The sequence below is a fragment of the Anopheles gambiae genome, chromosome 2 (assembly GCF_943734735.2).
Source record: "Anopheles gambiae chromosome 2, idAnoGambNW_F1_1, whole genome shotgun sequence".
Classification (NCBI taxonomy): domain Eukaryota; kingdom Metazoa; phylum Arthropoda; class Insecta; order Diptera; family Culicidae; genus Anopheles; species Anopheles gambiae.
Window position 1 is genome coordinate 77,744,122 of NC_064601.1, and position 60,948 is coordinate 77,805,069.

At 44.8% G+C, this 60,948-nt stretch overlaps 8 protein-coding genes across 12 annotated transcripts; 4 read left to right on the forward strand and 4 right to left on the reverse strand.

The window, feature by feature from the left end:
• Window positions 1-8,384: 8,384 nt before the first annotated feature.
• On the reverse strand, window positions 8,385-18,608 carry LOC1274856 (dipeptidyl peptidase 4). 4 transcript variants are annotated; one of them, XM_061644735.1, is made up of 17 exons: window positions 18,310-18,608; window positions 15,027-15,263; window positions 14,836-14,939; window positions 14,562-14,760; window positions 14,399-14,473; window positions 14,251-14,303; window positions 13,683-13,897; window positions 13,295-13,589; window positions 13,020-13,149; window positions 12,703-12,891; window positions 12,488-12,612; window positions 12,204-12,379; window positions 11,905-12,115; window positions 11,632-11,817; window positions 11,399-11,556; window positions 11,114-11,319; window positions 8,385-9,848 (listed from the first exon to the last, which is right to left on the reverse strand). In XM_061644735.1, exons 2-17 carry the CDS (start codon window positions 15,132-15,134, stop codon window positions 9,711-9,713), a joined length of 2,568 nt encoding a protein of 855 aa, XP_061500719.1. In that variant the 5' UTR covers window positions 15,135-15,263; window positions 18,310-18,608; the 3' UTR covers window positions 8,385-9,710. The 4 variants fall into 4 exon arrangements, with proteins under 4 accessions (XP_061500719.1, XP_061500722.1, XP_061500721.1 ...); XM_061644738.1 differs by lacking the exon at window positions 18,310-18,608 and adding an exon at window positions 17,317-17,335; XM_061644737.1 differs by lacking the exon at window positions 18,310-18,608 and adding an exon at window positions 17,193-17,303.
• A 7,003-nt stretch (window positions 18,609-25,611) lies between these two features.
• LOC1274795 (endoplasmic reticulum-Golgi intermediate compartment protein 2) lies at window positions 25,612-29,938 on the reverse strand. Of its 2 annotated transcripts, none has more exons than XM_313915.4 (6): window positions 29,599-29,938; window positions 29,357-29,512; window positions 29,011-29,288; window positions 28,744-28,930; window positions 28,570-28,680; window positions 25,612-25,996 (listed from the first exon to the last, which is right to left on the reverse strand). In XM_313915.4, the coding sequence occupies exons 1-6, from the start codon at window positions 29,705-29,707 to the stop codon at window positions 25,722-25,724; spliced, it is 1,116 nt and encodes a 371-aa protein (XP_313915.4). In that variant the 5' UTR covers window positions 29,708-29,938; the 3' UTR covers window positions 25,612-25,721. The 2 variants fall into 2 exon arrangements, with proteins under 2 accessions (XP_313915.4, XP_001688474.2); XM_001688422.2 differs by having other exon boundaries at window positions 29,642-29,881.
• LOC5667285 (uncharacterized) lies at window positions 26,607-28,273 on the forward strand. The gene is made up of 3 exons (XM_001688423.2): window positions 26,607-26,745; window positions 26,825-27,115; window positions 27,184-28,273. Exons 1-3 carry the CDS (start codon window positions 26,706-26,708, stop codon window positions 28,239-28,241), a joined length of 1,389 nt encoding a protein of 462 aa, XP_001688475.1. The 5' UTR covers window positions 26,607-26,705; the 3' UTR covers window positions 28,242-28,273.
• Window positions 29,939-30,486: 548 nt separating the features above from the next.
• Window positions 30,487-31,627, forward strand: LOC1274727 (large ribosomal subunit protein eL22). Its single transcript, XM_313917.4, has 3 exons — window positions 30,487-30,613; window positions 30,984-31,148; window positions 31,241-31,627. The coding sequence occupies exons 1-3, from the start codon at window positions 30,602-30,604 to the stop codon at window positions 31,505-31,507; spliced, it is 444 nt and encodes a 147-aa protein (XP_313917.3). The 5' UTR covers window positions 30,487-30,601; the 3' UTR covers window positions 31,508-31,627.
• A 5,936-nt stretch (window positions 31,628-37,563) lies between these two features.
• LOC1274726 (putative gustatory receptor 28a) lies at window positions 37,564-39,810 on the reverse strand. Its single transcript, XM_061646716.1, has 8 exons — window positions 39,460-39,810; window positions 39,158-39,344; window positions 38,847-39,087; window positions 38,643-38,762; window positions 38,299-38,581; window positions 38,090-38,215; window positions 37,836-38,015; window positions 37,564-37,771 (listed from the first exon to the last, which is right to left on the reverse strand). The coding sequence occupies exons 1-8, from the start codon at window positions 39,496-39,498 to the stop codon at window positions 37,685-37,687; spliced, it is 1,263 nt and encodes a 420-aa protein (XP_061502700.1). The 5' UTR covers window positions 39,499-39,810; the 3' UTR covers window positions 37,564-37,684.
• Window positions 39,811-45,976: 6,166 nt separating this feature from the next.
• On the forward strand, window positions 45,977-52,679 carry LOC133391587 (mucin-2). Its single transcript, XM_061646742.1, has 5 exons — window positions 45,977-46,092; window positions 47,123-47,219; window positions 47,344-47,537; window positions 47,626-51,169; window positions 51,838-52,679. Exons 3-5 carry the CDS (start codon window positions 47,434-47,436, stop codon window positions 52,618-52,620), a joined length of 4,431 nt encoding a protein of 1,476 aa, XP_061502726.1. The 5' UTR covers window positions 45,977-46,092; window positions 47,123-47,219; window positions 47,344-47,433; the 3' UTR covers window positions 52,621-52,679.
• Window positions 52,680-56,570: 3,891 nt separating this feature from the next.
• Window positions 56,571-59,259, forward strand: LOC1274729 (anaphase-promoting complex subunit 2). Its single transcript, XM_313920.5, has 3 exons — window positions 56,571-56,728; window positions 56,802-58,641; window positions 58,737-59,259. The coding sequence occupies exons 1-3, from the start codon at window positions 56,666-56,668 to the stop codon at window positions 59,183-59,185; spliced, it is 2,352 nt and encodes a 783-aa protein (XP_313920.5). The 5' UTR covers window positions 56,571-56,665; the 3' UTR covers window positions 59,186-59,259.
• Window positions 59,192-59,909, reverse strand: LOC1274730 (WASH complex subunit 3). Its single transcript, XM_313921.4, has 2 exons — window positions 59,737-59,909; window positions 59,192-59,676 (listed from the first exon to the last, which is right to left on the reverse strand). The coding sequence occupies exons 1-2, from the start codon at window positions 59,764-59,766 to the stop codon at window positions 59,218-59,220; spliced, it is 489 nt and encodes a 162-aa protein (XP_313921.4). The 5' UTR covers window positions 59,767-59,909; the 3' UTR covers window positions 59,192-59,217.
• Between the last annotated feature and the right edge of the window lie 1,039 nt (window positions 59,910-60,948).

Consider the following 60,948-nt stretch of genomic DNA (forward strand, 5'->3'; position numbering starts at 1 on the left):
CCCACCTCGCTAATCCTTGCTTTGACGACCAAATTCATGAGATGAAACAGAGTTCGGTCAAAAACAGGGATTTTTCTAAAGGATAAATACATCTCTATTTTTAATAATATTAGCATTCTCTGTAAAACTTGAAAATGCGTGAAATATAATAATCCACTCGTTAACCGAAGGGAAAAATTGGATGTTTTAAAAACGCATAACAAAACACCATTCGATAATCCGTATTCAATCAAATGCGGGCTACCCAGCGTGCACTGTACTTTGTTATAAGTTCCTCAGGTCGCAGATAATCAACAACCATAAGGATGGTAAACATCCTGTACAATTCCAGAATTTGCTATAATCAACGCCTCGTTAGTGAATGTATGGCTCATTTACCAAAGTACCATACAAAAGCACATCTATATAAAAACAAATAAAATGGTTTGAATGTACATATTAACTGTACGAAATAGTTTACCTAAAGCATAGTAGTCTGTGGTCTTGACAGAACATCGCAATATAAAACGATTTCTTTCTGTTCTAGTAGCATGCGATAGGGACAGTTCGTCCTGCTCAGTTGAAAATTTTCCATTGTGGAGTGTCTTCAGAAAAATATAGCTACCCAAACAAAATAGAATTTTACTGAAAACTACAATAATATAACATGAGTAAGCTCTTTTTATCGATTTTTATATTAAAATTTCTCTGTACCTTTTTTTGTTAACGAGGAGTGAGCATATCCCATACCCCTCCCCAACCCAACCCTACCGGTACGCTGCAGTACATATTACTTCTCGCAGAGCCGTGCGTGCGGTGCACCTAGGTTGACGACGCACATCTGCTGCGGCGATCTTGTCTGATGATGCTGCATTTTACGCTGCTTTCCGTGATGCTACGCGGACCCTGCGTTCCTATCGCCCACACTGGGGTGGGGTGGGCAATGGGGGGTCTGCATTGTTGGTCACCACTCCAAGTACGTAAGACAGCATATCTGAAATGAAAAATTGATAGAGGAAAAGAAGAAAAAAGAGCTAGCGAAAGCATCCCATCAAAGCTTGGAGAGTGGAGAAGATTGTCCTAGCGGCGGCGCGGACGGCCTCCTTCGAATCGCTGCGGGCGCACATTTCCGACACGATGTTGTCCATCGTTACTCAGGAATGGCACCGTTGCTGCATTTCATTCCGGACCCGATCTAACCGTGGACAGCTGAACAGCACGTGTTCTACGTCCTCTACGGCGTCCTCGCACTCGGGGCAGTTGAGAGAGCCATCCAGGATGCCTGAGGCCTGAGCGCAAGAACCTGTGCCCCGTGAGAAGCTGGGTGAGGAAAACGTCGACTTCCCCATGCTTGCGGCCGACTCAGAGATTAATGTCTGGAATCAGCCTCCTCGTCTTCAATCCTGGTGCTCCTGGTTGCCCTGCACCCGTTGTCCACTGGTCTTACCAGCGCCTCTCCTCCCGTTGCCGCTTCCGTATGTCCGATTGAACAACACCACTCGCTATCTTTTCGTCGTGGTAGTGGATATCCTCCTGCATGAGGAGGACTAACGGGGTGGTGCTGGCGACGACACAAGCGGCATCATACGTAACGGTCTGAAAGGCGTTGGCAACTTGGAGGGCCCCGGTCGGGTACCCATCGCCCCCAGGTGGCAACTCCGTATCACGATACTGTTGCCGACATTGACGAGTTGACTCCTACTGCGGCTCTTAGGACTACGCTTATTCGGCATCAGGCAGGTCAAGGCATTCGTGAACCGTGAAGCCTTATTGACCACCCTTTCAAGATCCAGCTGTGGTGCTGTTTGTGGCAAAGGTCCACTCCCAGGTACTTCAGCGTTTCCGTGGATTGAATCGAGTGACCGCCCGTTTGAAGCTCTCCGAGCTGCGGGACATGATGCGTACAAAATATCATGAATTCAGTCTTTTGGTGGGCAAGTTCCAAACCGACTCCTTGCAACCACCGCTCGATGCTCTCCATGTTAGCCGTCGCTAAAGCGCTGAACTGTGCCGTGGTCCTTCCCAAAAATGTGAAGACCACATCGTCAGCAAAGCCGATGATGTCCGCTCGTAGTCCTTCGAGCGGCTAGCGGAGTAGGTCGTCGTTCATGACGTTCCAAAGTGTTGGTCCTAGAACCGAACCCTGAGGAACGTCAGCAGATACTGTCCTCGACACTACTCCTTCATCCTTATCGTAGTAGAGCGTTCGGCCAACAAAATAGTTCCGCAGCAACGCCTGCAAATAAGGCGGAGTGTTTTTACGCTGCAGAGCTTGGCCGATTGCTGTCCAGTTTGCCGAATTAAAGGCATTCCGGACGTCCACCGTTACCACCACACTGAGACGATCCCCCTTTCACTTCTTGTCCAGAGCGATTTTCCCGTTATCCATCACCCGAGTAATGGCATCCACGGCCGAATGCCCTTTACGGAAACTGTATTGGGTTCCGATAGTTCCCCAGTGGACTCCAGGTGGGTTGTCACCCTCCGCTGAATTAACTGCTCCAAAATTTTCCCCAACACACTCAGCAAACAAATGGGCCGGTATGACGAGGGCTCCCCAGATGGTTTCCCAGACTTGATAAGTAGCACCAGTTGTTGCCGCTGCCATGCGTCGGGGAAAGTGCTAGCCTCCAGAAGCTGCTTGTAACTTTTGGAAAAAATGGCAGAAAAAGGGGGAATGTTATGTAGGGAATGTTATCATCCTCCGGAGCTTTCTTGGGATTGAGTGAGCGTGCAATCTCCTTCAACTCTTCCGCTAACTCCTGCTACGAGACCGGATGCTGCGGATCCCCACCAACTACCGTCTTGGGCCACTTCATCGGGGGACGCTCGGGAAAGAGCTCATTCACGATGAATTGGAGCTTATTAGCATCCCGTTCCATCGGAACCCGAGCTCCCTCCCACTGCTGCTTACGGATTTCATACCATGAAAATAGCTGCGCAACCGCTCAATCTCGGACGTTCACCAATAAACTGGAAGCCTGCCCAGTCGCTTTGGGGGTTGCCATGGCACCATCGCAGGCCACCGTGATGGCCTGGGTCAGCTCCTCTGCCGTAGCATTGTGCCCAAAAATGTCCTGGCCCTCAAGATTTCTACGAACAAATCCTTGTCGAAGAATTTTGTGGACGACCTTCCCCGCAGTGTGTCCCAAGTTATTGGCGCTTTGCCTCGGAGCCCTGCCGACCACAAACTTGATAGTATTGTGGTCACTGATGTTGTCGTCACACACGCGCCAATTATTGTCCCCTATCAAGGACGCGCTGCAAAAGTACACGTCGGAACCCACGGGTGGTAGGTAAACGGAGCAGAAAACAATACCCCGCATCTCGACCACAACGAAGTCCTCGCGTTGGTTTTCAATGATGGGCTGAATAGGATATTCCCCAACTGAAACCACTGCTACACGACCAGTGGCATCGATTACCCAATCACTGTGTTATTACTCGGCACCCTATAAGGGTCCAAGATAATTAAAAAATCACAACCCTCGGCACGAGCACCTTGCAGAAGTAAGTCTTGTGCTGTTTGGTCATGATTGAGGTTCTGTTGGAACACTCTAATCATGATTGGGCTGTGGGGTCACCTTTCCAAAGAAACGGTAACTGCGCTGGTCCAGCAAGTGCCCGATTGCATCCTGGTCCTGGCATTCCAAGCACTTTCGCTCCCTAGTACACGGTCCCTCTTGCTTGTCAAATTTCGTTGTACCTAGGATACTCCTAAACCCAGTTGGCCCAAACTCTTAACGTTTGTGTTGGTCTTGGCGTTAAGCTCGTATAGCTTTCGTCGTTGTATTTGCTGATCCTCCCTCCATTGTTTTTTTTCCATAAATCTTCTTCTTTGGCGCAACAACCGTGGTTGGTCAAGGCGAGCCTGTGCCACTACTGGGGGCTTGGCTCTCAGTGGCGAATTGATAGCAGGATAGTCAGTCCAACATATGAGAGGCACAGTTCATTCGGAGCTTGTTGCCATTACGGGCATGTTGTAAAGTCGTACGAGTTGAAAGCTGTACCACGGGACCAGCTCGTCCTACCTCACATAACGGGCTAAAACTATGTCTGAGCATCTTGCTCTCTCTCTATCCGCATCACTGAGTTAGAGATATAACGACTTATGTGTTTAGTATACGTCTACTTTGTTATCTTCCCTATTGTCTGTACTAGTACATGGTGTTATGTCTTTCTCGTCATTTGTTAACGTACCCTCTAACAATTCAACGTGAAAGTTGGAAAAAAACAGATTGCCAGTAAACATCTGTTTTTCACTCTCTGAGAGTTTTCAATCCACCTTCACCTGGCAAGTGACATTGGTCATAGTCATTATAACTAACATTGGGGCCCTTCACGATTCTAGTCAGTTTTTTGTATGGAGTTTGACAGTTGGAGGCTGAAATCATGTAAACAATCCATACAAAACCACACAAAAAACTAGCCTGCAATTTTCAGTCTAGATTATTCTAGCCTCAAAGCTAGAATTAGTTTCGAGTACCTGCTCGAAAACACGGTGTTGTTTACATTTATCTCAAGATGCGTTAAAGAGATCACGTGGTGGAATTTGGAACCAAAGTGAATGTAGTCCAGGTGGTCTCATAGCATTTTTTATAACCTTTTTTGAACATCACTTTTTGACAGGAGGGTGAAAACTTTTGCTCAAACAGGCTTTCTGGTAGCTTGACGAATACTCAACGAAACACTCTAAAAATCTTCATTCAGAAGCAGAAGCGATAAAAATCAGCTTTCTAAATTCATACACCTTGGGATAAGCCCACCTGTATATTATACACACTTAGATAGCTCGAAAACTGCTATACAATGCAAACAGCTGACAGGCTGAAATTTCAGCCTACGAACTTAAAACGGAAAGGGCCCCATTATCAGTTTCTGGGATTTCATAATCGTTTGAAAATTTAATTAAAATATTTACAAGTGTTAAAAAAGTAGTTTGAACTGTTTAAATACTCTTTTTTGGTAAAAACACGAAAAGAATAATGAGGTGTGTCCAGTACACTGATGTACACAAAGGTTATAGGTTATAGGTTATATTCGACCGCATGTCCTCGGCGCGGAACAGTGTGTTCGAGAAATGTGCCGCAGATTCAGCATTGCATGCGATGAATTCAGGTATCATCAACGTTTCCAAGCATCATACCACAGTCTTGGCTAAAACAGATTCAGGAAGGGGTCCCGCGGTCTTGAGAAAGTGTGAAACCCTGTATTAAAAATTACCCTTAAAAATTGCTTTCAAACCTTAAATAAAGTAAGAGTAACTATGTTAGTTTATTAAAGTGAGAAAAACTAACGACGGCTCGGGTCTCAGAACAAGTTTAGAGTGCCTGAGAAACTTTAATGAGTGATTGAGAATGTTTTCTCAGCTTAAGTAATCCCCAAGGCCCCGCGGTTTTGTTTACTGATTTTTGCATTGAAATCTCCCAGGATGATCGTGAGATCATGCTTAGCACTGCTTACCACGCCTATTATGCTCACCGCTCTCTAACCACGGCATCTCTTGTAGTGCTACGCGGTCCATGCTGAGTGTGGTTAGGACATATGTAATTGTTTCAAGGCTCCGACTCTGCAAAGAGTCCGTACTTCCATGAGCTCATTTTAAGCTGCGAATCCAGAAGGATAGCGTGGGGTCGACATCATTAAGCCTGTTTCCAGTATTCCTGTTTCTTTCTGTAGTCACTTGGTACATCGGACAGGGCAGAGACTGGCCCCGCGCCCCTAGTGCCTCTGGAAGGACCTCGTGACAGTTTAGTTAAACATCGAATTTTCCCCTCGACATTAAAACACTTAGTTTGCCAGGATGCCCACTCCCCTCCCGATTCGCCATGTGTAACCATCCGCCCAAGGGGCTGGAATAGGTTCGTGTACTCAAGTTTAGAGCTTGGGATGGCACAAGTTACCAATATGCACAATCAAATAAATTATCCCATTGGATAGCAACTTTCATTCGCTGACGATGGAAAGAGTGCTCTTAAATTTGGATATTAATATGGATTTTTCATGTTTCATTCCATATTCCGAAGTTTTTAATACGTTAGCATTCTTTACTATTTATTAGCATTCTTACTATTATTATACAACATGGTCACACATTTTAACTTCAATATATGCAAACCAATGACAAAACGGCGTGCCGTAATAATGGAATAAATAAATATGCAAACCAATACTTCAAAGATGTAACTGTTCGTCAAAAGAAAGCAAACGGTTACATCGAACAGAGTGTCTCATGACCAAAAGGTAAAGATAAAAGGATATAAAAGTAAACGATAGAGTAGACAATTCAATTAATTATTGAACTCCAACAAACAAAAGAAAAACTGTTTTAGTACTGCTCAAACACCATTATAAATTAAATCTACAAAATCGGGCACGAAGTTATTTTGTGATTGCAACCATGTTTAAGATTACGTTAAAAAAACTTACCCCAAAAAATACATGTCACCAAAAGCATCGACCATGAACAGACCAAATTCGTACTGTCTATTTATTTAGCGAACACATTTCACTGCGGTTCTGCTGTCCTTCGTTTTAAGTTGTTTCCTCCCTTTTTTCTCTTTGGACTATAAATATATTAACGTTTATTTACAAATATTAGTTGTTGTTGTTTTTTTGTTGTAATTTTTGTTGCAGAATTTTTCTCCATTTTTTCCTTTTTTTAGATTTTGTCGTTAGCTTTCTTTTATCCACGTTTGTTTTTATTTTCTTCTATTCTCAATTTCACAACCATTATGTAATGAAAACTTGCTGGGAAGCATAAATTATGATTATCTTATTCATTTCTGTGTGTGGTTTGTTCGCTTTTGTTTTTTTTTGCCGTGTATTATCGTGTTGTGTTTCGTATTTTTCCTTTTTGGTTTCATTTTCGGTGTATTTCGATTTAAGTGTAAATGTGTGTGTGTGTGTATGTGTTTCTTTTTTGCGCGTGCGCGCCCGCCCTGACTGACGTCGCGGACTAGACTCCTAGTTTGTGTGTTTACTCATGTTTACAATAGAATGGCACAACAATTATTTTTTCTTGTTTTTCCTACGTGTACTTTTTTCCGTCCGTCCAATCGCTTTATGCCTACTTATTCTCTTGTTGATGTTGCAGTTTTCATTATTGTGTGAGTGTGTAGCGGAAATCTTTTACACACCGTTTTTAGTACAACGAGAAGCGTTTCTACCGTTCTTACCTTTCCTGATCGTACTGATTTGCGGTTTGTTTGCCATGGAACGCAAAATTACACAGATATTTCGAGTCAATCTAAAAGCTTCAGCACGGAAGACGCAATAATCGTTAAGTTATAATCGACACAATTTTGTACCATCATCTTCTTTATAATCGACTTAGTTAAAAAATGGCAACAAACAAAATGGAAGAAGCAAAGAATTGGAAGAATTGGTTTTACGAAGGTTTTGCTGAGTTAATAACAGAACTGTGCAAAACTAGCATTGCAATCTATATATGTTGCTGACGGGAAGCTCAAACTCCTCACCTCTGTGACCTCTGTAAACTGAAAGATGGTTGCGCATTTAGCCCCGATTATGTTGCCAATTTGTTCACAACGGCTTCAACAGTATCTGCCGCTAATGGGATCGTTTTGGAGTTTTCGGTTTTTCAGTTTGCTTCGAACCATTCTCACACCGGAGCAGAGGAAGCTGTGTAAGAACGGCGCATTCGGTGGCGTCTCCCAGAACGTATTGATTGCAATAATATCATCAACCCTAAACTACTCCATGCAATGCATCTTATCCGAGTGCCGTTTGCTTAAATTTTACATCTTCGCACTGCGCTGACTGTCACAACTTGCACCGTGGACGAAAACAGTTAGACTTTTTGTTACTTTTTGAAGAAGTCGCTTCGATGAATATTTTACACGTTTAAGCTGAAGATCGGCCCGTCGCTCCGAACTCCTTAGCAACGGGCTCATGTTGCATGTTTGTAAGTGTTTGTTTGCTTGCTTGCTTGTTGTTCTTCAGTTGCTCTTCCTACACGACGTAATTGCTTATTTAACCTTGCTATCTTCTTTGTTTAAGTTTTCTTACTGCTGGATTGCTCTTTTCTGTAATTCTAACAACTATGACGTGAAATAACTATGAAAAATCCTCGACTTTTTATTACACACTCTAAATTTGCTAGCGCTCCTTCCTTTTGCTTCTTTACTCATACACACACACATACAAACATACATACACACACACATACTAATATGTGCGTCTGTTTACGCTTCATTTATTACATGTTGCGTGTTATGTTGCTTGTTCTAACCATCTGAGTTCTTAATTGCAGTTGTTAAATTTGTGGCCGTTCCCCTTTCGGAGAGTGGGCCCAACATTTTGCTTATCCCTTGCTAATAAGCTGTATTACGATGTGGAAGAAAGATTTGCTATGAGTTGTTGCTTGTATTTCTCTCTCTCTCTCTCTCTCTCTCTCTCTCTCTCTCTCTCTCTCTCTCTCTCTCTTTTTGTGTACCTTCGGGTGTGTATTGATTTGCTAGTGAGTGTACCGGTTCGCTTACTTCTTCACTAAACAATAACTTTGCACAGCTTTACGCTTAGTTTACTTTTACCTAGCGATAATAACGTAACTAAATCCTAGTTTCACGTGACGTAGACACAGTTTGCGGTTGCACAGTTTCAGCTATGTAAAGTTAAGTGTTTCTGTTGTATTGTTTGCGTTAGCGGTTTTTGCTTTGCTGCTTTTGCATACGTTGGTGGTGCCATTTCGGGTTTGTTTTGTGTTTTGATTCGCTGTTTAAGTTTTCGATTTCATTGTTTTGATTTGCTACAATTACACTTAAATAGACGTTAAAGGAGACGAAAAAACTCACTCATCAGTTTCGTTATTGTAAGTAGGACTGTTTCTGTTTTCGTTAATCAATTCATTTGATTTTGTTTTGCTTGTTTGACTGCTTTGCTATTAAATTCCTTGTTCGCGTTATTTAAACTATTCTTCTTCTTTATAATTTTCCTGCATATACCCAGTTTGCCATTGGATGACTTTAATTAATTCTGTACGTTCATTTGTCCTATCTCTTTTTCTTTCTTTCTTTCACTTTCTCTCTCTCTCTTTCTCTCTCTCTCTCTATCTCTCTCTCTCTCTCCATCTTTCTTTTTCTCTCTGTATCTTTTCGTCACATTTTGTCGTGTGTCTTTTTTGATTGTTTTTTTCCTCAATACGCATTTGCGTTCTTTTCCATTGTCTTTAGAAAGCTCCTTGAAGTGTGTATACGTTATCCTCTCATCATTGTCTGGCTCTGTATATGCTTTGTAATAGATGTTCGGAAGTGCAGCAGGCATATTTAATTCCCCACTTTCCATGCAATTATAAAACAGTGCGTTTCGCGACGACATATACATGGGCTGTTTGTTTTGTATGGTCGCCATACTTGTAGTGGGTGTACTCTGATCCGGTCTGTTGTAGCGGTCGTACCGTGATTTTGCGTTTATGTTGCTGCTCTGCCGTGGTTATTATGTTACCATATTTCTCTGATATGTCTATTTGTCTTTAGAACCTATCAGTTACCGTACGTCCATCTATTATGTGGTGAGAGCAAAACATAGCAATCGAAGTCGCAGCAGCAATTAAGTTTGCGTAATACGAGCTAGCGAAAACAAACAAAATTGTATAACAAGAACACAACAATATTTGTTCGCTACCTCTTTGACGAAAAACGGTAAAACAATTTGCACAACAGTACTGTTGAATCGCACATCTTTTCGTGTGGGTGTGTGGTTGCTTTTCCTTACTCATGCGGTACATTCGCTTCCGTTGGTTTGTCCTCGTCGGAATCGAGCGATAGACAGTTCCGCAAGAAATCCTCCATCGACCGGTACACATGCTCGATCACACCCGTAAGATCGTGACCCTCGTCGGCGTAGCTCTGAAAGGTAAGATGGCAATGATAACGGTTAGTTATGTTTGTGCGCAGACAGAGTAAGCAGTAAGCAAGTTCAGGAGAAAGATCTAGTAAGTAAAAGATTGCACAAGATGCAAAAGAAAAAAGATGATCAAACTAGTTTGTGAGTTGAATCGCGTTCAACAGTACTAGACTATTGTGGTTCTGGTGTTTTTGGCAAACTGAGTTGAAATAGTAAAACATGCTCGTTGTGTATGCTTATTGAATTCCATTGTGTTTCTGGTTGCCGGTTGTTGAGACTTTTCAAGCAAATCGTTTCACTATTTGAAAAGCTGTAGAATCTTCTGCAGTGAAACGCGATATTGGGTTTGTCAAGGTTTTTGAGTATTATTTAAAAATTACCTTAATATTTGTATGTTACTGATTTGTGTTTATTTTCTTAATTATTTCTTATGTAGAGTATGAAATGTCATTTGTTTTTGCGTAACCTAGATGCTACTAAAAAATGGGTAAATAGATTCTATATTTGAAAACAAAACATAACTCGCTAAACCAAACTCATTCAAACTAGGGAAGCAAGAATAAGCGCAACAAACTATTAGAAGAAAACCCAATTGCTACAAATAAATAAAAGCTAGCGCAATGCCACCTAATAAATCACTACCAAAGGTAAATCAAACACAATTCCGGAATCGAAAAAAAAACATGTGGCACTTCAAAAAGCAAGTAAGGAGTAATTATTTCAGTAGGACAGAACTGGTAAACGTTTGCTAATCAAAACCAAAAAAAAAACATATAACTGAAAAGAACCAAAAAGGGCACTAAATGTAATCAGTCGAATAGCTGCCGGTGAGCATTGAGCGAACTAGGTTCATCGTACTAGTGAAAATGTTGGCCAATTATCTAGTAACGCTATCTGTTTGTTGATTGTAATGTTATCACTGTTTACGTATTTGGACTAATGCTTTCATAAAAGGTAACGAAATCTATGCAATCGGTTTTGTTCACCTGCACCAGCATTCGGGAACACAATTACGATGTCCTGTCTTTTTTCCGGGCAATAAATTTCGAAGAAGGCAGTGCTTGCATTACAAATAGAAGGGGGATCTCGTATGCTGTAGAATGTTTGTCATTGCACTCTCGGTAGCTCGGATCAATGTTTGGTTTTTGAATGCCGTTAAAGCATGGTTTGGTTAAAGACTTTCGGTCGTATGGTTGCGCCTTTTATTAGTACCGATTAGCGATTCGTCGGTTAGTTAACTGTCGGATGCTTAAGCAGTTACACTTACCAAGTATCGGAATATCGTCCCGGACTCGGACAGGGAACGAGCGAGCTGGATACCGTGCTGGTACGGTGCAGTTACGTCGGCTAGGCCGTGTATCAAGAAGTACGAATAAGACGGTATCTGGCGTCCCTTTTGCGTTGCGTCCGCCTCGACGTACGCTTTATAGTTTTCGGCCGGCACTCCAAGGATGCGCTCGGTAAAGATGGAATCTGCGCAGCGGAAGAGTATATTGAACATTACCAATCGAACCGGTATCCCCAACCTAGTGACGACGAGGGAAATACTTACTATAGTACAGCCAGTCAGTAACGGGCGATACCGAGATACCGCATTTGAAGACATGCTGCTGTGAACCGAGAATCATGGCTGTGACGTAGCCACCGTAGCCCCAGCCCCACACGCCAACGCGGGTTTCGTCGAGGAATTTGAGTGTGTCCAGGAGGTATCTATTGGGACGATCGATTTGTTTAACAACATTGCACCAGTTCTGTGTGCGTGCGTGTTTACGTGCTAACACTTACCGCAACACTGCAATTTGATCCTGCACCTCAACACCTCCCAGATGACGGTACAGCGCTTGTTTGCCTTGCCCTCGAGCACCACGCACATCCAACCGTATGTACACCACATCGTTGTGGCTGGACATGTACGTACCCCAGTCGATCTTAAACTCTTCCGACACGGACGTCGAGCCGGGCTTACCGTTCCTAAAAGGTAAAAAGGGGAAGACCGTGCCAACCACGTTAGTTTCATTTGAGGAACCGCTCTGAAGACGTGTAATTCTCCATACTTACACCTCAACCAGCACTGGAAAAGCGGCATCACGTAGCTCCTCACGCCAGCTCGGAGGTAGTAGCAGCTGTACTGCTGCCCTCGTCCCATGCGGCAACGGAATCTCAAAGGAGCGTTGCGACGGCAGCGCCAGCTCCTGAAGTTTGCTCGCGTAGAACGGTCTCGTGTCGTACAGGACCCGCATCAGTTTGTGATTATGAGCGGCATGTACCACTACGGCAGGCAAAGCGTCAAACACACAGACAACTCACTTAATTATTCACGACCGAGGGGGAGCACACACGTGGTACACGATACTCACCAGCCAATGGAAGACCGGGACCTTTACATTCGAGAATGTAGTACGATATCCCGATGTGTTGCGAAACGTACGGCTGTGAGCTGACAAATGCGTCAAAGAACGAACAGTTGCTGTAGTAGTAACGGCTACCCCAAAGGACATCGCTAAGATCACACGTGATGCACGTCGGTTCCGTTCTGGTGGTAGGAAGCGCAAGTTAAAATAAGAAAAGCGTTTTTAGAACATTGCCAGTAGCAGGCTCGCCTTAAGCATGCCAGTCAGTCACCCCCCACAGCGGACAGTACCTTCGCACTTCTTCGCTGACGGGATCCTTCACCACGTATAGATGCTGCTGGCCAGGCTTTTTCCCGTGCGTACCCAAATAATAGACCAGGTGGTTTACCGTGTCCCAGGCAAGTATGCGGATCACCTAAGAAAGCGAACGCAAACGCAGTGGTTCGATTGATTAGAATTCACACATCGACTTCGTCGTCACCAACGCGTATCTATCAATGCGTACCTCATAGCGACCGTGGGAAATCACAGCCATCCGCTGTTGCGTGATTGTGATGTGCTTGATGTGGGTGAAATGCTCCGTTCCCGTCTCCTGGATGCCCGCCATAAACAGGAAGCTGTCCCCATCGGGTGAGAATATCGGATGAGGTAATATATCCAGCCATTCGTTTTCTGGCGCCCGCTCCGTATGATGCTGCACAGAATGGGACGGAGAGCAAGTTGTGCGTCGTTAGGCTGCCATTTAATCGTTTCACCAGACAATGGCTAAAGGGGTTCTACCCTACCCCTAAACGCCCCAAAACGATGCCTTTCGATACTCACCTCGACACACTTCCACGTAGGGCTGAAGCAGGAGGAAACGACCGTAATGTTTTGCGAGCGGGTCATCCATACCACCGACACGTGTTCGTTCAGGTTGCCTACCCAGCTAGCTGATATAAGATAGTGTTCTCTGTGGACGTCGCGCAAGGGAAGAAATACGAATATTAATGGACTCAAACAAGCGTATAGCTATCTTTGTGCTAGCGCGTATACACGCGCGCGTGTGGGTGTGTGTAGTCATTTTAATTGCGAAATGGGGCCCCGCAGATACTTACTGTCCTTCGAGAGCAGCTGGACGGATTACTTCCCATTTTCGTATATTGCTTACATTACTTATATCCATCACCCACAGCGAAACTTCCGGATTGACCGAGCCCGGCGTTGGATAGCGTATAGTTTTCGACACGGGGAAAAGCTCACGGTTGCCTTCGCCGCTGGCCGCAATTACGGTGTTTGACGTGAACCAAGGAAAAGTCATCATGCCAACTCGCGAGTCGTTAAACGTGGCGTACATGAGGTGCGTGCCATCTACTGAGGTCCATAAAGCACTAAAAGACTCAAAAATCTCCTCTGCACGGGACGCGGGATTGGGCACGAAAGGAAAATGAGGGGAAAAGTTATTGCGATTGAAGTACTTTTACTTGGGGGGTTTAGCAACCCTACCTTGATATAACCAGTCAGGTACACCATTATAGACTCTGTTCTCTTCTCCAGTGAAAGTTAAGCGATAAACCTCTTCGTCTGATGGTGATTGTCTCAAGTATATATCGTTCTCGGCCACTATTATCATGGCGGTAGTATTGCCGGCCCAGGAGGCATGCTGCAGGCGGGCCCGTTGAACCTTGGGGGATTCTTTCAATCGTACCGGCATATGATGGCTGCAAGATGTGTGTGATAGCATCAATTTAAGTCATTCTTTTCAGGTAGTTCACTTCAACTCAAGAGATTGCAAATGGATACGATGGGGCAAGGAAATTGAAAGGATGGGAGTGAACATACGACAAACATTTATTGTTTGAGTCCCGTTCTACATCATCTTAGCTCAGTAAATGCGACATAAATGAATTGAGTGAATGATTGTTTTGATGTGTTACGTAGAGATTTGTGGAGCAAGAATATGGCTACCTCATGGGTAAGATTGTGGACTTTTTTTTGCTAACATAGGGTTGGTGAAATAACATAGAAATGATGAAAACAGCGAAAAACTAACAAACGCTAGATTTATACTCACTCATTCGATACGTCATATACAGTATACAAAGCCGTGAAAGATAACCTATGATGCTGGAAGTGGAAAGAGACAAGCATTTGATGATAGAAGTACACACCACTCACCAATCTTCCCTTGATTGAAGAAATGGTGATATTTCGGAACCTACCTTCTTTACATTGTGCTTAAACAAAACATACTTCAAATCATGAGAACAGTGGTAGCCTTTAACGTTAATTTGTCTCTGTTGGGAAAGGGGAAAAGGAAGTGTTAGCACATAATATGCGCAAACGCGTCAACAAATCGCGCTAAGAACCCCTATCGCGTCTTACCATAGTATGATTTGTTACTAGCGTGGCTACACTGTTGGTGGCAGTGTCGAAAACAGCAAGGCCTCCATCATCCGCCTGGAATACAAATTTCTGATTGTTGATCCACACCGACGGTAGCCTCTGAGGCGTTATATCTTTCTGCAGAAACTCGTCCAACTTCATACGCCTGCCCGACCAGTAGAGCAGCTCGTCAACATAGCTACGACCAGGTACGATACGAATCGATCAGGTTATGTTGTCCTACCATCCCCGAAAGTGTCTCTGGTGTTCTTACCCAAGCAGATATATCGCCGTTATTATACCGGTTATGACAAATCCTATCACTAGCAGCGAAAACACAATGCTTCTCCAATTGTGTCCTTCGGCAGGAAATAGATCCTGCAAGCGAGAAAAAGAACCGCGGGTCGCGGGTTCCGTATTGTAAAAAATACAGTAGACTTACTTTTAAACGTCAGTGTGTCGTACCTGCTCTTCCTTCTGTTTCGGATCGGCCACCTGCAACGTTTCATCTGGCGGCAGGCGCCACGATCCTCCGCCGCCCCCGGCCCGATCTGTATGCACATTTGCGTGCATTACAGAATTCCGAGGTGCTATAGTTTCGAAAACCCGCCACGATTTCTTCTTGCTTTGGTTTGATCGTCTTTGATTTCAGTCCTGTCGTACATTTATAAATTCTTCTTTATTCCTACCGATTTGGTGACGCTGTAACGAGCAAGTGAGAGGGGGGAGGGGTTAAATGGATAGCTAAGAATCAGTTATATAGGCCACCACAAAAGCAAATTAAACAGCAATTCCGAGCGTCAAACAACAAAAATGACTAAATTATTCGATCTCGTTGTTTTTTTTTGTGTTTGCTCGAATATGATTCAACCAATGTTATAAATGGAATATTGCACCTGTTTGCGGATTTTTGGATCGACGCCATCCAAGTAAAGCCGTTTTGGCAAAGATCTCCACTCCGAATTTAAGTAGGGGTTTAATGCAACAAAAAGGTGTCCTTCATCTTCATTCTTGTACAACTGTGGGACATTCCCCTTCTGTTTAGTCCCACATGAGTTGCACCGAAGGTAATACTGTATTGCCCGCTTTAATCGATACTATTATTCAATTCATTTGCACTCCTGCAATGCTGCCTGATTACGTTAACTATTTGTGCAAATTGGATTTATTGGCCTCACTGTATTGTTGCCTCAGAAACCTCAGCAGCACTTGATTAAAGACTGGTGTAATAATACATAGACAAATTTCAGTCGTTTTTTTTTTCATATAAAACCAAGTTTTAATATTTTCCGGAAGTTCTTGTAATGTATCCTCTCTTTCCATCTCCTAGTTCGTAATGATTCCAATATATTCCGGTAATCCTTGATACCGAAGCAACTCAGGCAGCAGAAAAGACGATAGAATATTAACATAATTAACACAATATACCACCTCCACGGCTATCCAGGATACGGATACTTAAGGTGATAAAGTGAGGAAATGAATGAACATCGTAGTTTCGATGGGATTTGTTTATAACAGTATACGGCAGAATGTCCCGCGCAACAAAACTTAGGTGAAACTAATGAACTAACACACTCACACACACATACACACAACTTGCACGAACACTTTATGCTGACCATTCACAGTATCACACACGTGCTCACGCAACACTACACTAGCGGGAGGTCAACCCGAAAGGTCTTGTTTTCATAGCACCTCTACTGCCACTGGCCCTGGTGGCCGAAATACACCACGAGTAAAATTCTTTACATAATATCAGTTCTGCCGACGGCAGTTCGGCATTTCCGGCCGTATATCTTGTCGAAAAGAACAAAAAAAAAAGTTCGCTCCTGGTGGTGATAATCTCTAAAGTTTGTAGGGAGTTGGACTGATACCTTGGAAAAGCTCCAATCATTGCTTTAAATTACGAATCCTACCCAGGCAACAACCTTTTGTCCTAGCTTTCTGGTGCAGTGGCTTTCTTTCTGTAGCTGCACGATGAAAATAAAGAACATAGACATAACATTCGATCAAGGATGATTTTTTTACAATTTTTGGAAATTTTTTATACGATGGATATTGTAACTACGGATCTACCACGAGGAGGCATTTTTTAACTCAATTGTTTCGGTTCTGGCGCACTCGGGACTGGCTCCGTTTCCGTAATACCTGATTTTGCTCCACTTCGGGTACGGCACCAGAGAGCCTTCAATAGGACTGGTAGTCCCGTCCGTCCCTTCGTTTTTTGTTACATTCGTAATTTATTGCCTGATTACCGTTACTACGGCTAAACGTTGCCGAAGGCAAATAGGTAGGAACAGCCAAATTCCCGCACACTCACACACACACACAAACACGAACATCGGCATATCGGATAAGAATGGGGTGGAAAAATAATTAAAACTAAAATAGAACCATTCCCATATCGAAAACACCGTCCGCACCAGCCCGTTGGACACTCGCTGTGGCTATCGCGCATAGCTCCCTTCCGTTCGCGATCAGGATTTATGCGCTCTGCGTGTTATAAAGAGCGGAGAAAAGCGTAAGAGAGGCGACGCTAACGAGTGATAGCGGACCTCCATCGGTAGCATCGGTGCCAAATAGACAAATCCAAGGGGAGGCCCACACTTACACACACACACACACACACACACACACACACACGCGTCAAAGGGACACTAACGAGAGGGAGTCAATCGCGCCACGGAAAACTACACTTTATTTCACCCATCCAAGTGGTCGGTGGTTCAAGAACACAAGAACTTCGCACCTGTCATGTATATACTCGAACGGCGGACTCAATCTCACTGTCGCGCCGTGCATGTCCAATTCGTTTGGAAAGTAGCTTTTTTTCTTAGGTTCCCCCCCCCCCCCATTTTCATCTAGGACAAAACGCGTTCGGCATTTTCGCATGATACCTCGATGCACCCTTCCTTCCACCTTCTCCATCATATTCTCTAGAGTCGCTATACTTAATCCATTCGCTCTCTCTGTCTCTCTCTCTCTCTCTGTATGTTCCCACACTGCGTGGTAGGCAGGAGCAGGATGGGTGAAAAATGCTGAAGAACACTAGAAGCGCCAGACCTGCGCAGTGCCGCGGAGTAAACCGACCCCAGCACGCCGAGAGGGAGCTGCGACCGAGAACCGGGATATCCGTGGGACACCTCGCTCCCGCAGTTACAAGCACAAGCTTTTTCTCCGCACGATTAGCACCACACAAACACTCTCTTTCTCTCTATCTCCAGCCTTGGCCGCTCTCACACTGCACTGGAAAATCGTAGTATCCTTTTTTGCTTCCTGTGTGTATGTGTCATCCGTACCGTGTTTCGTAGGCTCATTTTCACTCCCAAGATCTCCCGTTTCGGGGGTTCTCTCTTCTCCGTGCGCCTCCGTCACGCACCGTCACTCCGTCGCATTCGCGCACATACGTAAAAGGGGCTTTTTTGGTGAGAGGAGGAGTAGGATGAGGTGAAGGATTTCTTTTCGATTACCGCAACACCAAGCGGAGACCCTGGCGGAACCAGATTTTCCGTTTTCTGCTGCTACAAATTTTCCCAACATCCAGCATTCACAGCACTTTTTCGGCAAAGCGCTGCCTTCTTGCAAGCCCTGATATTTTTGCTAAAGAGTAAACTCCACACTTTTACACACTGCACATTGCAGGGGAAGATCCGTCCTTGCCAGATAGGATCGATGTTGGAAAATTTTGGGAGCTCACTTTTTTGTTCTCTTTTTTCTTTTCGTTTGCATTTATTTTTTTTACCTTTCACACAAGCACACAGCCAACGATTGTTAGACCACCATGTCGCTACCATCGAAGCAGAACTGACCGATGGTTTGTGCCATCCAATCCTCCGGGTACGACGACGACGCGGACGCGGACGTTCTACTACCGACCAACCGATGGCCCGGACCACGGCGAAGTACACCAGCTCTTCCCTTGCCAAAAAGGCCAGCGACGCGACTAACGCTACTACTGACGCGCAACAAACAGCACGGCGGGCCCTTTTGCCTCCTCACTCGGCTGAGTGCTGCTGCCACACTGGCTGCTGAGATGGATGGATGATGGTGAGAAAATTTTCCCACCACTTCGGCCCCAGCAACCCTCCCCCCCCCCTCCTTTCCGTCCGCTGGTCCATCCCCCTGGCGCACCTTCCCACCCTATCAGCCCAGCGCTGACTCCTGTCACATCCCGGGCACACACGTACACACAGACACCCTGACACACACACGTGGACACATGGACTGTGTGGACGCGGTTTTTCTCACCCCGGCTTCCTTTTCGCGAACGGGGTAAAGCGGGCGAGCGTTGTTGTGAACGGTTTTAAAATTGTCGCATCGCGGTCGCCCGCCCTGTGTGACGACACCAACCAAGCAAAAGCGGCCGCGGCGCGTCTGTTTTTATAAATGTTGTGATTTTTTTCTCTCTTTCTCCTCCTTTTCGCTCATTTTGATTGCTACAACTGCCATTAGGTCACACTCCAAATAATGTTAGAGGCGCGAATGACGATATCTAGGTGAGGTGGGGGACGGCCACCACAATTCCCCTCGCCCGGTCCGGTTCTAAAAATATCGCCGTGACTCATCACGATCCGATGACTTTCGTGCAGATTTGGCGCTTGATGATCTATTTTCTATGACACTCTTATTTTTTAAATACCTCCACCCTATCTATCCGCCCGGCTCCACGTCCGGTAGGGTTCTTGTTTTTTGCCCATTATACCATCGGAAAAAAATCAATGCTTCAAAACGCGTCAAAGAATTGCGACCGTTTCGTTCTGCGACACATCATAGCGTTCTGGTCGTTTCATTTGTAACGGCGAAATGATAAAATTAGAACCACCCTAGCCGAGTGCTGCCTGTGCTGGCATATAAGCGGACAGAGGGGCGAACGGCGAATGTATTACGGTCTGCAGTCATTATTCGTTTGTCCTCACACGCCTTCCTCACATTGATTTCCTTAAGCTGGACACCTTGGAAAAGTTATGGCATAAAGCAACTTGCCCAGCACACCCACCTCCCTCCCCCTGTTAGTAGCTACGTTCCACCCATCCATCTAGCGTGCTTTGTGCAGGTCACGCTGCAGAGAAAATGACCACCGTGTGTGGGGGGATCGCGATCCACAATTCCACGCAAACCCGTGCCCTTCTTCCTGTTACTGGTACTGCGACACTCGTATTGTTTGCGTGGATTTTACCCAAAATGGGGACGGCACCCTCCTATAAACGGGACATAAACTATCCACACGTAGTGTATGGGGTTTGAAAGCTTCCGTTTTGGGGGGGCGGGGTTTGAAAATGTTCCTGATGTACTTGTATCAATAAACAACATTGGCCGCGTGTTCACGACCGATGCCACGTGTTTGGTAAGGATTTGAAATGATGGAAACGTTGCGCAACGGTTTTTTTAAATGCTATAGTAAACATTACTCCTCAACGGACCGCGCCTCAAGGTTAGTTGAACGCTCGATTGTTGGTTGAAAGTTTAATTTAAAAACTTGAGTTTATATGTAAAAACCAGTTTTTCTGACAAAAAAAATCACATCAATCTCATGGGCTATTGAGAATGTCAAAGTTTGTATGTAAAAACCAGTTTTTTTTTTTAAATCAAAAATCTCATGGGCTATTCAGAAAAATGTTATTGTCGTGGAAAAAACATGCCCAACACATTTTACAGTTGGCAGGGAATCGAAGTTCGACCAGTGAGTTCAGACTGTAATTAGTATTTTTCCATACAAAATTGAAAATTGTAGGGAATAAGTAACACCATAGCATGCGTTTAAGATTTTAAAATTAATTGTAACTATCATCTATAGAATATCCAGCCAAAAACCACCAACTACGTCATCTATCGTTATTTTAAATATACGTCGTGGTAGATCATCGTCTTTCTTCTGACTTTGAGACTTCGTGGACAGTTGTTTGGACCACTTATCGAAACACTTTTTCACACGTCGCTGAGGATAATTTTTAGCTATACTTACTTACTACAACCGCTTTACGGTCTTGGCCTGCCTCAGGAGTGTCCGTAACCGCTCACTGTTTCGCGCCTTTGTCTTCCAATCCGTTATCCCGGCCTTAATAATGCCACCTCAGTTTGGGCCTACCACGCCACCGCTGTCCTTGTTGATGGCCTAAAAATACATTATGGGCTGGGTCGTCCGTTTCCGTGCGTACAACATGGCCAGCCCATCGGAGCCTGGCGAGCTTGATACGCTGCATGACAGTGAGGTTGCCGTATATTTCGTATAGCTCGTCGTTATAACTGCTCCTCAATTGTCCTTCCACACATACGGGGCCAAGAATCTGGAACTATGCTCTTGTACAATATTAGGCTTGATATCTTGAAAAATCACTGAAAACATAAATGTAAAAAGGTGCGAAGCTTATGAGGTCCCCTGATAGTCGGGCAACCGGTATTCCTTATCCAAATGTTCGCTTAGCTTCACAATAGCGAATATTATGCAGTTGAATAGCCTGTTCTTTTTGCATGCAACACAACCCATGAGTATAGTAATCAATATGTGAAGACGGTATCCCTATATACAATTTAAACAAAGCTATCCAGGAAGGCTCAAATTTACCACATATCTAGTGTAGTGCATAACAAAATATATAAAAGATATATAAAATTAAGGATGACCGTTAATGCAAACACTTTCTCAGCAAAAAAAAACAGACAAACAAAAATTTTAAAAATTGCATGTTACCAAAAACATAAAACTGTATTATTCTTCTCCTTACCTTTCAAAACATTCAAGACTAAAATGGTATCCATTGTATGGATGTAAACTAAACAAAAAGCATCCAAGCTATTGCTGGAAAGTAACGTTAATCAGCCATTACTAGAAATTTTATTATTGAAATTTTTGCCTGTGATTTTTAATATTCATGTTAGCAGGATAAAAAGGAAAACGCAGAACATTAGTAAGCCACCTTTTTAATAAAAGCAGCATTCAATACTTTAAGGAGTAATAGTGAACATCTTACTCTTAACCAGAAATAAAATGGAGCCACTTGATTTCTGGGCTTAGCATCCACATCCAATCTTCGAAGGAAAAGCAACCATCAGGGAGGCCCTAGGACTAAGAAAAAAAAAGAGTCTAAGACATACAGCCTGCACGAGAAACTCGATACTTAACAATATTCAACTTCTGCTTTTTTACCTTATTTGGCGTCTTGACTGTTAATGGCTTATTGATTTATCCAAAGCAAAATAGTTATTCCTATGTTTAAGGGTCTCAAATCATGTGGGAGGATTTAAGCCCATCATGTTGCTATTAGGTCGCTCAAGTTGACGATCAATTTTTATTATGTTCTCTCTTTCCCTCTCTCTCTCTCTCTCTCTCTCTCTCTATTTCTCTCTTTCGCCCTCTCTCTATCTCTCACTACCTCTCTCTCTCTCTATCTCTCTCTCCCGCGCGCTCTCTCTCTCTCTCTCTCTCTCTTGTTTGCCTGCTCACGATAGAGCACGTCGATATGACATGGTCAACAATCATTCTCCAGGATGTTCGGTCCCTGGCTGCAGCCTGCCATCCATGTAGACATCCGATCTCCGACAGGTCTCGCTTCACTTGATCCAGCCATCGAGTTCGCTGTGCTCCCCTGCGCCTGATGCCGAACTGGGGATCGCTGTCGAACACCTTCTTGGTGGGGCATGAGTTCAGCATCCTCATAACATGCCTCAACCATCATATCCTGCCAGCCTTTGTTACCTTCAGGATGCTCGGTTTGCAGTACAGCGCAGCTAGCTCGTAGTTCATCCTTCTCCTCCACACTCCATGCTCGAATACACCGCCAAAGAAAGTCCGGAGGAAGTATCGCTCAAACACGCCCAGAGCGTTTGCATCCTCCGCTCGGATGGTCCAGGACTCGTGTCCGTAGAGGACCACCGGGCGAATCAATGAGCGATATATATCACGATATATCTCGATCTTGAATCAAACCTCAGTGAGATTCGAACGTTTCTGACGTTCGATAGTCTTACCTTGCACTGCACCCCATTCATGGTCTAGTTAAAAAATTTCATCAATGTTAAAAAACACGCATTGTTGGTACTTCAAAGGGAATGCTGACGAGAAGTCATGGTGCGTAAGGATTTTGTGTGAGCGTAGGAGCGGATTAACAAGGGGTCTCGTTAATGGCTATCTCGTAATACAGTCGTCAAATCGAACGGCTTGGATGGATGACAAAACTGTACTTTACTTCCCTATGCATCTTTGCAGAAGAGCACCTCTGAAACGGACTCTGAAACTTATCGTTTATATGTATGGACTTCACTTACCTCCTGCTGTTGTACATTCCGTTGTCCAGGATCCATTAGCATCAATTCTTAATGGCATCTTTTCGGGCGGGGACACTCAGCATGCTCCGATATATGGTGTGCTTGCCAACGGGTTCTTCGTCCATGGTTGTTATCCACATATCACGTTCGGGACTATTCCTCGCCCCCTGGAACGTGTATGGCTAGTCGTGAAACTCCGCTGCGATGCACACTGTATCTCGACACCTTTTTAACAGAATGCTCTTCACAGTCATTGCTTTTTAAGCAACTCTCAATACAATTCCCTTGAAATAGTTGCTGCTTCAAAAACTTTCTGATCCTTCACGATTCGATAACCGCTTAAGTCAGAAAGAACTTCTTCATGCTTCTTCATGGACACCAAGTTTATCTCTAAACTCGGGACGAACAAATCATCGTCGAGGGCCACTCTTGATGTTTTATCCTCTCGAGACAGTTCTCGGCACAATCCAATTCCTTCAATCCTCGTCGCAGTGCCATCGGCTAAAATAACGTTCTGGTAGTAGCGCTCGTTCAGCTCCACGCAACTTGACCATGTGCGACGTTGTGTAGGAATCATAAACAATTCTTCCATCTCGAATATATGATGCTCGATATCCTTACTATCAGCATGACGCTTTTCACATTTTTTTTTTTTGAATCGACACCTTCGAAGTCAATGTGGCCTTTTCGTAATGTCATCGCGCTGACCATCGTGTTGCCCGGTCCATCGCTTGTCATATACTGCCTTAAAGCTTCTTGGATGAGGAGGAATTCTACCTTCGTCTTCCAGACATTGAAATTTTCTAAGTTTCTCAATTCCCAAACGTTCCATTTATATCAAATTTTCCTTCGGCTACAACGTTTGCAACGTCTGACTTGATTGAGGACACGGGTAAAACTAACCTTTTAATTCATCACCAGACTGCTGAGATGAACCACACCGCAGCAACACATAGTTGTGCTGGCTGAGGTTACTTCGATCTCTTTGATCTCTAACAGACCCGATGTATCAATATGTGTATAATGTCCCGCACTACATCCCCGAACAAGATCCTTTTGTGGCTTCCGATCATCGAGAAGGGAATTTTGAAGCTGCTGCGGTATACCGTATTCAGGGGAAACCGGAGTCAAATGGCCCTACTAAAAATTGAACTGTAGTTCATTGAGTAAACCACTTAAAACTTATTAAATTTTTACTGTTAGGCAGATGCTTTACATACATCGGGAGCACAATAGATGTGTGTATAACCTGTTAACTATTTTAAAATTAATCTACAATACGCGTAAGCGTATGGTACATTCGATAGTTCACCCGGTTTAATAACATGTCCGTCGTGGGTTCAGTCCTCGTAAGGACTATTCTTCCGTAGCAAGGACTGACTATCCGGCTGCGTGGTACTAAATACAGAGTAAGTCTCAAATGCCTGCATGTATAGGCCGGCATTACCGCGTATGTGTCTTTCCACTTGAAAAGCATTGTCCCACTTTACAACGTCAACCGCGATGTAGTAGAGGAGCTGTTATCTTTAAATTGTGTTAATTTTGGACAACGACAATGCAGCGTGCAACTGCTGTAGGTCAGCATTGAAATCACGTACTACAAACAAAATAATTGTAGAAGAACAAACTACAAACTTTATACGATGGCTGTTGCGATGCTGTAAATTTCCTCCACCAGGAATGTAAAGAAATACAGATGGAACAGATCAAAACATGACCTGTCGGTGCTGGGGTATATGTGTAAGAATGCGATGGTTGTTGATGAAATTACTGGATCCAGTGGCAGAGACGTAAATTATCAGTGATACTTGTGACTGTTGTTGCTATCTCTCTGTCACTCAGATACGTATCAAACGCATAAATCGACTTACATATCGATAATCAGATAGGTTGATTGCACGTGGTCAGATGCAATTGAATTTTTAATACTTTTGTTCTATGTTTTTCGTAAAACCATTTTAGTTCTGGTAAGCTGCATGTTGTGTGCTAATAAATGGAGCAACTAGGTAGTGCCATTTTAATGCACTGAAAAACAAATACGTACAAATGACCTCAGTGAATAAACAAACGTACTTGGCTGCTTGATCGTTTCAAACTTTTGTAATCTTATCGCACACATTATGATGAATGCAACGTAGAAAAGAGATAAGTATCTACGATAAACACATTAATCATGATGTACTTTTTTGCCTCATCGAAATCAAGGCTCGTCGCGAGTGGCGTAAGAATTCGCTTATCATATGATTCATGGAAAAAAAAGTAAAATTGGATGTAAATGCCGAAATGTTTTGTTTTTGTTTGGCATTTTTTGAATAAATTAAAATGGTTAAATAATAACAAGGACTCTGTGGCCCATCCTTACAAGGTGTGTGTAAGTATGGCGCAGTTTTTGTTTATTTCGTGTTAGATCACAAATTGCGAACGGTCCGAGCACCAGTCAGTAGTTATTTTTCATTTTGTATAAACAGTATTACATGAAGACTATTAGTCACAAAGAAATGAAAAAAATAATACAAGTAACGTATTTATTTGTGAATTTATTTATTTTTGAATAATCAATGATTAACGAAAGCATTCAGCAGTACTATGTTACTACATGTAGCACTAACTAAACAACCGTGCAAAATATTTCCTTCGAGACCAGGTTGGCCAGTTAAAAAAAATAAATCGCACAACTGATCAAGCAATGTGCATCAGCTGCATTATATTCCAATTAAACGCTTCGTGTTCTCTTCTTATTTCTTTTGCACCTCCAAACGGCAAATGATAACAAGCTAACCACTTTTATCACACCAATAGGGATTTATTTCAGATCTGAATTTGCTTCACCGCTCCTGCTTATCGTTAAAAACGCTACCCGTGTCTTTCGCGCGTCCGCTGTGCGCCATCTTGTCAGCTTACAATAACGGCCCCTTTGACGGTTGCCGTCCCGTCGTTGTTCCGTGCTATTGGTTCGTCGTTGTACCGCCGCTTGCAGCACGCATCTCCAATAAGATGCATGCACTTGCTGAGCATGCCGGATATCACCACTATGCCGGCAATTATTGACGAGAGCCGCACAATAAAGTGTGCAATACTGTCCCGATCCTGGCGGACTAGCACCCGCAGGGCAGACATATCGTACTTGAAGTAGATCCCCGCTACACCCTGCATACCCTTGTCGATATCTGCGAGAAAAAGAAGAAAAACAAGATCAAAGGACGAAGAATAATGGCGGTGTTGTAATCTGAATTAATCTGTGTGCTCTCCTCCGACACTGCAGAACGTACGTCAATGTGGATTCGAAGAGAGGAAAACAAAGCACGGCACACACGGGGTTGGGTCGTAAAATGCAAACATCGGGTTAATGGGGAGGGAATGGTATCTAAAATGCGTTTTACCTGATACGGACGGGGGGTGGCCTAAACACCTTCACGACAACCGTTACCGATTTTATCATCACCAACCCAAAAAAAAAACAAACGCTACTGATAACGTGTATCGATAATCGCATCGATAGAGTTCGCCCGAAAAAAACATAAAACAGAAGGAGAAAAGGGATTTGCCCCGCGCTAGTAGGCGAGCAATACGTGCAAGTAGCACCGGTGTAAAATTTCAAACTTCTTCCACTAGCCATACGCAACTGCCGGTTGCCTTCGATACCGGGCTGGCGGATAAAGATTAAGGAACAGATACGACGAGAGGCCAGAGGGGGTCTGCCAGTGTTCACTGGTTTTGCGTACAAACGGGCAACCTTCAGTGTTCTGGCGGAGTTGCTTCAGTCGTGTTCGGGCCGTTCAACGCCGCCGTCCATCCGTCCATCCAAAGCGTACACAGTAGTGAGTGGGTGCATACAGACAGTGCCGTTTAAAGCCCTAGAATCCTGCTGGCGAAAACATGGCTGGATTCTTCAAGCAGCTGTCCTGCATTTTGTGCAGTGAGTAGTGTACACGCCAAAATGAAATGTGGTGCATGGTTTGGTAAACGTTATCTCCCCCGTTCCAACGTCTCCATAGGTATGATGCTCCTGTTCTGTGGTGGCATGCACATCGGCTGGAGCATTATGCATTTGTACATGTCCGGCAATCGATGGGCAGTCGGCATTTCGGTCGACGAGTTTCGGTTCGCCATTTTGTCCTTCTTCACCGGGTGCGGATTTATCATACTGATTGTGGCCGGCACCAAAAACCTGCTGCCAACGCGTGTCTGGATAATGCTATCGGCGTTCTTCTTCATTATCAACGGCGTATTTTTCCTCGCAATGCCCACGTATTATGCGGCCACAGTGGCTACCCGTATTATAGCAGGTGTGTTCGGGTATGTCAGCACGGCCATTCCGTTCAGTGTTTCCTAATTTTCCGTTCGCTTTGCGCAGGCTTTGGACATGGGATCGCTCACGTCGTTTCGATCATCTACGTGGGCGAGATCGCTTCGCGCAACTATCGGGGCAAGCTGGTCGCCATACTGGTGTCGTCCATCATTGGTGGTATTGCACTGTTTACCATCCTGTCGATGGTTACGACCAACCCGGTATTCGTGGTGGAACCGAACATGCACGCGAACCGTGCCATCGGCATCGTCATCCTGCCGCTCGCCACCTTTGCCCTGCTGTGCTCCTGGTTCCTGGTGGTCGAATCTCCCATCCACACGCTCACGACGTCCGGCAACGAGTCGGAGGCACGGTCGAACCTGATCAAGCTGCGCGGCCTTTCGATGGAGTCGCCCTCGCTGATGGACGAGTTTGAGGATATGAAGACGCTCGCGTCGGAAAGCGAAAGCCTTTCGCCGTTCTTCCTCAGCCAGGGCAACTTCCCACCATTCCAGCTGGTGCTGCTAGTGAAGCTGGCCAACCTGCTGTTCTTCAACTACTCGATGAACACGGCCAAGATGTCGCTGATGTCGCTCATGTTCACGCTCGGCCTGTTCACGCACAACTGGGCCCCGTCCATACTGATGCTGAGCAAGTTTGCCGGCTCGCTGTTTGCGATCCTGATCATCGATCTGCTACCGAGACGGTTCATGTACGGCATTTCGTCCACGTTCACGGGCACGTTCATGCTGGCGCTTGGTATTATTCTCGCGACGTACGACGTGGTCGCTACCTGGATTCCGCCCTTCCTCTACATCGTAGCGGAGGTGTTCAACACGTTCGGTATGCTGCCGGTGTCGGAAATTATGCTGTCGGAAGCGTTCCCGCCGAAGAAGCGCGCCCTGTCCGTGTCGTCCATACTGATCTGCGAGTACGTGGGCCACATGGTGGTGTACATCATCTACTTCAACGTGCCCAGCACGCTCACGAACACGTACATCAAGACGCTCGTGTTTTCGGGTGTGATTTTGCTCAAGTGCCTGATCGCTGTACTCACGATACCGGACACAAGGGGCAAATATCCTCGCGAGGCGGTTCACATGTACATGCACAAGAAAAAATAAAAATCGGGCATTCAAATCGTCCTCCCCCTAAACGTGGCTTTCTCTTCTTTGCCGTTGTCTTCCCTGGTTGGAAGATAAAAGTTATAATCAACGTCAAATCGGTGCAAGTCTAGTTTCTAAAGTCTACCGCGATTGCGTATTGTTTCACGTTTGCGCGCCCTGTACCGCACACGATAAGTAAATCCCTTTTCCCCGTTATAACGGTAAAGATAAGCATCTCACCCCCGCTACCCGCCCATTACGATTTGCTCTTATCGGCAATTGTTTGCGACCCGTGAACGTGTACCGTTCGTGATGAATAAGTACGCTGGCACGCGCTCTTACTCACCGATAAGTTGCAAATTTTCCCGCACAGTGTACTGGTACGTTTTGGAATGGGAGTAAAACTTTTGCACATCCGTCGGAACGACTTCAATGAAGTACTGCATCATTACTTGCCCTGGGAAGGATGGAATACATATAAAATGCCATGCGGCAGGTGGTTAAGGTAGCAGCATTTTACCATTGTCGAACAGTTTTTCATCTCCTTCGAGTGGATGGATGATTCCGGCGGTGTGATCCCCGAAACTGAATCGATTGATTCGGTGGGAAAAGTTGGTTTGCGTGTTGGCAAAAATGCTGTTTAAATGGATGTGCCCGCGGGAGAAATGTATCGTTTTGCCGACAGTGATGTGAAAATTGCCCGCAACCTATAATAATGCAAGAGACAGCATTGGAATTAGCATTGGCTAGTGCATTTGAAGGAATACCCTTTTCCATTCCTACCAACCTTGTTCAGCGTGAGCACACCGTGAATGCGGCACGCATCGTGCGGCTTTTCTGGAATGATGACCCGCTCGGGCATGCTGTACACGACGGCGTGATCTGATTTGTACAGAATTTCCGCTATCGAGTGATACTCGTTCCGTAGGTACGAGTTATGATGCTGCATGTAGTCGAAATGCACGCGCTGGCTGGGACACAGCTCAAACCAGGTGTCTTCCTCTTGCAGTATACCAAACGAGAAAACGTTTTGGTTGGTTGAATCTAAAATATCGGCTCCTATCGCTACAAATAGGGTTTACTTGCGTTTAGTATTATAACGAAAGCAGCTACAACGTGGCACGAAGACTTACATTTACATGGCATTGCAACCGTTAGGTCAATGTGTACCTTCAGCTTCGACTGCAGATCCGTATCGGGAACGAATGTAAATACCAATCGCGAGTCCAAGTAGTATGTTACTTCGTGGTAGATTAGAAACACAATCACCAGTCGGCTGATGAGGGATACTGCAAAAAATATGTTTCCGTAATGGATAATTAATATGCGCCATTCTTTTTCTTTTTTCAACTCAATTGAGAGGCTCAAGCTTTACATGTTCCACCGACACGCGTCGGTTGTACGAATTCTTCCTTTACTTTGGGAAATGCATCCAGTCGGGAAACGGCATCTAGGGCCTGTTTAACACCTCTGTAGCGGAGCATATTATGTAAAAATAGTTGTTATGCCGTTCTACACTATCTGCACCGTTTGCGGCTTTTGGGCAATGTTTATTGGACGGCAATGTTTTGATTTGCGTTTTTTTTTTTGCATACATGAGCTGACGTATGAAGTTTACAGCTTTGAACAGCTGTGTACAAGATAAATAGACAATAGTCTGTACGCACCTTGGTATTTTGCTTTCAAAACGCACTGCTGCCAACTGAACTGAACATCACCCTTCGATTTCCTTCTAGGGATGGGCATGGTGTAATTAAAACGGATCGGAATGAATTTGTTCGGAATTATTTGTTCAAAGATGTTGTCTAATTTATTTCACATTTTAATAAATTCCAAATAATTCTGAGTTTAATAACCAGAGCGCTTTATTAATTTACAAAAATAAATGCACGAAGATTATACTCTTTACCCCTAACCCTAAACATGACTTTTAAAACACATTGCATTTTGTCTATTCAATTCATGTGATAAAGTTTATAATAAAAAAATAATATTCCTCAAGTTGTACCTCGGGTGTATGCACTCATTTAAAGGTAATTAAAATTTAAAAAATGTTGCTCAAAAATAATATTTTTGACATTTTGTTTTTGTTATTCACATTTTATTTAAAAAAAACTGGAATTCTTTAAAGATATTCCTTAAAAAATATACAGAGATTCCTTCAAATAACACAATTTCAAATATATTTCTCTTGAAATGCTGTAAAGGTAAAGAAAAATTATTTTTAAAAATCAATTCCATTTCGATATTTGCCATGGAACATTTGTTCCGTGTTCGGATCGGAATGCTTCAGCTCCGCGAACGGAACGGATGAATGATTCCGTTCATGAAAGCCCATCGCTAGCTCTTTCTTACTTCAGCTATCGCCCGGAAAAGCCATGTCTCCCGTGGTAGGTTAAATAAAATCTTAAATTACTCGTGTTTTCGGTGCAAAAATCACAAAAATGAATATTCACCGTGTACCGTGTGCCGAGTGGATCGTGAGCCGCTATGAATCGTTCTGTTCGTGACGTGGGAAGACCGTAAAATTGCCTTCCAAATGTGACCCAGCGTATGCACGTGTCAGCACTGTGTACGATTGACTTGCGGGGCTTACTCGATGGGGCTGTCGTTCCTTGCTGTCCGACAAACCGAACGATTCATAGGTTACGATTGTGTTGTGTTTAGCATAATGGATATGTTACTGTGTTCCCTCCGATCGTTGTGAATGTGCGTGTTATTACACTATCAACTGATGGGTTTATTTTATTCGCTTTTCAGGAGAAATCGGTCAATGCGGTGAAAACCAAGCCTGCTGCTCAAAAGCCGGCTCAGAAGAATGTGCTGCGCGGCAAAAATCCCATCAAGAAGAAGCGTGAGCACCTTCGGTATGGCATCGATTGCACCAACATCGCCGAGGACAACATCATGGATGTGGCCGACTTTGTAAGTATACAGTAGACTGTTGACATGCCATGGTACCGGAAGCCAGGGGTAAACAAATCCCTAATAACATCCGACTCCCATCCCGTTCACAGGAAAAGTATCTGAAGGAGCGCTTCAAGGTAAACGGAAAGGCCGGCAACCTCGGCAGCAACGTGAGCTTCGAACGCCAGAAGATGAAGGTGTACGTCAACTCGGATGTGCATTTCTCCAAGCGCTACCTGAAGTACTTGACCAGGAAGTACTTGAAGAAGAACAGTCTCCGCGACTGGATCCGTGTTGTGTCCAACGATAAGGATTTGTACGAGCTGCGATACTTCCGAATCAGCTCGAATGACGACGATGAGGAAGAGAACGAGTAAACCAGAACTGCTGGAAGTGGTGAATGGTGCACTGTACTGGAGATTTGCCCGTTTTTGTGAAAATTCAATACAATGGTGGGAGAAAAACCGTAACATCATCGGCGGTTTTTACCAACAGTATCTAATTACCGTGTTTCATGTGTTATGGTGTGAAGCCAAAATCCGAAATGGTATGATGTGTTCTTTCACCGGAGACAAGTGCTGTGAATTATTGGTTACTTACTTACTCGTTTGATGCAGTTTCATTGTGCTTTGGAGATGTTTCATGGAGTTGTTTATTTGTTTGTGCAGAATTCAAGCCTGTCTCCTGGTTGTCCAGCTGTCTGCGTGAATTCGATTGTCGTTCTGGCGCGTTGAAATCAACTTTGGTGGCATGTATTGTTTGCATGATCTCATTTTGAATCTGTTGTTTATTATTGTTTATTTTAGGCATGCCAGTCCTGTCCCATGGTACAGTCGTAGAATCGTTGACATTAACACATGCCCGTCGCAAAAGGATATCTTATGGAATGACTGTCCTTTTGTGGGTATAATAATCAGTCTCATAATGCTAAAGTTGCTTAGACAAGGTTTGATTACCAGTTACGCTATGCTCGGTCAGATAAAAAAGAGAAAAATGGGGTCCAAATGGTGAAGGGGGAGGGGGGTGGGGTTTCGGGCCTATCTTATCACTGTGGATAAAAAAGAACCAAGAAGAGGAAAATCAGACGTTTTGGAAAGGTTACAAGGCAGACCTAGAACAAGTACATAGCTGCAAGCTGCATAGCTTGCACTAACACTATCAACGGCGAGGCCGTTCCCTGTAGTGGCACTTGTGGTGGTCTTTACCATCCTATCTGTATAGGCCTCAGTAAAGGCTCTATAATGGACCTAAAGTGCAATCCTCAACTAAAGTGGTATTGCAAAGGATGTGCTGTCATTCCTTATTTGCAGCACCTAAAATCTACGCTTGTGGGAGAGCTTAGAGATCTCCTACGCAACGATATCAACAACGCAATTTCCAGCCTTAAACAGGATTTTGGTCGTGATGTATGCCCACCTAGGCCGGCTAATGACACTCACATATCCGACGACGGCAATTATCCACCGTTAGCACCAACACAGATCAACACCGGTGCAAGCACCAACACAAACGTCACGGGACCAAAACAACCGCAACCCCCGCTATTACATGGCACTGGAAGTTCGTCAAACAATGATCACGCTATCAAAACGGTTACTGTTTCCGAACCTCGCTTCTGGATCTACTTCGCACACATCAGCCCTGACGTCACAGCGGACAACTTCACCTCCTTTGTAAAATCTCGTCTGAACACCAGCGACGTCATGGTTTTCCGATTGGTGAAGCAAGGGGCAGACGAATCGCGACTTTCCTTTGTATCTTTCAAGGTCGGGGTCCCCCTGTCACTGAAAGCCAAAGCTCTATCGCCCTGCTCTTGGCCCCCTCACCTCGCATTCCGCGAATTTTTGGACTACAATGCTCGCCGGGATTTTCATCAACCACCGCTGCCGCCATCCCGTCCCAGGCAATCAACAGATGCGACCCAAGAACACGAATCACTTCCGTCTATCCGTACCGATTCAGCGCCGCCAACTTCCCCCCTGTTGACGAACCAGCAGCGACAACTGCGCAGTCAAACAGCACCTCTACGCCAATAACCCCTCTCCATCATGCTGCTGAGCGCTTCGAAACTTTACCTTCGGTCGCTTCACCTATTACGGTTAGTGCCCCGCTACCCTTACACGCATCATTCCCGCATCCTATCGATGATCTACGGTTCTACTACCAAAATACCCGTGGCTTAAGGACCAAGCTAGACGATCTCAGACTCGCTTCAGCTGATACAGAATACCATGTACTCATTCTCACCGAAACATGGCTCTCTGAGAACATTCCCTCATCTCTAGCATTTGATAACAACTTCGTTGTATACCGATGCGATCGCAATTCTCGCAACAGCTCACGCTCTCGCGGCGGGGGCACTCTCATCGCTGTGTCCCGAAAGCTCGCAGCCTGTGAGATTTCTCCAGCTTCCGATTCGCTCGAGCAGTGCTGGATACGTTTAAAACTCCCATCCTGCTCTCTCTTCATCGGATCTATCTATCTGCCGCCTACTCTCAGCGCCGATGCCAGCACGCTCAACACGTTAGATGCATCGATCGACGAAATCATCTCGCGCATGAAGAAAAATGATCGTTTACTGCTGTTCGGTGATTTCAACATTCCATCTATTACCTGGCACGCGTCACCGGACCCAGCTCCCCCCTTCTTGCCGCTCTTAGTTCCTGCCTCATCAGCTCATTCTTCAAGTTTATTCATCGATATCGTGCGTTACCACAGCCTTAGTCAGCTTAGTAGTGTCAGTAATTTCAGACAGGTTCAGCTTGATCTAATTTTTACTTTCCCTAAAAATCAGTCTAATGCAACGTCTACATGTACATACGTCTCGCAAGCTCCAGTTCCCATCCTACAGATAGACCCTCACCACCCCCCGCTGGAACTGTCTCTTAAAATCACAGGTTCACTTACCCCCAGTAATCGTTCTCAGCATAGCTCTTCTCGTTTAACTACCGCCCCCTCGCTCGATTTTAGAAAAACTGATTTTAACCTATTAAATACTTCTCTTTCTAATATAGATTGGTCACAACTTTACTCTTGTAAAGATGTAAATTTGGCCGTTTCTACTTTCACATCCCTCTTTTTATCCACACTCCCGCAATGTTGTCCCAAGCGCAATCCCCCTCGTTCCCCTCCCTGGTCTGATGCTACCTTAAAGTCCCTGAAGCGTGACAAATCCCGCTACCAACGTGCATACTGGAGTACCCGTTCTGTTAATGCTCTTAGAACTTACAAATATGCAGCTGCCGCATATCGACTTTATAACCGCACTCGCTACAATGGTTATATTCTTATCCTTCAGACGCGCCTCCGCTGGTACCCCCGTGCCTTCTGGAAATTTATGAATGCTCGACGCAAAGGCAGCTCTCTCCCGAGCACTATGCATTTAGAGTCCGTATACGCCTCTTCGCCGGAGGATATTTGCTCGCTTTTTCGCAACCATTTCTCGAATATTTTTAGCACTCCCTCGCAAATACCCAATTCCGCATCTCAATGTCTTTCGTATACCCCCCAAGATGTGATTGATGTGTCCTGCTTTGGCTTCGATGAACACTCTGTCTCAGAAGCTCTTTCAAAACTAAAACCTTCTTTCTCTGCAGGCCCTGACGGAATTCCTCCCTCACTTTTGAAAAAAACGGCTGAGGTGATAGCCCCTCTTTTGTCATTCATTTTCAATCTATCCCTGCGCCTCTGCTGCTTCCCTTCTTCATGGAAATCGGGCTGGCTTTGTCCCATCTTCAAGAAAGGGAATTCTGCTGACGTGTCAAACTACCGTGGCATTGTTCTGCTACCGGCTTGTAGCAAAGTTTTCGAAATTGCAGTTCACGCCGTAATTTCTTTCCAGGTAAAAAGCTGGATCAGCGTGAACCAACATGGGTTCATGCCAAGCCGCTCGACGGTCACGAATTTAATGCAATTCGCGTCTCACGTCATACCCTCGCTTGATTCTGGTTTGCAAGTAGACACGATCTACACGGATTTCAAGGCCGCCTTTGATACCGTTCCCCACCACCTTCTGCTGTTAAAACTAAAAAAACTTGGTTTTTCTAATATGTTAATTGACTGGCTTTATTCTTTTTTAAACAGCAGGTCCATTCGTGTAAAAACCGACACTACCTTTTCTTCGTCCTTTTGTCCCTCCTCTGGAGTGCCACAAGGCAGCGTCTTGAGCCCACTCTTATTCGTACTTTTTGTCAGTGATGTTCATGCAATTCTCCCGTCCGAAGGTCATTTACTGTATGCTGATGATTTAAAAATATATTTAACTATCAGTACGCACAGCGACTGCCTTCGGCTCCAGGAGTTTCTGAACTCATTCTCTTTATGGTGCTCCTACAACCAGCTAAGTCTTTGCCCTGAAAAATGCTCTGTAATATCCTTCTGTCATAACCGCAACCCTATCCATTACGAATATTCGCTCTCCAATTCTGTGCTGTCTCGAACCTCCCTTATACGTGATCTTGGCGTCCTTTGGGATGATAAATTATCACTAAACGAACATTTAGAGTCGGTTGTCGCAAGTGCTTCTAGAACGCTGGGTCTTATATGTAGACTTACCAGAGATTTTCGTGATCCACTTTGCCTCAAGTCACTTTATTGTTCTTTAGTTAGATCAACATTGGAATACGCTTCAGTGGTCGTTGGTCCAGTCCGTTCTGGATGGATCTTAAGATTTGAAAAGGTCCAAAAGCGTTTCACTAGGTTCGCTTTTCGACGAATGGCTGGCCCCAATGCCGCTATGCCCAGCTACGAATCTCGCTGCAATTTACTTGGTCTGGAATCCCTGGAAGTAAGACGCTCCCAAGCGCGCGTCCTTTTCATCGGACGCATGCTCAATGGGCTTATTGATGCTCCCACTCTCCTTGAGAAGATTGGCTTGTACGCACCCTCCAGAAATTTAAGGGCACGTAGCGCACTAAACATGGTTTCTCGACAAACCACATTTGGTTCCAACGAGCCTCTTCTCCTGTGTGTTCGCACTTTTAATACTAGCACAGATCCTCCCCACCCCCGTTTATAATCCTTTATAATCCTTTTCCCTGATACTCTTCCCTATCCTCTTTTTTCTCATCCTCTTTTTTCCGACTATCATATCTAATATTATTCACTCTTCTTTTCTTACGTTTGTATTTTATTCTAATATCTGTTTTTCATGTGCTCAAAAGTTCGCTTTAGTATTAGGAATTTAGATAGGTTAAGTTAGGAATTAGTTAGATTTAGGAATTGTGAAACCATCAGGCTGACAATTTGAATAAACTTGAAATGAAATGAAATGAAAAAAATGAAAAGTACATGTGTTGTGCTTAAGCAGACTTAAGAAGAGAAGGGCGGAATCGAATTGATTGATCCGTTGGTCCATTCAAGCACGGAATGGTGAGGAAAAATATGAAATTGCATGCTCGAACTAATATTCTGATAAATACCTGCAGAAGGCTTTAAATAGGATGAATTTAGCCCAACAGAACGGTGTTCGCCAGCGGCCAGCAGGAAGCACTGCAATTTCAAAGAAACGCAGCCTTAGGGTCATCTGGATTAGACGGAGTTGTAGCGGTGGATAGAATATGAATTATTCGCAAGTGCTATCGGAGGAACTAATGCAAAAAGTATGGTCGGAAACGTGTAATTCCACCAATAGCATATCACCATATAATCCCTCTCATATACATACATACAGTAGGTGACCGCTAACTGGATGTGTTTTACTGGAGCTTTTTAAGTGGAAGTTCGTTAACTGGAGTGATTCTCAGTTAAAAAACACATAAATGTCAAAATATGAAACATCCGAAATCTTACCAAGAGAAATATCATAGCAAATGTGCATTTTTCTCACAAATTTAACCACTCAGTTAGCGGTCAAATCATCGAACTCCCCTGCGCCTCGTGACGAACTCGCTGTCGAACACCTTCTTGGTGGTGCTTGAGCCCGGCATCCTCGTAACATGCCCCAGCCAAAGTATCCTGCTAGCCTTTCCCACCGTCAGGATGCCTGGATTGATTGCCCTACAGCTCAGCAAACTCGTGGTTCATCCTTCTCCTCCAAGCTCCATGCTCGAACACACCGCCAAAGATAATCCACAGAATGCGTCGCTCAATCACGCCCAGAGGATCCTCCACTCGGATGGTCTAAAACTTATGTCCCTAGAAGACCACCGGGTGAATCAATGTGCAATATATGTCACATTTCGTTAACATTTTTAATTTTCCTGAATCTCAGGCCATGGTGTCGGTCGTAGTATGTACAATTCCTCTGCACAACAACCGTCCTAAGATAGCGGAACTCAATCGAAATCGGATAAAGCTTACGAAGCAGTAGTTTTTTGGGCCAGATTTTATTCGAAAGGACAAAAAAATGACTGCGTCCATTTTTGTTTTGTTGGACACACGCTTTGGATCTAATGGAGACGCACTGGTGACCACAACACACCGATCGTTGAGTTGTTTGTCTGATATTCGTTTGAATCTCGTTGTACATTATTTGTAATGCCAATAACACCCAAAAATGCGACAAACATGCTTGAAAATAGAATTTAGTGCATAACAGCCCATCACCACTTGCCTTAAGCTGTGATAGTGGACTTCTCTAGGTCTTTAGATAGATCAAATTGAAGCAGCACAATTAGGTACGAGGTTGCAGCACTGAAAACCTGCAAATTAGTTAAGGTAGAATGTCAAATCAAATAACCAAAACACAACAATGCGCAGAATTACCGAAAAAATGAACGTAAAGTCCAATCTGAACAGACCGCTTCCGTCGAACAGCGAAAACCGCTTCCTATGCAACAGCTGCAGAGCGATGGCTTTCGATCGCTCGAACAGTGCTTGATCGTCGATGAAGTAGTTAGATTTGTACTGCAGAAGCTTGTGCAGCAAAGAGGCAGATTTAAATAGCTGAAAGAGGTTAAGGTGCGAAAAAAACATGATTACAGCACTGGAAAAAATGGTATGCTTAGCCCGTAGTTTACCTCACTGTGGGTTGATGCACACACAATCAGCATGTAATAAACGAGCAAGCAAGCAGGAATGCACTCGAACGCATATCGACAGGCCCGTAGTATCAGGTCGAGCATTTGATAGTTCCAAAATAGGAGCTGTAACGTCATCAAGAATAAAAAAAAAACACGTTACGTTAGGATGATCGGAGGCCAGAAAGACAGACGAGTAGTGAACAGACCTTAGTTACAATGAAAAATCCAAACAGTGTGTTGACGAATGTAACCGTCACGATCGCAATGATCTGAGTCGAGTATGCACCGTTGATAAATTCGGCCAGCTTGGCCACGTTCTCGTGTATCACGAACATGTACGTCAGCCGTTCACCGCTGATCAACTCGTGCTCCTGCACGAACGGTCGACGGTTGAGAGGATACACCTTATTGGTGGGATTCTTTTCTCCCTTGAGCGTCACACTTGGTGTGGACTGTCTTTGCAAGCTCTCCAGAAACGTATCTAACATCCTTTAAAAAAACGTGAGCTTTTTAAGACGTGTCTGGGTGAAAGGTTCCGTTTGGGACATACCAGTTCAGTTTGGTTAGAATGCACTCCGTGGATTTTACCAGCGTTGTGAATTCCAAAATCGTTATATGAAACATCCACAGGGGATACACTATCGTAATGATCGTGAAGTAATAACCATGGCTGTGCGTATGGTAAGAAATCGAAACGTTAGTGGAGTGGAAGGTTAATCGTGTATGTTACATGTAGGCATGTCCACGGGCTTACTTATACTGGGCATATGCTTCACAGACCGATAGGATAATCAGCATTCCAATCGAAAAAGGAACCAGGATGGAATACTTTATCGGTATCTGCATGTTGCGGAATTGATAGTAACGATCATTTATCTTCACATTGCTACCCTGAATCCCTTCGATGTAGATACACTTCATCCGATCGGTACGCCACAACGATGCGTAACAGATGATTGTGGCCAGCACGCCGGAGTAGATCTGTGTCATGTACGCTATCGAGATGGAGCGGAACAGGGAAACGATGTAATAAGGTTACAACAACACTAAACTAGTATACTTTACCAAATTTAAAAATGCTTGGACTGTTTGCAGCAAATTCTACAATGAAGGTCAGTTCTACTGCTTTGTACAGTCCAACGAGATAGGCACCGAACAGAATGATACTGTACAGTATCCGTACGATTGAAAGTGATGGTGTTTTGCCATTGGTTTCTGTTTCGTAGGAATCGTGCAACTGTAGGCCAATGATCTGTATAAAAGAAAAGACAGCAATAAGCATCAACATGGAGTAGGGAAGTATAAACAACACAAAGCACATTTAGTTTAACTATATTCTGCACTTATTCATTTACTACAGTACATACTTTAGCCCAAAAGCTTGATTTTGCAGCCGGATTTTCCATGTTATGGCTGGTGAACGTTTACACCGAAAGTGATTAGGGTGGTAACGCTTAACCAATGCACACACAGGCGTTCGCATGATGGATGAGGAGAACAATCCTGCTGCAAGATTAATGTTCCCAATACGCATTAGTTAATTGAATCGTGATTAAATTTGCATACATAGAGATACACCGGCGTACATCACTTGCCATGGGGTTGTTATTTTAGTCGCCTAAATGAAGAGGTAACTTGTGGCAGTGAAGCGTGTAGTATACTTGCGAAATCTATAAGGTAATGTAATGTTGAATAATTTCTTTAAATTGATTGGGAAACCCTAGACACATTCATTACTTGTTGCACAATCCATCACATAAGACGGCGTTATGTGAAGGTTTAGAATAATTATGCCCGTAGTCAGAAATTTTTTGAGTGTACGATCTTGTATGGAATGGCATTAGATAGCTTATTCGTAACTTGCTTTTTAAGCAAATCGATTAATCTACTCGATAAACTTGAGTGTTGTGTTTTAGTGTTGTTCCAAACATAAAAATTGTCCTTGATATTACAAACATGGCTTTATGATATGATATGATGTGCATTTTACCTTTTATTGCGGTTTAAGAAGCTCATTCTCATCGTAATAAAGCATGGTTCATTTAGAAATAGGGCTCTTTGTTTGAATTATAGTGCTGCCCCCTAAGGACAAAAATGGAATTTTCGGACAGCGTTTTGTTGAAAGCAGAAAACTTTTTCAAATTGGCATGCAATTTAGTGCAATTCCTGCTCCAAGATATTCGACATGCAAGACGAGAAGCGTAATCTGATTGTACACAACTATCTGCTTAATCCATTAGTGTCATCTCGGGAGCTGGCAAAACGGTTAAGTTTGCCTAAGTGGACTGTTGCACAAGTGAATGAAAAGTACAAGGAGATACAGACGACTGCCCGTAAAGTGCAAACTAAGCGATGGAGTGGAACTGTGAATCATAAACTGCGATTGAAATTCGTTCGGAAAATTCAGGCTAACCCAAACATCTCGGCCGTCGAATTGGCCAAATATCTTAATGGCGACCGTTTTCGAGCCAGTAAACATCCTAATTGAAACTTGAAACACTTGAAACAACAAACAGTGGCCACAAACTGGGCTCGAAAGCTGTACCATCAGGTGCTGACCAAACCGCATGGTTGCATTTCGTTGGAAGGTGAAACCTACGTGAAAGCCGAACAAAATATTCCGGGGGTATAATTTGGCCCGGTCTGGTGGTCGTCAACTCGAACGACTTAACAACACGCCCGTCAGGGTTCCCCGAATAGACCGTGTCCCCATACATAGGACTGACTATCCTGCTATGGTAACAATAAGTCACTGAAAGCCAAGCCCACTTTACTAGTGGGTACTGGCAGGCCTTGACCGGCAGCGGTTGTTGTGCCAAAAGAAGAAGAAGAAGAATAATTGTACAACGCTACAATAAGGACGTGCTACAATAGTACAACAGGAATGGTATGAAATTCATATAAAATAAACCTGAATCCACCAAATTGGCCCAGTTTCACTCAGTAGAGCGATATTGAGCAAAAATGAAACAAAAATTAAAGAAAAAGGGAGCAGTAGCTAAGGACATCATACAAATGTAGAATTGATGGAATTTACTGGCCAGAACAGAGACTGAAGCAGCTGTGCGCCAGTGAATAGACCGCTATCAACAGAAAAGTTGGGGAATTTCTTAGAAGAAGTGACGAATTTTTTTCATATTTTTTTAAATACATTATAACAAAATCTATGATTGATTCAGTTGACTTAACAACATGCCCATCATGGGTTCAAGCCCCAAATAGACCGTGCCGCCATACGTAGGATTGACTATCCTGCTATGGGGGGAAATCAATAATTAGTCACTGAAAGCCAAACCCACAAGAGGTAAAGGCAGGCCTTGACCGACAACGGTTGTTGAGCCAAAGAAGAAGAAGATGATTGATTCAAAGAAAGTTTTTTAATTGAATGAATGGTATAAAACATACACGCAATGCTAAGTGCCCCAGTTCTGAATGAATTAAGCCTTAGTAGAGAAAATATCCACGACTGATCTTGCGGAAGACTGCCGCGTACATCATTAGACTTCTAGACCGTCCCGCGTAAACAAGCAAACATGTTTTTGAGTGTTTTATACGAATTGTTTGTTTTTCGCAGTGTTTAGTGAACAATTACCAGGATTATGTTTTGCATTGCTCTTACTGTAACAATTCCGACATATGTATTTTGCATAGTAATATTGTCCTGCAAATTGCAAAAATTAAATAATGTTTTTAATACAATAAAAAAAAAACAAGTTGTACTATGATCGAATGTGCACTGGACACGGCGGCCTTCAAACACCATTTGAAGAAGGTCAGCGTTTTGGCAGACACAGGCCGGACTGAAGCGAACACTTTGGAGAGTGTACTGATTTGAGCCTGCGATTAATCGTCCAAGCGATCATGGAAGTCCATTAGAGGTGTCCCTTGCTAGAAGTGTTGGAGCAAAGAGGTTTTACCTTCAGGCAGGAGGATTACTTTGCATGCTCTTGATTTGAGATGACGAATAGGCTTTTGGAAGGGTATTGTACTATCCTGAGACCGAATTGGACCTACCAATATCGGGGTGGTGGTTTTATTTATGCTCATCGGTGTTGTTGCGTGTTGCCTACATTTAGTTCCAGATTGTGTGTTTGAAAGTTAATCGGCCTCAGCACAATTTTTCGATCGAAAAAATTCGATCGATCCGGCTGTCATTTTGGTGTCATTTGACACTCATTTCACCGCCAAGGTGTTCATTTTACTGGTCTTTTTGAAAACTGGTATACCATGACACTCACGAGCAAAATGAACTATGCTACAAAAATTCGATCGTTCCGCTTTGTATGGCGAAAAATCAGCAACTCGTTGAGCTGCGGAAATTTTCGAATATCAGAAAAATGCCATAAATCAAGGTTAATGGTTTTGAAAAACGTTATGTAAAAGCAAGTTGGTAATTGTTCTGGTTCTTTTTCAATATTTTGGGTGATAAAAAATCATTTATTAAATATTTTAAAAAATGGTTTGCCTACACTAAGTACTGAACTCGATGGGAATCGACTTCATGCAAGAGTATGAAAGAAATAGTTATACTGTCAGTTTTACGTGAGCGCCTATCGAATTTTTTCGATTGAAAAATGGTGCTGAGGCCGATACTGTCAGTTTAACGTGAGCGCCTATCGATTTTTTTCGATCGAAAAATGGTGCTGATGCCGAATGTTAGTTGCGTTTATCTTTTGTTGTCAAGAACTCAGGGTCTTGATGCAAATGTTTCTGTGTTTTGGATTGATCTACGCGATCATGCCTGTCTATTCTAGACTTTCGAGACTTATTAGCAAGTACAACGCAGCAGCATAGTCAGTCCTTGCCACGGAGAGACGCGATATACATATGTGAGGCATGAACCCACGACGGGCATGTTGTTAAGTCGCGCGAGTTGTCTACTGTACCACCGGATAGCGCAAATTCAAAATCTTGAAAACCATGAATCTCTGGAGATTTAGGATTAATGAACCTTTAGAGATTCAAATCACTCATCGCTGCAGATTAATATGAATGAATCTCAACAAAAGATTCATGAAACACAACACTAGTAGAACTGTTCCTGCTTTGGGGTACGATGTATAAACTGTTCCAACTGTTAAGCGTTTGTCTATCTTTGCCTACGCTCTTCATGTGTTGGGTAAAGTGAATTAACCATGTATATTGTATGTTCAGAGTTTCACTTAGATTCTAGCATGTTCTGTGTATTCTGTTCAGCAGACATGCTACAAAGTTTAACCGAAAACGCATTAACATTATTACTCCTTTTGTGGCCTTTGTTAATTTATTTAAATACTCACAATCCTAAACAGGTGTATAAGTATACACTTGGCCATTTTGAAATTTAAAAAAAAATACAAAAGTATTTTAAATGCTTACCACCAGATTACAAAAGGATTTTAAATGTTTAAATGTGCCACAGCAACTGTTGTCTACAAGTTGGGGACGACAACAAATTGAACCCACTTCAAAGTATGACCCAAGTGTCTGCCATACAAAATTTATCACTACTTCCTTTTGACTCTTATTCGTACGACTTTTACAGTACTCTTATTGACCAAAACAGTATTATATATAATTATAATGAGAGTTTAGATATTTCTATTTTATACGAATGCACTAAACACGTCTTAAAATTGAAGTTTTTTTCAAAAAAGAAACAAAACAAAACAATTAAAATAATTATAAAGCATTTGATGTGTTTTATGAACTTATTACGTAACTTCTGTCTGCCAATCAGTCATATACGATCAGTGAGCTAGCTTGTAGCAGACAATATTATGAAAATTATAATTTATTCACGCAGACAAAACTGTCAGGCCCAATGTTCGATTCAATTCCCACATCGTTCGATTCCCATGATACGTAAAAATTGGAATACAAAATAGGTCATAGGAAAAAGTAGCTCTAATAATCATAGTATATTTATACGCTGTACAATTACAATATACAACATACTTTAAAGGAAAATCAGTTAAGCTGCCTTAATTCATAATAAATCATCAGAATTAGATCATAACTTTGTATTATTTTCCATCCTGTCTAAGATCGTTTATTAAACTGACTTTATCAAACAAACTGGAGAGTCAGTGTTGGAGAAGTGAACTAAAGAGGCTGCAGAGCATGAATAGTAACTGAAGCACGCTTCTCGAAGTACCAATTGGCTGTTCTTAATATAATCGCGTAAACGGAATAGTGCACTTTACAAAAAGTGTAAAATTCATTTAAATTTAATCGCTTACTTGTGGTAGAATGATCGGTTTTTAAATATTTTTTAAATGGTTTTACTTTAAGACATATGCCTTAGATCTCGAATTGTTTTCTCGGAAGTTTATGTCACTGTTGATGTCTCTGCGAATACCCGAAGCGCTACTTCTCAACACATTTGTACGGCATTTTCCAACGTGTTGAAACATCGACAGCTATATGTAGATCAGTATCTTAATTTAAAAAAAAAAGTATCACTTGAATAGCGGCTTATTCAAATTCCGTTTCCGAGTTAAGTAGGTTTCAACCATCGCCCATATAGAGCCATATAAAGAAATGAATCATAAAAAAACCTCGTCCCACAAAAAAAAAACCGAAATAAAGTTTCCGTCGTGGTTCAATCACCCGGGCCAATCGGAAAGAGATTTCGGTCAAAACACTGCCTGCAAACAGGAGAAGGGGAAGAGTTCAAGAGCAATTCTTCCGGCGGGCAGTTAACTCACTCTTCTATTTTTTCCCATGGCTTCTCAATTTTCTCAAGCGCCTTCAAAGCAATCTTTAGCTCTCTTTAAGCAGAACGGTTAAGCAAATTAGCACTGTAAACATTTGCGATGAACTCCGCACAACGAGCCGGTTAGTGTGCCAATGTCTTGAGAAGCGCTCAGAAGCTCTGCATTTCCGTTAATGATTTTTGTTTTAGGCAAGCGGACACTTCAGCTCCTTCGTGAAAGAGGGAGCGGGAAAGAGAAGCGCGCAACGATAAGATTACGAACCACGTATTACGGTTAAGTGTCCTCTCGCGTGTCAGCGAGTGCCACCTGAAGGCGAAAGAAATTGGCAGACTTCCTTCCCTCACGGCTCACCGGCAGCACCCGGTTGCCATCGTTCAAAAGCATGACCAAACCCATTCTGACGCTGATCGCTCTTCTTCTCTCCCTGCGCACGTTCGTTCGTTCATATGGGCAAAATGTGCTGCCAATTGGTCGTGGACTCCGGGAGAGCTCCGAAGATACTGGCGCACCCGCCAGGCGAACGTGTGGTGTGGAGAAAGCTAGCACTGATCTGCTTGCGCATTAGTAAAAGCGTCAGCGACCCATTCGCCTTTTATAGCGGAGCCACTGCTGCCGGGCGGTGGGAATTGATCGAAACGATTCATGCATAAATAACCGAACCAACACGACCGATCGACCGAACACCGACCCCATCATCCAAACCCCCAAACCAACTGTATGCGTGTGCGTGTGTGTGTGGGTTTGGGTGTGAGCCACACAGGTGGCTTCCGTCGCGAGCATAACGCGCCGGCGGTTGGACGATCTTTTCTAGAGCACCTGACTACTTTCTCATCGCGGAATAGAAAGTAGCTTGTGCTGCTGCTGCTGGTGCTGCTCTCGATAGCCCAGGGAGAACGGACCACCTGCGTTCCACCGCGCCCGGGATGAGATGTGCTGGGGAGAAGATCTCTCTTAGAAACGAAAACTCACCGGCACCGCGTGCCACGAACAAATCGCGCACTGCTGCTGCTCCCCGTATCATGGAGGCGCTACACTACGCGTGGCCCCCAGGTACTGAGCCCAACATGCTGGACATGCGAGAGACTCCACCACGGGGCGAGAGGCACGGGCCCGTTCTCTCCGTTCCAAAGAGCATAATGCGTGAGCGCACACATCTTAATCGGCACACATCCCAAAGAATCGGTCGGTCATTCGAGAGCCCGCAGCCCGCGCAAGATCTGCACCGTTTCAAGTTCAATGTCAGTAGCGTCGTGAGAGGTGATCGAGACACAGTGGGTTGATTGGTTTGGTCCGCGTACTTTAGTAAGTGCATCCCCATACTTCAGCTTTCGGCCAGGGGTTTTTGGCGTACAGTAGACAGTCAAGTGGCTTCAGTGATCGCACGCCCTCATTAATTAGCCCTGCCGGTAGATCGAAAGATCGCTCACCAGAAAGCAGAATTCAATCATAAGAGTCAATCGATCGTGTGGTGATCGTGTTGCTCCAAGATAGCCGTGAGTGAGGCTGGATAAAGAAGCTGCGGAATTAGACGGAGGTGGACCTCTGTTTCGTTATTTTTGGCCCATTTGCTTCGGAGCCCCAGCCAGCTAGTCCCCGGTCAATCGAACGGTTTTGTGTGCGCCCGCTCGCGCGAAGGCAGTTTTCTGATCTGTCAACTTCATTTAATATTCAAAGAAGCCTATAACGGGACGTGAAGAATGTATGTATTCGTGTGTGTTTGTGTGTAAAAGTGTGCCAAAGAAATCGCCGTTTGCGCCGACTCGGAACTGCATCGCGGCTGTGTGGCGTTTTGTCCCCTGGATGTGACCACGCTTTTGACCAAAGATTAAGCTCCCCACGGAGATGGTAGAATCACATCATTCGCTTCTTTCTGTCGCAGCTCGCTACCAGGCGCTGTTTGCAGCCACCGTCGTCACGGCAATGTCTTAAACCGCGACCCGCAAACCATCCCGGTCGGGACGGGACGGTTTGCGTTTAACGGTTTTTTGTTGTTGCTGCTGCTACTGCTGCTGTTCCTTCTCACCACCGTTCTGCTCGTGCCGCATTTATCTGCTCAAAAATCAGCCCTCGGCGGCAATTGCACACGATGGCAGCATTATTTTACCGTTGCGAATGATCGTCTCCTTTTTTTTGTTCGTTTTGCTTCCCCAACTATTTGTTAATCGTTCCTTTCCTCCGTTCGGGTGAATCCGGATTCTGCTATATTACGCGCGTGATTTAGCTTGCGAGCGGGCGAATAAAAGGGTGAAGAAATGGGGATGGGGGGAGGAGGTCGATAATAGGGTAGGCTATTAGAAAATTAATGTAATTAAATCTTAAATATTCTTTGCAGGGAGGTGGCGAGCGTGAGGGTGTGAAACTACGTCCCGTACGTGACGGTGGCCGGCGAAGAAAACAAACTCCAAGACACGCACTGCGCTGAATGCAAGGTAAAGAGAAAGCTGAGAGTCTGAGAAAAGGGGATTCTCTTGTACTACACACATCGAGCATAATCTTCACCCCAGTTTGTGTATGTTGTTGTTTTTTTTTGTCTTATTTTCTCTGCATTCTCAGCTTTCTTTTGAAGTGTTTGTTTCGCCAATCGCAGTCGATCGCAGGTGGCACACTATACGCGCACACGGTTTGGCTTCTTGCAAGCTTCAAATGGGGAGCTTCGGAGCTTTGCTGCTTACTTTGACACTGATCATCGGCCCGTTGGCGCACGGTGCCAAGCTGGGCAATGGAGTGTGCAAAAATTGCAAAAATAAGTAAGTCTTTACACAGTCTTCCCCAAACAATATCGTTGTCGCCTTACGAATAAATTTGGTTCGATTATGTCCGGTTGTTGTTCTATAGAAATGCCGCTGCCAACAGCCAACGGTTAATAGCGAGCCCAATTAATCTGCTCAATCCCGACCGGTACGAGTTCTTCACGCTGGACGATAAGGGCAAGGTGGTGAAGCGCATTATGACGTTCAAGGAGATACAGAGCATCGTGGCCGGCAGCGACATTACCGAGCTGAAGCTGTTTGCCAACAAAAACAACAACGATCGCATCGTATCGAGCGTTGTCTCGAACGTTAGAAACGTTCTGAACAATGAGCTGAATCTCTTGAACGGGCATGATGCGATCGACACAGCCGAACAGCAGCAGATGCCCATCTCAGACGTGATCAATTCACCGCACGATCCCCCCGGTGGTACCTCCACCATGTACGATGTGTTGCACAAGCTGGGTGAAAATTTGGTAACATTTAAACCGGAAAGGACCACGACAGCACGCCCATCGGTGACTCCGGAGCGTACGACGACGACCACAACGACTACAACGACCACAACGACCACTACTCCTCCACCGGAAGATTTGACTACACGCTGGATTTTAAGAACGACACCTAAACCGTTCACTACCACGGCACAGCAGGTAACTGAAAGAGCAACGTACTCGACAACGGCAAGACCGAAGATAAGCTCAACGGAACGTACCACCACGGCACGGTCCACCGTTCGTCCCGTGGAGACGACAACGAAACAGAGAACTACCACCACTGTACGAGTCACGGAACGACCCACGACCACCGAAAGACCGAGTGTGAGATCTACGGAAAAACCAGCCATTTTCAAGACGACTGGCCTGCCATCCACGACAGTACCAACCACACGCAGAACTACAACGGAACGGCCAACGACGACTACGACGACTACGACGACCACGACGGCAGCCACCACGACCACCACGGCAGCCACCACGACCACCACGGCGACAACTACAACTACTGCGAAACCGATAAAACAATCGACTGTTGGTCGTCCGTCCACGACCACCACCACCACCGCCTCCAACCCTACTACGGAAGCGTTAATGCTAAAGTGGTCTGCCTCATCGCTAGCCTCCGTACGATCGACAGAAACACCCGCACTGAAACCGTCTACAACGGCGACAACCACAACGGAACCACCGCCAATGTTGAAACAGGCACACCCATCAACGGTTACAGTCCGTTCCACCGATGCACCGACGCCCAGGACATCTACGGCTCAATCCACGACTGAGTCATCGAGCACGAAAATGACATTACCCGCATTGGCAGAGCAGCCGGTGGTGGTAAAGGTTTCAGCTACAGTTATAAAACCAACGGAACAGTCGGTCGAACATTCCTCCCACCGATCGGAAGAGGTATCGGAAAGCACCAACTTTGTAGAGTATTCGACCGAACAATCGTCGGAAAAGTGGGACGATAGTAGTAGTGGCTCGAGTAGTGAAACAACTACCTACACTACCTCGGAGGAAACATCATCGGAAGCTTCGACGGAGCTTTTAATGAACAAACTGAACGAAATGGTACAACAGCCACTGGCAGTAGAACCGGTAACGATGAATGTATCAGATAGTACTACCCCCGACTCCACGGTTAGTGCAAATCGTGTAGTAACATCGGAAGCTACGGAGCCTACCTTAAAAGATACAGTAACGGAGGAGGATGATCGTGAGTCTTTGGCGGATTTGGACACAAGCGATGATGAGTATAATTCCACCGACGAAGAGCTTGCAACTACCAGTGGATTTATCACGTGGTTTACGGATCCTATTAGCTCGCCGTCAAAGCAACAGATCGATGCAATCTTCAAGGAAACGAACGCGGCGTTCGACGATGAATCGAAACCTGCGATCACGGGAAGCACATTGGTGGATGATACCCTTCCTACCACCACCGTCACCTCAGTCGAGATGGATAGCTCAACGGCACAAGATTCTGCCAGCAACAGTGACGAACAGTCTGATGAGGTGCAGCTCACTTCTTTGAATTTGGACAACCAAGAAACGACAACAGCAGCAGCAGCAGCAGCAGCAACAGCAGCCGAAGCATCAGATGACGATGACGATTCCTACTTCTTCCAAACCGAATCGGAGCAAACCGCGCTGCAAGACACCTCCACCATACCATCCGATGCGCAGCACGCTATACATAAGATTATCGAGTCACTCCAATCGATTAACGATGATTCGCCCAGTGATGAGACGGAGGAAGCGGACTCACAGGAAGCTCCCTACACGGAGGACATTCCCGGAATGAGCTACGACACGGATGCGCAGAGTTCAATCAACGCCATTATTCAATCGCTCGGCCAAGGTGCGCTCGGTGGTAGCGAGAGTGGCATCTTTTCCATTGCCACCACAACCGATATGATCACCACCTCGGGAGAGACCGAGCCGACGACAACGGTTAGTGAAGCTACTGTCAAAAACAACTCTCCCACCAAAGCATCCATTTCTACCACGGAAAAGATCTCGGTACCGAGCTCTACACCCTTGAGTAGTTCCAGTTCGTCGGTACCCGATGTGGCGAAAACACCTAAACCTGATGTGGTGGAATCCACTGAAACGGAGCCTGAAACGGGAAGCTTCAACTACAACACCAACATAATGGACACGATCGAGAAGTTTTTAAGCAGCTTTGCAAGCCTGCCGAAGGAAAGCAGCTATGCGGCGAACCTTACCAAGATGAACATACTTAGCGACTATCCTGCCGAAATCAACATGACCGACTACGTCGATCGTACGGCAACGGTAGCGTCGGTGTTGAAATTCCCCCACACCGCTAGCCAGGAAGTGGCCGCTGACCGAACGGAAAATGAAGCTGACAAGAGGGACGATGAGTCATCGTTGGAAGATGCACCGGCAACCATCGAGCCGGAAATGATCTTGCCCGATCAACCCATCCTAAGCGAAACGGTCGCTTCCTTTATGAAGCTGGGCGAAATGCTAACCATGGGCACACGGGTAAGCTCCACGGAAGAGAACCCCACGCCCGTGCAACAGCTGGAAGTGAAGGCAGCGATCGACGAGGAGGAAACGGAGCTGTTGCGCTTCCTCTCCATCTGCAGTACGCTCGGTACGACCGTGTACAACTACCTGCTAACGGACGACCCAACATCCAACGAGGGGCGATCGATGATGGCAGGACAAAGTTTGGTGTATTCTCCATTTGCCACGCTAACTACGCTCTCGATGCTATTCCTCGGAACACGTGGCACCACCGCAGAACGCATCAACGGTGTAATTGGGCTGGACGAGATGACTTCCTTTAATCCGCATCTGTTCTTCAAATCGGTCGCCGAAGATTTGAAGCCAAAGTACAGGCGCACGACTGCACGCGCGGTTGACCAGGAAGGATCGAGCTTCTCCCGGACGTTGCTAAGCGACGAATCGCGCGGAGGGTTGCAGCGATTCTTCAAAGCACGCGTACAGGAAATTTACTCCGCAGTGGCAGAAACGGTTGATTTCCGGCAGAAGGATATGCTGCTCCGGCACATGAGTGGAGATTTTCCGCGAGACTATGTGGACACGCTGAAACAGCTGCGCTCACCGTTGCTGTCCATCAGCAGGAATCGCTATCGCGTAAGTATTGGGATCAGACTAGTGAAAAGTTTTCGGCGGAATCGATTCTGGCTAGCTCCGAAGTTTTCTGGAATCGATTCCAAATACTAGGTCCGGAATCAGTTTCCCGAATCGGCTTCGAAATCAGAATCGGTTCCGGATTCGGACACGGGTCCGGAATTGTAATCGGGTCCGGAATCATAAGCGGGCCCGAAATCGGAATGGGCTGCGAAATCAGAATCGGCATCTCCATTAGAATTGGCGTTTGGGTCCAATGATGCTATGTATTGATAACCAAATTTACTTGTAAACGATCCATTCTCATCGAGATTCCCGGACTGATTTCGCTTCTGAAACTTCTTATTTCAATTCAAGAACTAATTCTCATTCCGGAGCTAATTCTAATTCTGGACTCAAATCTGATTCCGCTTTCGAAACATATTGTGATTCCCTGATCGATTCCGACCCCGGAGTCGATTCTAATACCGGAGCCAATTCCTATTCCGGAATCGATTCAGGATTAGGAGTCGACTCCGGAATCGGCTCCAGAATTGATTCCGAAGACGGATTCGGAATCGGGCAGGTCCGATTCCTAACTCCCATCACTAGATCAGACGTCCAATCACCTCTTAGTCATAACGTTTAACACATATCGAAAATTAATTTGCTCATATTATCCCTCATTGTAGCATGAATGTAACAGTGCCGCTACGACCTACGGTACGATGCAGTTCGCACAGGGTGTTAAACGTTCCGGTGGTAGCCAAAGCCCTGCATCATCCTCCGTTGCACTGCCAAGCGTATCATTCCGCTCCGGCTTTTCGACCGGTTTTTCCAAGGCTCTCGATGCAACCATCCTTGCCCTGCCCGGCTCCACCAGCAACGTGTCGGTGTTTTTCCTCAAACCTTCCCCCGACTCGGATGTATCCACTCTCGAGACACATCTCCGGAACCAGAGCATATCGAGCGTGCTGAAGCTGTTCCCCGACGAAACGGTTCGAAGCGCTTACACCGAGGTACAGCTGCCCTACTTCACACAAACCACCATCTACAACATGACCCAAAGCATTCGACGGCTGGGCCTGCAGAATCTGTTCGAGCCGAATGTGGCCAACTTTAACGGGCTGCAAGATTCGTCCACCTCCAACCTCTATCTGTCGGAAATCTTGCAGACGGATTCGTTTGCCATGTGCGGTGGTGGTGAGCTGGGAGCAGCGAGGAATTTGCCGTTCCGTAGTTTCTCCACCAATCTGGTCAAGCACAGTGTGCTAGCGACGGATTTGGCTGATGGTAGCAGCAGCAGTAGTAAACTGATGCGTCGCAATCGTCGAAAGCTTGCGTATCGAAACCGTTCCGCTTTCGAGGCGCAACAGGTACAGGATAGCAAGCTGGTGTTTGATACACCGTTTCTGTACTTGGTAAGACACAATCCGACGGGAATGGTCCTTTACATGGGACGTTTTGTAGGTTAATATGTTTAAATTAAATAATAATAATTAAATAATAAAATACATTTTAAGATCTAATGAAATCACCAGTGGCAGGCTTTTTTTTCTAAGTAGTATCACAAATCCATGGAAAATAGATAACAAATCGTTTTGATGGAATACTTACTTACGTTATTAACCGCTACATCTGCGACAGTCTTGATCTGCTGGAAAACTCGTAGCCCAGACAATTTGTATTTCAATCTCTTCTTTCAGAATTGTATTAAAAAAACTGGAATTGGTTAATTGACCAGTATCGTCCGAGTAGGTTACTGGGTCCGAGTAGGTTCTGTTTCGTTCCCTGGATCGGTACAGGTTAGTGATCCATTCCATCACTAAGACAACTCCACGTTCTTTTTATTTGACGAAACCACTTACGTGGTCATTCCATGCCGGCTTATACAGGCTTTCGGGAATTATTTAGTACCACGTAGCGGGATAGACAGTCCGTACTACGGGGAAATGGTCCATGTGAGACTTAAATCCATGACAAGTCCAGGAACAGTGATTGAGAATTGATTAAAAGGCCGATAATAATTCAGAATCAGTTCCAGGCATAGACCGTTGGGAATCAGTTCCATGATGAGAATAGGATCAGGATTAGAGATGGGTTTTCCGGATCGTACTCACGGTTCCGCTCCGGTTTTGGCATGGTTGTTTCAGATTTCTACACCAGAGAAATGGAATCGCTAGCTCCGCCAGAATCGTCGAAATTGTCAGGGAATCATACGAAAACTTCCGGATCGCACCGACGGTACCTCTTCTGTTCTGGCTAAACCGAAATGGGTTATTCCGGACGTATCCGGGTGGTTCCTGCGTGTCTGATTGAACCTACCCTTCGAACTGATTCCGAAATTGGTTGAAACCATTCAGATCTGTTTTTTTTTTTGTAAATTTTCCACAAATCTAGTCACGATATGTTCCAGGATATGTATGGGTTTAAGATATGCTTCAAAATCTGTATGGGTTTACGATTAGTTTCAGGACTGGTAAGGGTTCGATATAAGTACCAAAACCGAAATGGGCTCAGGATTACTTCCAAGGCCGATATCAATTCAGGATAAATGACCAGACCACGATGTGTCACGTTCATTGTTACCGTTTCTGATCCAAAACCACTTTAGGTTCAGTATCAATTTCAGGAACGGTAAGGGATCAGAACCAGTTCCGGGACAGGTATGGGATCAGGACCAGTTCCGGGATTAGGACCTGGACCGATATGATTTCAACGCTGGATGTGTTTGAGATTAGTTCCAGAACCGCTAAGAATTTTGTAAAAAAAAAATCGAATATCGGCATAGAACTAACGAGTCTTCTAGCGGCCAGTATTGAATCCGCTACTAGTATATAATACTTTTTATTATATAAAAACTTTTGCCAGTCCACTTTGAAAAATTTATATTTCTGACTATTTCTGACCTCGTTTCTGGTTTATTCAGACCAGGCTCTTAGTAGGCCGTGTGTTTGACACCTCTGGTCTAGCACCATCGTCTGCGCCAGTAGTATCAGGTAGCTATAATCATTGAATTCCATGGCCCTTTTATATCTATGTGGATGGCGTAAAAGGGTTTAATAGTTTCGGTCAGTTCTGGAACCATTCCAATGGCATGGTCTACCCAAGCGCCACAGATTAAGCTTAAACGACTGGAAAATTTAATATCCATATAAAAAATGAAAGCTCCACAGCTTCATTGGTTTGATCAATAGATGGCGTATTAAAACTGATTATTATATTGCTATCCTTTTCTTGCAATGTGTTTCGACAAGTTTCATCTTATGATCAAGGTGTCTTTATTAAGGAGGTGAATTGTTAGCGCGTTTTCCGGGCGCCATCATTGAGTATTGTTATGTCAAATCGCATACAATTTTCTATACCCCCCTCCAGCCCTCCCCGATTTTAATACCGGAGCCCCCAGTATTGTTATGTCAAGTCGTGAAATGTCAATTTGCTCTGAAGCACTTCACCTCCTAATATCCATACACCTTGCTTATGATGACCTATATAGCCTTCTAACTTTCTGAGCAAAAATCTATATATATGGTCGTGTGGTCAGATACGTGGGTATCAACACCAACGACCATTACTCAAATCTCACTTGCTTCAATGCTGGTGGTTTCCATTGGAGTTTAGTATTTACCCAAGCGCCACAGATTAAGCTTAAACGACTGGAAAATTTAATATCCATAGTAAAAAAATGAAAGCTCCACAGCTTCATTGCTTTGATCAATAGATGGCGTATTACAACTCATCATTATATTGCTATCCTTTTCTTGCAATGTGTTTCGACAACTTTTATCTAATCATGACCTATATAGCCTTCTAACTTGCCGAGCAAAAATCTATATCAATGGTCGTGTGGTCAGATACGTAGGTATCAACACCAACGACCATTATTCGAATCTCACTTGCTTCAGTACTGGTGGTTTCTGTTGGAGTTAAGTATTTAAACAAGCGTATCGCCGTTCTAGTTCTAGCGATGCATAACTTCAATGCGAAACCATACAACAGTACAGAGGAAATGAGAAAACTCTCCTCCAAGCGAATGAAGCTCAACTGGTTGGGGTATCCCACCAACAGAGTGCGCCACCATCTTTTTCGCTATTTTTAGAATGCATGAGTCGTTTGCCGTCTGCTAAACGAAGTCTTTCTATATTCCGTTTAGGTAGAGAACTTGAGTCGTTTAGAAGCCGTTTAGTGGTCGTTTAGTGGATTTGTGGCACTTGGGTAAACAATCGTATCGCCGTTCTAGTTCTAGCGATGCATAACTTCAATGCGAAACCATACAACAGTACAGAGGAAATGAGAAAGCTCTCCTCCAAGCGATGAAGCACAACTGGTTGGGGTATCCCACCAACAGAGAGCGCCACCATCTTTTTCGCTTTTTTTAGAATGCATGAGTCGTTTGCCGTCTGCTAAACGAAGTCTTTCTATATTCCGTTTAGGTAGAGAACTTGAGTCGTTTAGAAGCCGTTTAGTGGTCGTTTAGTGGATTTGTGGCACTTGGGCGGGCTCAAGAAATGTGTTGCCATCCCTAGAATTTCATGTGAGCGCCGTACGTTCCCGCTACGAACGGATTAAATAATACCAGTCATACTCTTTTAATCACAAAAAACATCATTCTTCCATACAAATTGTATGGCCTACCCGGGTAGGCGGTTGTACGATTACGTAATGTTTTTTGGTTGTACACAAGACGGTTAAATGGTTGCGTTCTTAACAGTGCTCCTGCCGAAATCTGCCAATATAATCTGGTCACACTGGCCCGCAGGGCAAAAGCTCGCTCGAAAGGTCAACAACCGTCGCAAAACGTCAAAAACGACCGTCGCCAGCGCCTCGAAATCGTTGTGAGTTTCGCTCGCTGGCGACGTCGGTTTGCAGTACATGCGACGCCGGTTTCGACGTTTTGCGACGGTTTTGCGACGGTGGCCGCCAAAAGCTCGCCTTGCCCTGTGGGCAAAGTGACCAGAAATACCGATGTATATATATTAGGGTTTGAAGGAAAAAATCTCAATTTTTTGTAATCATTGAACGATGAAACTCAGCCAAACAATCAAATCAATCTAAATAATCCAGCGAAAATCAAATTACAGCACGTACGATAAAATCGTATCCAATGGAGCACTGCAGTGGCCCTAAGCGGTCGCGTGGAGCCCCAATAAAAAGAACTTGTCACCACTGAGAAAAAAGAATGAGCATCTTAGTTACTCTTTGGTTTAGAATTCCTAGTACCATTTTCAGATCAACATTTCAGAAAGACCTTCATTTGTGTAACCGCTGAACCAAATCTAATCCATATCCTAAGTAAAGGATGCATATTCTTTAGAAATGGAACTTTAATTTTGCGCATCAGTACCCCCCCACCCCCAATACCGCTTAACACTTCTTTCGCTTTCACTTCTTTCAACTCGAGTTAAGTTTCGAGTTTTAACCCACCGAAAACTACCGATAAAATTTTGATGCGCCTACCGAAAACCGCCAAAATAATCTGGCCACACTGGTGCCGGGTCGAAGCAACCAAAACAAAGCAAAATGCCGAACGACGCGGAAACGCAGCGATTGTTAGATAAAGTTTTTCCCGTTTTCAAGAATGAAGTAAGCGTTTTATTCTTCTCACTGTAAAGAGAGCCGTCGATATCAGACCAACATTCGTGATTTATCCTTTCAGCTTAAAGCAGAACCCATTACCGTGGAGGAATTGGAGCAGCTGCATCAGCGCCTGAAAACCAACGAACTGCTGACGGAAGTGTACGAATCGTTCTTCGCAAAGATCGAAAACATTCTGCAGCATGTTGTGGTGCCCCAGTTCTGGTCACGCTTCAGATCCAAGCTGCCCCAAGAGCCATCCCGCGATAGCTTCATCCAGTACCAGCATGCGGTTAAAGAGCTGTACGACCGGTTTGCTTTTTTCCGGCGCCAGTTAAAGCGGCTGGAAACGGTTTGCCCGGCAAAGGATGTTCCGTTCGTGCACCGGAAGCTACCGAACGAAGTGGTTGTGTTTTGTAGCCACTTTCACACTACGCTGCACGCGCAGCTTCCGGACGACTTTAACGAACTGGTGTACCGGTTCTACTTCGTCGCATTCCGTGTGTTCATCTACAGCCACTCGGATGGGGAAGAGTATATGGATGTGGCAGAAAGCAATCGCTGCATCGCGTGCGACATGACCGCCGGAGACTGCCAGTGCCAGGCGATCGCGGATGCGTTCACCAGCACGAACCGATATCTGTCGATGATGGGAATTTTGGAGGAAATAGCAGGCTACACACTGAATCTGCTGATACAGGAGCGGATCGATGCGAAGGTAGACGAAACGAAGGAAAACTATGCGACCTCGCACGTGGAAAGTCTAGAGCAGTGGCTCAACACGGTAGTAATGGAGTGGTTGACCCGCATCTACAACAAAGGTTCGCTCCAGATCCATCCGCATCATACGGCACTGCAGCGCCACATAGCCCAGATGCAGAGCAAGCTACTGTTCTACATGTACGACAAGTACGCAAACACGATCGTCGATCAGTTCTTTCAGATTATCATCAACTTCCCGATGTCCCAGTCGGCGGTCGATGATCTGAAGCTGTGTCTGAGTAAGATCAATCTGAAGCGCTGCTTCGTGACCACGGTACGTGACATGCTGGGGGAGCGATTGCTTCACCCGGGTGTCGATACGCCGGACATACTGACGGGGTACGTGGCAGCGTTGAAGACGTTAGCCCACTTTGACTCCAGTACCGTGCTGCTACGATCGATCACGCGACCGATCAAGGAGTATCTGCGCAATCGAACCGAAACGGTACGCTGTGTCGTCACGAGCTTCACTGGCGACGGCACTTCCGATCTGGCCGAGGAGCTTGCAAAGGGAGAAACGGAGCCAGTCTCCAAAACGTCCAGCAGTGACAAGCTGGACGATCCCGATTGGAAAAACTGGCAGCCAGATCCGGTAAACATGGCACCGGCCGCACTGAAATTTATCGCTTCCAACAAGCGAGCGGACATCATCTCCATGGTGGTCGACATCTACGGGAGCAAGGAAATCTTCGTCAACGAGTATCGCAACTTGCTGGCGGAACGGTTGCTGTCGCAGGCGGAATGTAGCGTGGAGAGGGAGGTGAAGCATCTGGAGCTGCTCAAGTCACGGTTCGGCGAGAGTTTGCTGCACAGCTGCGACGTCATGCTTAAGGACATTACCGAATCGAAACGGATCAATGCACACATTCTGTCACCCGACTCCGGTACCACCGAGGAGCTAACGGGCCAGGTGTCCGCACTAATAGTTTCGTCGCAGTTTTGGCCTACGTTCCGGAAGGAAACCATGGAACTGCCGACCTCGATTAAGGAAATGTTTGAAAAGTACACGAAAGCCTATGAATCGTACAAAGTGAACCGCACGCTGCAATGGACACCGTTGAACGGGAAGGTCACGATAGAGCTGGAGCACAACGGGAAGGTTCAGGAGATGCAGGTGACGCCCGCCCAAGCTGCAATAGCTATTCATTTTAGCGAACAGCGTAAGTATCATCAACTCGCTACAAATCATATCACCACCTGGACAGGTTTTTAACAGAGCTTCTATCGCTTTTTTCATTTACTCTCGATCGTTTAGCTCAATGGGAATTGGATTGCTTGAGCCAGAAGATGAACATGCCGCCGATCGTACTGCGGAAGCGCATCGTGTTCTGGCAATCGCAGGGTCTGATACGCGAAACGAAGGAAAACCTGTTCGTGCTGATCGACAAAAGCACGGAAAGCGACGTTAGTGCCGACGCGATGCAAGCCCAACCGAACGACGTGTGCGAGGAAGAGGAGGCGGAGAGCGCGATGGAATCGGCCAGCGATCAGCGCGAGGAAGAGCTGCAGGTGTTCTGGTCGTACATCGAGGCCATGCTGACCAACCTGGACTCGCTGCCGCTCGACCGCATACACCAGATGCTGAAAATGTTTGCGTCCCAGGTGGACTTTACGCAGGACGAGCTGAAGCACATCCTTCAGCGCAAGGTTCGCGAACACAAGCTCGTTTACGCCGGCGGAGTCTATCAGCTGCCCAAGTCGTAGTCGAACTGACCGTTTACACAATTTATTGTTTATCACAGAAACCGGTCAATATAGTCAGGATCTAAGCCTTCGAACGAGATTTTGTTTTTCACTGCTCCGAGCGGCACGCCAAGCTGGAGCATTTTAAAGTACAGATCGTACTTAGGGTCTCTCTCTAAGGCAGGCGGATTGAGCGTAGAGATTTCGGGTTGGGATTGCACTTCTCCAGCTGGAACAGGTTCCCCTTCGGAGCTTCCCAACGCTGTCGGTTGGCTATCGCTGGGTTTCATCTCCGCACTCGCCGGAGGGCCATCGTTGAGCTGTTTCAGAACATCTATCGACGCTAGTTTGGCTTCTACTATCAGTAGCGAGGCTTCCAGGTTTTGTATTTTTTGCTCGTAGGTCACAAATTTGCTCTCACAGTCGGAGGCAAACTTGTTCAGGAACGTCACAGTGCTAACGATAAAGTGATTGATGAATGCAACCATTCGTTTTTGATTGGTGGGAGGCAGCTGCAAATGAAGAGTTGGTATTAGCATCGAGGCTTGAACGTAGCCAAACAAAGTTTCTACTTCGTGTTTCTGCATTGTTAACGAATCCATTGTTGCAGTGTGTCCGGTGAAAAATGCGTTGGTTTACGATTCAGTCTTCGGCGAATTTAGGAACAATGCAAATTGCATTGCAATCAGGCCTTAGCAGAGATTTCGTTTGTAAACAAGCCAAATTTTCTGAAACACCTAATTCTGTCAAACTCCGATGTCAAGAGTGATATGAGGGTAAGGTCGCTGCCAGATACATCTAAAAACCACCGTAACGATCGAACATAACGCATTGTAACGCTTTTTCGGTCGACAGATAACGGTTCACCCATCGGTGAGGGAAATCCTAACGAAATTGCTGTTAGCATGCTTCTGCTGAGCCACACATAAATTTAACACAGATTTTTCTTAAGTTTTAAGCTAAGTTTTCCAACAATTCTTCAACATCAAAATTGAAAGAAATAAAACTCTGTTTTTCTTTGTTTACAATAATAAGCGTTATTTTTCGGTTGTCAGCATTTATCGTCACGATCATTTTTCTGTGTCTGGTAGCGGCCTAAGGCTGGAGGCAACGCTTTATTGCAAGCGATTTTATCGAATGTCAAGTTTTCATAAATGATTTTACAGATAACGTTGGACGTGCAATTTCGTCGTACAACAGAAACAATTTTTTATTTTATTTTGTCGGATCGTCACATCCGATTTTATCTGTCAATGTAATTACAATGGAGCGCCGATTATCCGGGCTCTTCGGGACTCAACCTCGCACGGATAAGGAGTAAAAATATTTATTTTATCACTAGTTGAAACCCAAATAGCCAGCTCGTACTTTATAGCTGATTTAGGGCTGTTTAACGAAAAATCGTTCCAATGTCGTACTTTGTGGCTGATTAAGAGATAGACGGTACTTTGCGGAACTATGGAGCTTTTTAACAGGCACATGGTACTCTTTGGAACTTTGCGGCTGATTAATACTATCCCAAATAGCCAGCTCGTACTTTATAGCTGATTTGGGGCTGTTTAACGAAAAATCGTTCCGATGTCGTACTTTGTGGCTGATTAGATAGACGGTACTTTGGGGAACTATGGAGCTTTTTAACAGGCACATGGCACTCTTTGAAACTTCGCGGCTGATTAGCACTATGTGTAGGGTTCATGATGGAACTTGAAGGCTTGTTAAGAAAGGGTACTGAACTTGGTGGAACTTTATAGCTTTTTAATGCATGCCCAAATAGCCAGCTCGTA

Bases quoted from the DNA above. Each gene is read 5' to 3' on its own strand.
- LOC1274856 (XM_061644735.1), bottom strand. From the start codon at position 15,134: ATGCACGCAAATGTGCATACAGATCGGGCCGGGGGCGGCGGAGGATCG. The intron at 14,474-14,561 runs GTAAGACGCGAT...CTTTCCCAACAG, and splicing joins TAGTAACAAATCATACTATG to AGACAAATTAACGTTAAAGG. The intron at 12,613-12,702 runs GTACGCATTGAT...TCGCTTTCTTAG, and splicing joins TTTCCCACGGTCGCTATGAG to GTGATCCGCATACTTGCCTG.
- LOC5667285 (XM_001688423.2), top strand. From the start codon at position 26,706: ATGGCTGGATTCTTCAAGCAGCTGTCCTGCATTTTGTGCA. The intron at 26,746-26,824 runs GTGAGTAGTGTA...ACGTCTCCATAG, and splicing joins GCTGTCCTGCATTTTGTGCA to GTATGATGCTCCTGTTCTGT. The intron at 27,116-27,183 runs GTGTGTTCGGGT...CGCTTTGCGCAG, and splicing joins GGCTACCCGTATTATAGCAG to GCTTTGGACATGGGATCGCT.
- LOC1274795 (XM_313915.4), bottom strand. From the start codon at position 29,707: ATGCTCCGCTACAGAGGTGTTAAACAGGCCCTAGATGCCGTTTCCCGA. The intron at 29,513-29,598 runs GTAAAGCTTGAG...TATTTTTTGCAG, and splicing joins GACGCGTGTCGGTGGAACAT to TATCCCTCATCAGCCGACTG. The intron at 29,289-29,356 runs GTAAGTCTTCGT...CCCTATTTGTAG, and splicing joins GGTTGCAATGCCATGTAAAT to CGATAGGAGCCGATATTTTA.
- LOC1274727 (XM_313917.4), top strand. The intron at 31,149-31,240 runs GTAAGTATACAG...TCCCGTTCACAG, and splicing joins TCATGGATGTGGCCGACTTT to GAAAAGTATCTGAAGGAGCG.
- LOC1274726 (XM_061646716.1), bottom strand. From the start codon at position 39,498: ATGGAAAATCCGGCTGCAAAATCAAGCTTTTGGGCTAAA. The intron at 39,345-39,459 runs GTATGTACTGTA...TCTTTTATACAG, and splicing joins AATCAAGCTTTTGGGCTAAA to ATCATTGGCCTACAGTTGCA. The intron at 39,088-39,157 runs GTAAAGTATACT...CCATCTCGATAG, and splicing joins TCCAAGCATTTTTAAATTTG to CGTACATGACACAGATCTAC.
- LOC133391587 (XM_061646742.1), top strand. From the start codon at position 47,434: ATGGGGAGCTTCGGAGCTTTGCTGCTTACTTTGACACTGATCATCGGC. The intron at 47,538-47,625 runs GTAAGTCTTTAC...GTTGTTCTATAG, and splicing joins TGCAAAAATTGCAAAAATAA to AAATGCCGCTGCCAACAGCC. The intron at 51,170-51,837 runs GTAAGTATTGGG...CCCTCATTGTAG, and splicing joins TCAGCAGGAATCGCTATCGC to CATGAATGTAACAGTGCCGC.
- LOC1274729 (XM_313920.5), top strand. From the start codon at position 56,666: ATGCCGAACGACGCGGAAACGCAGCGATTGTTAGATAAAGTTTTTCCC. The intron at 56,729-56,801 runs GTAAGCGTTTTA...TTATCCTTTCAG, and splicing joins TTCCCGTTTTCAAGAATGAA to CTTAAAGCAGAACCCATTAC. The intron at 58,642-58,736 runs GTAAGTATCATC...TCGATCGTTTAG, and splicing joins TATTCATTTTAGCGAACAGC to CTCAATGGGAATTGGATTGC.
- LOC1274730 (XM_313921.4), bottom strand. From the start codon at position 59,766: ATGGATTCGTTAACAATGCAGAAACACGAA. The intron at 59,677-59,736 runs GTAGAAACTTTG...CTTCATTTGCAG, and splicing joins TAACAATGCAGAAACACGAA to CTGCCTCCCACCAATCAAAA.